At 43.0% G+C, this 71,929-nt stretch overlaps 1 protein-coding gene across 2 annotated transcripts; it reads left to right on the top strand.

The window, feature by feature from the left end:
- Positions 1–18,690: 18,690 nt before the first annotated feature.
- TFAP2B (transcription factor AP-2 beta) lies at positions 18,691–45,287 on the top strand. 2 transcript variants are annotated; one of them, XM_072857761.1, is made up of 8 exons: positions 18,691–18,771; positions 22,250–22,276; positions 23,527–23,985; positions 29,240–29,300; positions 37,194–37,413; positions 40,033–40,151; positions 42,823–42,964; positions 44,987–45,287. In XM_072857761.1, the coding sequence occupies exons 1-8, from the start codon at positions 18,691–18,693 to the stop codon at positions 45,285–45,287; spliced, it is 1,410 nt and encodes a 469-aa protein (XP_072713862.1). The 2 variants fall into 2 exon arrangements, with proteins under 2 accessions (XP_072713862.1, XP_072713863.1); XM_072857762.1 differs by lacking the exon at positions 22,250–22,276.
- The last annotated feature ends 26,642 nt before the right edge of the window (positions 45,288–71,929 follow it).

Genomic DNA, 71,929 nt, shown 5'->3' with positions numbered 1-71,929 from the left:
TTTGTCGAATTTGGATCTGGGAAAAAAGTGGGAAAACTTTCCCTTGAAATTGCCTATGATGTAAAAATAAAAATGAAAAGGCAAACAACCCTTCATTCACCAGAAAAAATGTTGCACATTGAACTAGGGAAAGATGTATCAGGAAAACAGCTTAAAAAGCAAAATAACGATTTTGATTCAGATTGAAAGGGATTAGGATGAAGTTTCTCTTCCTTTACTCCTATCAATTAAAACTGAAAGTAGAAATGGTGTGTGATAAAACCACTTTTGAAAACTGCATCAGAAGAATATAATGCTTGTGGTGGCACCACATGTTTTGAGTAAGCAAAAAATCTTCCATGCCTGCTTAATGAGCCAAGTATACTATCATAGCAGAAGAAGGTTCTGTGGATCCAATCTTGTCATTTTGGAGCAGAATGAAGAGAGAGATATAACTGACCTTTGCCTGCTTTTCATTGTCACCACAGCATTAATTTTTAACTCTTTAATCTGCCTTTCACTGAGCCCCTGAGCAAAACCACAGCTTTGCATAGGTCTCTAATTTTAGGCATAGCAGTCAGTTATCTATTTAGACTGGTTGTTTAGAGCATTTCCATTGACTGTAGAGGAAGCCTAGCTTGACTAAATACCTAAATTTTAAGTAGAAAGCAAAAAAAAACACTAAACTCACCTTCAGTTAAAATTAAATGACAGAAATTTAATCAACATTAGTTCAACTCAGAATTGCATATGTGGCCTTGAAGAAAGAGCTGTAGCAACCTTCTCTGTAGTCATCCTGTCCTCCAGTTTTACAAGTTCAATTCATCCAACAGACTGGACAATGTTTTCAATTGCAGTTAGTTAGCTGGTATTACAGCCTCTGCTCCAGATTTTTGACTGTTATTAACCTGCTTTGCTAGACTCAAGGTTGTTGTCTTGAGACAAAAAGAACCAGATCGCCTCAAAAATGGCTGTTGCATAGACACATGCAAGAATCTGCACATGAAGAATATTCCTTATGACAACCAACAAGCTCATAGCAAAACTACACCTGTGGGAAACCAAGCAATCACAGATGAAGGTCTGAATTATTTTTTTGGTTGGTTGGTTGGGTGGGGTTTTTTTTCATTAGTGCTGCTAAACAGTGCTTGGACTGATCTCTGGGCCTGAGGCCAACTGTCATGGTCTGGCCATACCTGTACAATTAAACTTTAGCTACAAACCAGCCAGGGAATGGTCCCTAGCCTGTGCTGAAAAGGTGTTTCCACCAAATAACCAAGGAAGTGATGGGTTCCTTGTCATGTGGTGTCTTCTGCAAGACACACAGGCAGCAGCACCAGATGATCTGGATGCTCTTTCAGCTGTTTCAAGCAACAAAACCAGTATTTGGGGCAGTGAATATATTTCGGTCTGTATTTATTGGCACGTATGTTTGCAGCTCTGTGCACATTTTCTTCTTAGTTGCCTGCCAAAACTTTAGCTAGATTCTATTCAGTACTCATTCAATTAGGATGGTAGGAGATGGATTTTGACTATCCAATCTCAGCTGCTACTAGTATCTTCTGGGTAGCCTCTCTCAGGAGTCTGTGATCTCAGCTTTCATAAGTAGCTTCTTGCCACTTATCTGCTCCTTTAGAGTAGTTGATTATGTCTCATTATATAAAATGTTCCTATCAGTCACTTCTGACACATAGGTAATGTCAAACTTTGTGCAAAGTGCAGTAAAGACAGCCTGCCTTGAGGAAGATCATTAAAAACTTTCCATAAAATATCTGCACATAATTTAGATCAGACGAATATGCCACTGCAACTATCAACCAAGACCATATGGTATGAGGTCCAAACATGAAGCCAAAGCCAGAAGAAGCCAATGACTCATTAGCTTTTGAAGTAAACTACACATATCTTTTTTATTTTATAATGTTAATATAAGCGTTACAGAATTATGATGTGGATCTCCTGTAGATCCTACATCATATCTGTCAGCTCCATATCTCAGGGATTCTTGCCAGGATCAGAGGAAACCTCAATGGTGTGGACATACCCAGGCTCCAAGGTGTTCATGTGAAAGGCTGCATCTACTGTAGCTGCTGAATGACCCCAAGATCAAGGTAAAAGAGTCCCACCTCGCAGACAAATTAAACACGTATACTATTCAAGTGATGAGGATGATTGTCAAGCAAGATGATCTGTTTAACACAGTAATCTAAATAAGAATAAGAATAAGAATAAGAATAAGAATAAGAATAAGAATAAGAATAAGAATAATATCTGAAAGACTACAGCCAATGTGTTTATATTCCAAAATGCTAAAGATTTCTTCTAATTTTACTTGCAATCTAATAATTCTTGGGATAAGAAACAAAATTCTGATTCACTGAATAATATTTAAAGATAATGATATAAGGTGTGTTTGTTATTTACAATGGGGAACAATGGGCTTTCTTTTATCTCCTCGAAATGCCAGTTCAAAGGGAATCTCTTTGTTTCTTGCTTTCACCTAGTTACAGAATACCCCAAAAGAGAGATAATTCCTTTTATTTTCCAATATCACACTACATCCTTGACTTCTAGTACTCAGTACCTTGGGGCTATCTTAATGACCCTATTCGGCCGTTACTTGAGTCAATAACAAAATCCCCATGGACTTCAATAGGACCAGGATTAACTCCAGACAAGTCTGTTTGTTAGCAATATTTTTGCCCCTTTCTTCTTGTACTCCTCACAAGTGTGAACTTTGCAGAGTGATACAGCATGACTTTCCCTTCAAAAGAGGTGGTTGCATCCAGACTGCGCAATAGGAAAGGTCTCTGATATGTGCTACCCCTTTTTCCCCTACGCTTGGGAGACTGCTAGTTGGTCCAAACCAAAAGTTTGCCAGGAGCTGTTCTAGCATTATAAGAGTATGGGAGATTGGTAGAGATTTCAGGGCAATGCTCAAGCTGTTTACTGTTTTACTATTCCTTCATGATTCCCCAAAATTTCAATTCTCAAAAATGTCAACAACAAAACTGGGTTCTCTTCAGCCCCCAGAAACCCAAGTGACCATTTCCAAACATCTCCTGTCCCACCAAAAATCCTGTCCTACAACCACACTGTATGTCCACTACACAGCTGAGCAGCATTCAGCCTGCTTCTAGGACGAATACCATGTTTCATATGAGTCCATATATAATTACTGATCTACAAATTCCAGTTTGTATCACTCATAAATTTTAGATGTGTATGTGTTTATGCTGGTTTTGGTTGGGGTAGAGTTAATTTTCTTTATAGTGGCTGGTATGGGGCTATGTTTTGGATTTGTGCTGGAAACAGTGTTGATAACACAGAGATGTTTTAGTTGTTGCTGCACTGGTCAAGGACTTTTCAGCTTCCCGTGCTCTGCCAGGTGCAGAAGAAGTTGGGAGGGGACACAGCCAGGATAGTTAATCCAAACTGACCAAAGGGCTATTCCATACCCTATGACGTCATGCTCAGTATATAAAGCTGGGAAAGAAGAATGACCGGGGGGGACATTCAGACTGATGGTGTTTGTCTTCCCAAGTAATGGTTATGTGTGCTGGAGCCCTGCTTTCCTGGAGACGGCTGAACCCCTGCCTGCCCATGGGAAGTAGTGAATGAATTCCTTGTTTTGCTTTGCTTGTGTGCACGGCTTTTGCTTTCCCTATGAAACTGTCTTTATCTCAACCCACGAGTTTTCTCACTTTTACTCTTCTGATTCTCTCCCCCATCCCACCAGGGGGGAGTGAGCAAGTGGCTGTGAGGGGCTTAGTTGCCGGCTGGGGTTAAACCACAACAGTGTTATCCGCACAGAGTTTTCATGAGGGTTTGTTTCTGTATTTCAGTTTTTGCTCTGCAGAGAATGTGTAAAATCAGTATAAGCAGATGTTCTGATTTCATACCCATGTTGAGGGGACATGGTGGCACAAGGAGTGGAAATGTTTCATCTTTTTTTCAGGTGATTTTTTTTTCTTACAACTAATGAGTTTGTTTTCAATGCTCCATTTGAAATCAAGGAAAACCACTGTTTTCATTTGACTTCTAGGTTCACAATACTTCAAGAATAAGAAAAAAATGTCCTGTTTGTTAGGTAAGATTTTAATTTAAAAGTGTGTCCAGGTTTTGCTCTATACACATGAGTACGTGGATGAAGATTATAAAAGTGTGTATCAGTCCACTGTAAGAACGGTATCAAACCAGACCAGCAGGTTGAGTAACCTGTCTCTCACAGTGACTATTACTAATATCTCAGAAGAAGATAGCAAGAGCTATGAATAAGAACGAAGGTATAACTTCATCTGTGGTTGCTCAATATCTTAGAATATGACAATTTGAGGAGTTTTCAAATAAATGATCAGCTGTCTGGAAAATAAATATTTATTTTTTTGTAACTTGATGAAGCATAGATGCTAATTTGTTGCTAAAATTTTAAAAATATGAACAGAAAAATCCACATAATTAGATGCTTAACAGTCTGGCACCAGTTCTGTTCCCACTAATGAATTATCTGACTGAGGACTCAATTAATAAAAAAATTAAAGGAGGATAATATAATTAATACTAATCAATATGGGTTTACAGAAAATAGATGCTGTCAAATGAACTTGTTTTTCTTCCTTTTAATAAGATTAAAAATTTGATTGACTTCCAGAGCACATTTAACTTGCAACCACAGGGATGTTGATTACAATTATAACAATTAGACAAAATACTAAATGCATTAAATGGATCTAAAGCTATCTATTTGAACCTGAAATGGATGAATAAGAGAAAATAATGACTAAACATGTAAATTCCTAATAGAGTTTCAGGTTTCAGTTCCTGCCCTGACATTAATTTATATTCTCATCAATGAGATTATATAACATCACTGATGATAACGTTTGTAAGTGACTAAAAGATTGAGGGAAAACTGAGGAAGGGGAAAAATGTACCCTGATCTGGACTGTTCAACAAGCAGGATGTCAGCAAACAACTTATTAACAGAAGGAAAATGGATTTGTATACCTAAGAAGAAAATACATATTTTCCCTATGAGATGGTGGAGTCTGTTCTGGAAAGCAGTGACTCTGAAAGGGAATCGTTGGTGATAGGTGACCATCCACTAAGTACGAGCTTGAACTTGAGGGCAGAAGGGCAAGAGTGTCTAGTGTCTAAATAAACAAAAACATATAATGTATTTATTCATAAAGGTCATGTTGCATCTGTCACACATGTGAAGCAATGGCAGGTGGAATATTACGCTCCTTTCTGATATGTCCCTTTCAAGAAAGCTGTTGGTGAACTGAATAAAGTGATGTGGCATCACTGATGTCATGCCAAAGCATTGTCTGAAGCTTTGCAGAAAATTACCTAGGGGTCCTGGTGGAGACCAAGTTGAACATGAGCCAATAATGTGCCCTTCCCACAAAGGCCGCAAAATGGTATCCTGGGCTGCATTAGAAGGAATGCTGGAAGCAGGTGGGAGGTGATCCTTCCCCTCTACTCAGCACTCGTGAGGCCACACCTGGAGTACTGTGTCCAGTTCTGGGCTCCTCAGTACAAGAAGGATGCGGACATACTGGAGAGAGTCCAGCAAAGGACCACTGAGATGATTAAGAGCCTGGAGCATCCCTCATATGGGGAAAGGCTGAGAGAGTTGGGACTGTTCAGCCTGGAGAAGAGAAGGCTCGGGGGGGATTTTATCAATGTATATAAATACCTGGAGGGAGGGTGCAAAGAGAATAGAGCCACGTTCTTTTCAGTGGTGCTCAGTGACAGGACCAGAGGCAATGGGCACAAACTGACACACAGGAGGATCCCTCTGAACATCACGAAACACTTTTTTACTGTGAGAGTGACTGAGCACTGACACAGGCTGCCCAGGAAGGTTGTGAGTATTCCTCCCTGGAGATATTCAGAAGTCATCTGAACATGGTCCTGGGCAACTGGCTCTAGGTGGCCCTGCTTGAGCAGGAGGAATGGACCAGATGACCTCCAGAGGTCCCTTCCAACTTCAACCATTCTGTGATTCTGTGATTCTATGAAGTACAAGAGAATCTACCATATAATGAAAGACACAACAAGCTTAATTTATTCATCTTAATAACAAGGTGATACAGAGAACTGAAAAGGGTTAACAGATATACCCAAGCAGAAGATTTCACTGGTTTAAGATTCAAGTTTAACAAAACCCAGAATGGAAAACAGATTTCTATCTTTATCAGAGATAGTGATTAAGAAGGGAACAATTCATTAAGGTAGGCAAGGTTTTTATATCCATGGCCTTAAAAAGTAAAACCAAGACAGTATTATTATTAATTCTTCTGCAAGGTACACTGCAGCTCATTCAACAGTTAATCCCTGGAGGTTTTCTGGCCCATGTTCTGCAGGAGTTAGATTAACTGAGCAATTGTAGCTTTTGTTTCTACAAAGCTTTGACTGTCCCCTGCTTCCTGGTGAATCTGTGGCTATTTTCATTACTTGCACAAGATAGATTGGCTGCTCTACTTTATACTAATTCCATATTCAGAGGATGCACAACTGATTTTTGTACAAACAGGCATCACCCTTCATTTGCACAAGAGATCCTACATGGCATAAGGGGTTTTGACACAACGGGGAACTTTGCTGAATGCTGTTCTTGCTTCTGCAACATTGATCCCTTTTATTTTTTTTGTCAGCCACGCATCTTCCTGGTGTTCACGCCTCTAGGATGTGATCAGGTTCCTTTTAATCAATTGTGTGATAAGGACAGATGATGAAAAGGGAGCAAGGCAGGCCAGAATGGAGCTTCAGTAAAGATGCAGGTCTGAACTAAGGTCATGCACATGGGAGCAATACAAGTAGGGCTGGGAGAGGGAACCATTCTCCTGAATTCCAGTCCCCTCTCCACTACACTGATTAAGGTGCCTTCTTTTATATCCCATGTGTTTTAAAGGATATTTCTGTTTCATGTTTTCACTGAAATCTAACAGATTCATCATAAACTTAGAAACAACCCAAGTTATCAGAGATTTTTTTAAAAAGATTGAAACAAAGTTGGTCGTTCAGGGAACTGTGACACTGCTCTTGTGATTTCAACATGTGATAAAACCCAGTCTAAGGCCCCTGAAACAAAAGTGGACTGAAAATTCATTATCTAGCTGGAGAAAAAAATGACCATGTTGAACTTCAGTAACGAAGACCAGTGTTGGCAAATTAGAGTAGTGATTCTGTGAGCCTTTTTTTAAGGAGCACTGTCATTACATTTTTAGGAAAGTAATCTGAAACTCCATAAACAAATCTGATTATCAAAGTGTAGGTGCTTGAAAGTTTTTGCAACATAGGTTTTCTTCTGGTAGCCAAATCAAATCAGTAGATGTTCATTTCAAAACTGGGGGTGGGAGAAAGGCTAAAATTTGAATTTTCAACTTTCTCATTTTGATACTGGAGAACAAAATGTTTAATTTCAGAGCTGTTAAAATGATTCATTTACACTTGCTCATTCTTATGCCTTTTAGGCAGGAAACATTGATTTTTATTGTGCTTGTGCATTTATAATAATGAAAGCAATGATATACAATTACCTTAGGATTACAACTCTAAATTGCATGTTTATATTAATATTAATATCATATTCTATCACTAGAATGAATATTGCATGGAAGGCAGTGAGGATGCAGTTAACCTAATTCAAACAATAAGTTTGTGCCTAATTTTTTAGACTATATCTGAACTATGTGCCATGAATCTAAATGGCACAGAATACCTTGTATCCGTATTATTAAAATCAATCTCTAAACCAGTGTGGTCATATCCTATCTCCCTCCTTGGAATAGTGTCTGGTCTTTGCTGACCCCCAAACTGTGCCTGGGAGCTGCCTGAAATTGCTGACATGGGCCAAAACCATGCCAGGATCCTGTGGACCATTGAGCAATAGAAAAATTGAGTATCCAGAAATGTTCCTTGTCACTGTTTTATATATTAACGTAGAGGGAAGGGAAGGGAAGGGAAGGGAAGGGAAGGGAAGGGAAGGGAAGGGAAGGGAAGGGAAGGGAAGGGAAGGGAAGGGAAGGAAGGGAAGGGAAGGGAAGGAAGGAAGGGAAGGGAAGGGAAGGGAAGGGAAGGGAAGGGAAGGGAAGGGAAGGGAAGGGAAGGGAAGGGAAGGGAAGGGAAGGGAAGGGAAGGGAAGGGAAGGGAAGGGAAGGGAAGGGAAGGGAAGGGAAGGGTCTTAAAATCCCTTAAAACCACAGTTAAGGAAACTTTTAACTTAGGACCCCGCTATTATTGGGCTAAGTCCCTGATGGCCACAGTGCAGTATAGGAGCAAACTGAAGGGAGCACCCAGGGAATGGTGTGACTCTGGATATATTACGAGCAATTTTGGGAGCCTGAAATAGTTTGCCCTATAGATACAGTTTGCTGACTTTGCTATGTCTCCTTTCAAGTAACCAGAATTTTTTAACTCCCTAAAGCATTGCCTATGGTCATATTATCTGAGCGCCTACTGCCAGAAAGCAAGTTAAGAGAGTGGAGGAATTAAAAAGAAAGTGAGGGAGGGTGATACTGGAGGAAAAAAATATTCTCAAATCAGATAACAGGCCAGGTCTTAATTTTTCTTCTCTTTCCCTAAAACTGATTAACTCTCTCCTGCCATGAAATTTAAATGCTGTCTCTTAAGCATAGGTAATTCGCTCTACAGGCTATGTCCTAAAATGTGAAGAGTGTATTTTCTTGTATAAATATGACTTAAACCTTGTTTTTCAGCCAAATCACATACAAACAATTTGCATACACATAAACATAGCTGAATTAAATTAAACAAATAAAAATGGAATCTCCTAACTTTCTGGTATATTAAACAATAAAACTGAGACCTCCCTTTAATGGCTGCCGTTTGCCTGTCCTTGATTATGTGACTCTAAGTACAAGGGCTTCTGTTTGGGAATGGGAACAATAAAGAAATAAAAAGTATATGCTTTATTCAGATGAACAAGCTAGTTCCAAATGTCAGTGTCAATATGCCAGCTGAGAAAACTGAAATATATCCTTATGTTTAGTTTAAAATTTTTAAGGAAACAAGTCTAACAACTTTTGTGTGTTTTGTTTGGCTTCTAGGAGGAAGTGGTTTTAGAAAGGATTAATTCACTTTCAAAAGGTGAATGTGGAGAGGAAGGATAACCCTACAGCTGTGACAGCAGCTCTTGGGACTCCCCAGGCTCCCCTTTGTGTTACAAAGGGTAAATCATCCAGTGGTAGATCGTGCATAAAGGCTTCAGTTTAACGTTGCATCACCTAACTCCTGCTTTTCCTGCCAATCATGGAAAGCCATGAAGTTAGCACTCAGGATTCCTGTTCAAAAAGCAAAAGGAGTTCTGGATCCTAAGACAAGGAGACACAAGCCAGCAACATGGAGCAATCCAAGCTCATATGAAGGGACAGTAGGACCTGAGCAAGGCTTTGCACTCTCTGCCTTAGGGAGCCAAGCACTTATTTGAAGTTCACTACGCTTGTCTTAAGTTGAGCACCTACATCAGATCGAAATAAAGATTAAGAGATAGTGTCGTGAGAAAAAAGGCCTGAAACACTCTTCATTCTTAACCTGGGAGATCTGATTGTCATTCCTGCTCCAGAGAGTTTGGAATGTAGAACCTTTCTGAAGAGGGGATGCCAAAGCTGCATCTAGGTGTCTGGTGAGGCATCCCACCACATTGCCTCAAGGTCCAGGTCCTTGTTGACATCATGTACCCAGGCTTCTTATGAAAAAACAGGTAGTACAGAGGGGTAAAACACCGAGACATGACTAAGGTACATAATTAAACTTGGGTGCCAGAGTTCTCCTCAGTATAGTAATACAGACAACACTTGGAGGGGCTTTTCCAAATAGCCCACAGGCTGTGTGAGACTTGGCCTGGGAGAACTAGATTGGGAAAAACTGGGCATGAGCCAGCAATGTGCGCTCTCAGCCCAGAAAGCCAACCATATCCTGAACTGCAGAAGTTCGGATTCCTGCTATCAAAGACTGGTGGCCAGGTGAGTACCACAGATAGATGAGTGACATTGGAGCTCATGTTTTATCATGATTAGACATATCAGTGTGTTCAATTTCAGGCCCCTCACTACAAGAAAGACATTGAGGTACTAGAGCTTGTCCAAAGAAAGGGAACAAAGCTGGTGAAGGGTCTAGAGAAAAAGTGTTGTGGTTTAACCCCAGCCAGCAACTAAACACCACACAGCCGCCTGCTCACTCCCCCTGCAGTGGGATGGGGGAGACAATGGGAAGGGTAAAAAACTTGTGGGTTGAGATAGAGACAGTTTCATAGGTAAAGCAAAAGCCACACACACAAGCAAAGCAAAACAAGGAATTCATTCACTGCTTCCCATCGGCAGGCAGGTGTCCAGCCGTCTCCAGGAAAGCAGGGCTCCAGCACATGTAACCATTACTTGGGAAGACAAATGCCATCACCCCTTCCTTCTTCTTCTCCCAGCTTTATATGCTGAGCATGACGTCATAGGATATGGAATATCCCTTTGGTCAGTTGGGGTCAGCTGTCCCAGCCGTGTCCCCTCCCAACTCCTTGTGCACCCCCAGCCTACTCACTGGTGGGGTGGGGTGAGAAGCAGAAAAGGCCTTGACTCTGTGTAAGCACTACTTAGCAGCAACAAAAACATCCCTGTGTTATAAACACTGTTTCCAGCACAAATCCAAAACATAGCCCCATCCTAGCTACCATGAAGAAAATTAACTTTAGTCCAGCCAAAACCAACACATTCTGCACGCCTTATTCCATACCATTTACATCATGCTCAAGTCCCACACTATCCAATACATTCTCACTACCCACCCCCCCCTTCCCATCCTTTGATATAATACGCAGATATCATTCCCTTAGTCTATGGACCATCCCTGCAAAATGTCTGTAAAATGTCTAGAAATGTCCACAAAATGTCCACTGAGTCAATTTAGTCCATGACTTTGGGCTCCATCTGTTATGGTGGTCACTCGGGACAGGAGAGGTGGTGTGTTGCGTGGAGTTACTGGGCACCAAAGCCAGCTCAGGCTGGGTCACTGCTGCACTTGCACTGCTTTTTCTAAGGCTTGTCCTCCATTGGTTCAGGTGGTTCCTGCTGTAGTAATTCCTATAACATGCAACTCAAATCATGGGTTACAACAATTTAAAGTTATTTCCGTTACAATTTCCATCCCTGGTCCCTTTGTGCCAGGATATAGGGTTTATCATTGCAATGAACTCCTCCCCTTGCTCCTGCTCCAGCTTGGACTTATCCACAGACTGCAGTCCCTTAGGGCTGTACCTGGCCCAAGTGGAGCCTTATCTATGAGCCACAGTCTCTCCAGGGGTATAGCTGTTGTGGCGTAGACTTATCCACAGCCACAGTCACTTTGAAGTGCACCTCTTCCAGCGTTCACCTTATCCATGGGCCACAATGCCTTCAGAGATATAACTGCTCCAGCATGACCTTATCCACAGCCACAGTCCCTTCAGAAGTAAACCTGCATTCCTAATGGTTGCAGTCCCTCCAGGGGTGTACCTGCTCTCTCGTGGGCTTATCCATAGCCACATGCTTTGACACGCTCCAGCATGACCTCATGCACAGCCACAGATGTTTCAGGGTGTACCTGCTGTAGCATGGACTTATGCACAGCCACTGATGCTTCAAGGTGTACCTTCTCCAGCGTGGACTTATCCTTAGGCCACAAATCCCTTCAGAGGTATACCTACTGCGGCACAGACATAACCACGGCCACAGACGCTTTGAGATATACCTCCTTTGGCGTGGACTTATCCATGGCCGCAGCCCCTTCAACTCAAGTTCATACTGGAGTTCCACCCTGTCCAGCCAGCACAAAAACAGCAGCGATGCCCTGGCCATCTGCCAGCCCAGGCGCATTGCCATTGCTGTTATCAAAATGTTCCCAGGCACAGCAGAGTAGAAAGATAAGCAGTACAGCAAGCAGTGAAAGCAAAAAGCAGCCACTAACGAGCACTAGACTCTAAGATACAGTAAGGCAAGCAAGCCCCATGGCAAGCACAGGAACCTGCCGATTAATAGCTAAACAGCAATAACAGCTATAAATTTGATGTAGCACATTCCAATCAAACCTGTTGTTATCTCAAATCCTTCGAGCCCCACATTGTGCACCAAAAAGCACTGTCATGGTTTAACCCCAGCTGGCAACTAAGCACCACACAGCTGGTTGTTCACTCCCCCCACGCCAGGGTGGGGGAGAGAATCAGAAGAGTAAAAATGAGAAAACTTGTGGGTTGAGATAAAGACAGTTTAATAGGGAAAGCAAAAGCCACACACGCAAGCAAAGAAAAACAAGGAATTTACTTACTACTTCCCATGGGCAGGCAGGTGTTCAGCCATCTCCAGGAAAGCAGGGCTCCGTCACGTGTAACGGTGACTTGGGAAGACAAACGCCACCACTCCGAATGTCCCCCCCTTCCTTCTTCTTCTCCCAGCTTTACATGCTGAGCATGACATCATATGGTATGGAATATCTCTTTGGTCAGTTGGGGTCAGCTGTCCCAGCCGTGTCCCCTCCCAACTTCTTGTGCACCCCCAGCCTACTCGCTGGTGGGGTGGGGTGAGAAGCAGAAAAGGCCTTGACTCTGTGTAAGCACTGCTCAGCAATCCCTGTGCTATCAACACTGTTTCCAGCACAAATCCAAAGCATAGCCCCATCCTAGCTACTATGAAGAAAATTAACTCTATCCCAGCCAAAACCAGCACAACAAGTCTTAGGAGGAGTGGCTGAGGGAACTGGGGTTATTTAGTCTGGAGTAAAAGAGTCTCAGGGGAGACCTGATTTCTCTCTACAACTACCTGAAAGGAGGTTGTAGCGAGGTGGGTGTTGGTCTCTTCTCCAAGGAAACAAGTGATAGGATGAGAGGAAATGGCCTCAAGTTGCGCGGGGGAGGTTTAAGTTGGATATTACAAAAATTTCTTCACTGAAAGGGTTGTCAAGCACTGGAACAGGATGCCCAGGGAAGCGGTTGAGTCACCATCCCTGCAGGTATTTGAAAGATGTGTAGATGTGGTGCTTAGAGACGTGGTTTAGTGGTGGGCTTGGCAGTGCCAGATTTACAGTGGGACTCAATGATCTTTTTCAACTTAAATGATTCTATGATTCTATGAAATCGAAAAATGTAATTGTTTCTCCAAATAGAGAAGAGAGTTCTGCTCTACATGACTGACTAACTTTTAGGCTGTATCAGCGTGGTTTTACTGTCTATGAGTGGGTATTTGTTATTACTAGCTCAAAAAAAAACTTCGATGTTTTGTATCATGCTGTTAAATTTGTACCTATCATCTGTTTCATATTTGAGAATATTCTCATCCTAAAAAAAATACCAAATTGCTGAGATGTTTTAAAATATCTTCTCTACCCACCTACTATCTTCTTTTAAGTTTCCTCCTCTCTGCAATTTTCCAGCCATTTGATGATTTTACAGTTGCTGCCAAATATAAATAGCACAGTGTTGTCTCTCTCAGCTGGAAATATTTACCCAGGGTATCTTCAGTGTCTCCTTGTGGTATGGACTGGGATTTCCATAAGGTTGCCTCTGGTTGTCCTAAACTCTTTGCTGTCATGAATCCCTTGCAATTCCTCACCATCCCAAAAGACCCAGATGCAGAGGGGAAAGACAAAGAGAAAACCCCAAAGCAAAGGCAGCAGAAATGCCCTCCTGAAAACTGACTAAATATCTTCAAACATACTACAAACCACTTACTAACAGGACTCCGGTCTTACTAGCAAAAAGGAGTCCAAAGCATTCCCTGAGTTTGCTCTTAAAACCGAGAGAGAAACAACAAGCCAATTGGTGGGGTCTCTGTTTTGTGACTCTTTGATTGATCGTTCATTACTGTCTCTGTCTGGTGCAGAGCTTTTTGACTCTCTTCCTCTTGCACAAAAGGTCAGGAATCATAGGGAAGACTCTGCTAGCCTTCAGAAAGACATTTCTCTCCCTTCTTTTCACAGGAGGGTAATACCAATGGTTGAAATGGTCACCCCAGCCCTTTCTAGCCTGCTTGCTCCCATGCATGGTTATTAGGATGTTTTGGAGCCCTTTTCAGGGAAGACATTTCAGATTGAGTTACTTGGCTCTGCCCTCTCCTCCCTGGCTGCAAGCAGCAGTGTAGGGTGATTGGCATCCCCAGGGTAGTGGGAGGTGAGTCCTGATGCCCAGGGGTGACTCCTTCACCCTGATCCTGGCTTTGGAAAGAGGCTGAAAGGGACTGTGGCAAAGGGTGTCCCCAGGGAGGTCACCACTGATGGGAAAGCCCACAGCCTCTTCCCCACAGGGTTATTAAATGTGGAAAACTCTTTGGGCCTGTCCATGGGGGATCTGCACATGTGGTTGAGCTTTCCTGGCTTGCTATAAACTACTCCTGGCATCTAAGAGAGCAGGCAGCAACAAGGGGGTTTGGTGATGTCCCTTGCCAAAGAATGAACACTGGTGGTTTTGGGAAAATGTAAAATGATGAGGACAGACTTTTTAGTAAGGCCTGTTGGGATAGGACAAAGGGTAATGGTTTTCAACTAAAAGAGCGTACATTTAGACTAGATATAAGGAAGAAATTTTTTACAATGAGGGAGGTGCAAAACTGGCCCAGGTGGCCCAGAGATGTGGTAGATGTCCCAGCCCTGGAAACATTCAAGGTCAGGTTGGGCGGGGCTCTGAGCAACCTGATCTAGTTGAAGATGTCCCTGCTTACTGCAGGGGGGTTGGACTAGATGACCTTTAAAAGTCCCTTCCAACCCAAACCATTCTATGAGTCTATGATTCTACGATTCCATGAAAAACCCTGGTTATGTCTGCAGAGGTAATAGGGAAACTAAGTTTACCAGCAAAAAATATAGGAAGTTGGAGTTATTTTAAGAGATGAGTCTTGGTATTATTCACAAAGAAAAGTTATAAAATGCACACCAACTCAATGATTTTTGTAAATCCATGAATAAGCAGGCAGTGAATGTTAAGCTACATTTTGAGATACCTGCAATGTTACATGATGTTTTTTTCCCTTGTGAATTAAATTGCAAATAAGCTTTTTAATAAAAAATACTGAATTCTGAAATACACGTGAGAACATATGGAAGAAAAGTTTCAGGAAAAAAAGAGCTAGTTTGCAAGAAAAAGTACCAAACACGTCCAAAAAGACTGGATTTTTCAGTTGGAACTGACAGAAACCTGCTTCGACATGAAAGCCTCCAGCGAGCAGCAGAGGGCGCTGAGCTAAATGGATTTATTTTAAACTCAGCCAACAATACGGATTTGCTGGGAGTTGGCTATAGAGCCATATATGTACTTTATTGTAGAGACCCACGTTAGATTTAAAAGGCAGAGCAGGATTGAAAGTCCATTTCTGAAACAGGATCTTGACTAGGTGCAGGCAAAGTTTTATATATATATATATATATATATATATATATGCCAGAAGCATCCTATAAAATGAGAGGAGCATAACTTGTTGAATTAACATCAATTTTTTTTTTCTCCTGACTTCTCACCAAAGTGGCCATCACGGTGTTGCAGGTCCTCTCCCTCCCAGGGCTATTAACAGACACCTCGTTGAGATGATTTGGATATTTGACCTAGGGTACATATCACATTTAAAAGCGGGGAACAAAAGATTTATTCTAATTCTAAGGCAGAGGTTGAAACACTGAGAAAAAAATAAATCGGTGTAAATAAGAAGCTGCAGCTTTATCCTAACGGAGGAAACACTGATATCAGCATCATTTCTTGCAGAGGAGATGTTTGGCTCTTTGTAACTCCCGGCTAGGGGTATAACCGGGGGGGGAAGGCAGCAGCTTTTGGAAGGGACCTGCTGCAGGAGGGGAACCCCCATCAGAGGGCGCCGCTGCCCCGCTCAACGCCGCCCCGGCGCGCCCGGCTGCCCGCGGCCGCGGGGCCATTGCCCGCCGTTGCTACAGCTGGAACGGCGGGGAGGGCTTCCTCCGGCATAAGCAGGGCTATATGTAAAGGTATCCTTTTGTTGTTGTTTTTTTCTTTTAAGCCAAAAAAAAAGTATAAAATATTCCTTTGCAATTGCAGCTGAGGCCGCAGTGCCCCTGCCCAGCTCACCGCTGAAAAAGCCGGGGCTTTCGTTGGAAGAGATTGTAAAAGCATGCCCCAAAACTGCCGAAAAATGCCTGGTTTTTCTCCTTCTTTTTTAGGTTTGAAAGTATAGCTTGTAATGGTTAGTTCTGACTACGTGTGTCGCATTTTGGACCCAGGGTTTCTTGCACATTTCGGGTATAAATTGGTTCAAGTCTTCCTGTTTGAAATTGCTAAATTAGACTTAAGGAAGCTGCGGGGGTGTGGGGGGGAAACAAGCACAAAAAAAATGCGAAGAACCTTTGTTCAGTTTAATTTTCTAAATGATCACTTAAGACACGTTTGTCATGCTTTGCAAGTGCAAACGAAATGTAACAATAGTGGGACTTGAAAATAAGAATTTACTGTCTATACCATGCTGTTAGCAAAGAGCCAGTGGTCGTCAAATCTATTTTAGCTTCTTTTCTTTCTCCCCTCCTCTCCCCTCCCCCAGCACGTAGAGCATATTTAATACAGGGTGCCACGAAATTGTACAGCATTAGCTGTCACGAAGCACATTCACACTGCCCTGTGCCAGCCTTCCAGGACATGACTCAAAGACTTGAACAAAAGTGATGGCAAACTGTCCCTTTATGAGCCTGGTATTTTTCTAAGAGGGTCATTCAGATCTATAGGTACATGAGGGCATGCGTGGGGTGGCTGCATGGGTATCTCCGCACATCCACATGCAAACAGTATGCACCCTTTTCTTCTTTTTCAGCATTTTTTACACTATTGCTTGGGTTGAAATGGTCTGTCCAACGCACTCCAAGATGTGCCCTTTTCTCCTCCTCCTCTGTGCAGCGGTGGCTGTGCTGAGAAAAAAAAAAACCTCATATCTGCTTTAACAACTTCCAGCAAGCCCGTTGTCCAGCTCCTGTTATAATATCTGGCTGTTATTTGTCTCTTGCCTTTTGAGGGTTGAGTTTTTAGAAGGAGATGTACACTTTGAAACGGGGGGGGGGGGCTGTAGAGGCTGAGGGGAAAAGGGATGAATTTATACTTTCTGCTTTAATTTGAGGCCAAAGCGAAGAAAAAAAGAAAAGCCCACCCTTCCCACCAGCCAACCAAACACCAGCAGAAGTGGCTCCTGATTAAGTTCCCCTCGTTTTCGAGATTACACATATATAAAAGAGTCTTTACCTGTAGGACCTTTGAAAGTACAAAGGACACTATGCACTTTCCCATAGGATCCTATGCAGGATAACAAAGATTTGTAGGAACCTTATAGACAGAGCTTGAAATTTCCAGAGACAGGACCTTGCATTTAGAAACACCTTCTTTCTCTCTGTCTCTCTGCCTCTGTGTCTCTCTTTTTTCCCTTTCCCCCTCCTCCTGGTGCACCAGACCACTGCAAACCTCAATTGTTTCCTTTCAAAGGCAGAGATGGGCTCTGCTCGCCTGCAGAATAGGTCGCCTCTTTGCGGTACATCGTGTTAAAAAAACGGACAATGCGAAGGAAGGTTTGCCTGGGGTAAAAACAAAAAAAAAAAAAAAAAAAAAAAAAAGGTTAAAAATGGTCCAACTCCTCCTCTCCCCTTCCAAACTGAGAGCTACCCGGGAAACGCACAAATCCAACTCTGTTTTTAATCGTTTTCAGAAAGTAGCTAATTGCTATTCAGATGTGTGCAGAGAAGGGTTTGCTAAACTCCTTTTTTTTTTCCTTTTTCTTTCTTTTTTTTTTTTTTCCCAGAGAAAGTGTTTCCAAGTTATAAAATATACAGTCCAAGTCTGAAGTGTAAGGCTTTCAAATGAAAATTATTGATCTAAATTTACTCCTTTTAGATTTGCTTGAATTGTGCTTGACGAGACTCTGGTTTGGTGTTTTACTGCATATGAGAGGATAATTTCTGGACATGTAAATAAAAGCATATTGCATGTGGGGAAAAGCATAATATCTCGTTGTAAATGATGAATCGCCTAGTGCAGAGGCAACCTATTCTTTATTTTAATATAAATAGGATCGAAAAAATATTCATTAATTTCTCCATTCTGTCTATATATCTATCTATCTATCCATCCATCTACTAAAACAGTGGGTATATGCACTATATAATGCATATATTTAATCACTGTATATCCACGTACATATGTGTAGGTGTATAAATATACACAAAAATATGCGTTTATATACACTCCTATATAAATTGATCAGGTTTGTATGTATACATGCATATGTAAGGTGTAGTATACATGTGCCTACATATGCAAGAATATATATAATTTACATATATAAACGTGCCAATTTATATATGTCTGTACATGGAAAAAGTTATATGTTCGGAGATATATGTGTGTATATGTGCATGTATATGTATGTCTGTGTACGTGCAGCTGCGTATATGTATATATCTTTATATGCCTGCACATAAGACTAAGTCTATATATGTGTGTATATGTATATATATAGTCACATATATGTCTGTAGATATATGTAACTATGTAACAGATAATGTTTTTTACTATCCGATTGAGGTAGACTTCTGCAGCCTATTGTTTCAGACAACAGATATAAGTTGCGATGGAAGAGGAACGTCGGATTTGGTGTCTGTCCCCCATTTCCAATTATAGATGGATCATTACAGACAGAGAAGTACTGAGAATCCAGACATCTGCTCTTCACATGAATGCACTCACCTCCTAGAGAACAGCCTGCCATCATGCTCTGGAAACTGGTTGAAAATGTCAAGTATGAAGATATCTATGAGGTGAGTATATAATATGCATATGAGTAAGAGAGTATATGTATATTTAAATATACATCTAGCATATAGATACAGGCATGACTATATAATACATATATAGCTCTACATATACATATAGGCAGATATAGAGATGCATACACCAACACACACAAGTATAGAGACGGGAAACCAAGAGTAAATGCTTAAATGCTTATTTATTTGCATATTTGTATTCAGCATGCCAAGTCCTAAACTTTTTTTTTTTTTCATGGAAAAGCTGTTTGATGCGATTTAAAAACATCAAAGAAATGATCTGGGGGTTGGAATGAGGCAACTTAAAGGCAAGAGTTTGATTGTTTAGACCTCGAATTAAATATAATTCGATTAAATATGGACAAATGTCGAGGGGGAAAAAAAGCTGAAAATAGAAGAGAAACACAATCTGGTATTCAGAGACTGGATACATTTCTTTCTTTTCTTTCTTTCTTTTATTTTTTATTTTGCAATTCCAAGCTCAGCTCAACCTGAATTTGGATTTTTTTTTTTCTTTTTCTTGTTTTCACAATCGGATACGTTTTTTAGGACTTTTTATACCTGTATACCAATAGATAAGATGTGAATGTATACATATACTCGCATTAATTAAGCGGCATATACATTCTTGCACGTATGTGAGTACACACACCCGAATGGATACATTCAAAGGCAGCTCCGCATAGTCCGCGGACACGAAAAGTTGTGTGCTTTATTCAGACCTCCTCGTTATTTTCAAGGTCAAAAAGCAGACCAAGGGAAAAAAAATATATCTATATATCACAGCATAAACACCGCGAAACCTTTCTTAATTTTGCACGGTTTCCTGAGCCGGATCTTTCCCAAACGGGCTCCGCGAATGCATTTCTTGTAAGTGAAGCAGCGTGCTGGCTTTGATCCGAAACGGGGAAAAGATGTGTAAGGAAAGGCGCTTGGTTTGTCGCTCTGCAAAATTATATTTGAATTCATTTTTTTAATTTTTATTTTCTTTTAATTTGGAGCAGGCATTTGCACGGCGATCGCGGCGGGGGCGGGGAGAGGGGGGGGAGATTTTTAGAAGGGCGCAATCTGCCAGCTCCAACGCGGGGGCTGAGCCGCGGGGAGGCGGCCGGGCAGGGGCTGGGTACCGGGCAGGGGCTGAGTACCGGGCAGGGGCCGGGCAGCGGCCAGCGGCCGGGCAGGGGCTGGGTACCGGGCAGGGGCCGGGCAGGGGCTGGGCAGGGGCTGGGCAGGGGCTGGGTAGCGGGCAGGGGCCAGGCAGGGGCCGGGCAGGGGCTGGGTAGCGGGCAGGGGTCGGGTACCGGGCCGGGGCCGGGGTGGCCGGGAGCGCGTCCCGGGGAAGCGCCGTCGGGGCCGCGCCGGTCCCAGCCCCGTCGCGCAGCCCGCAGCCCTCCCCTCCGGGAGCGCGTTCGCACTTACAGCGGGGAAACTCCCGAGAAAAGCGGAGAAAGAAGCAGAGGGAGGGTAGAGCTCCGGCTTTTCACGGCCGGAGAAAGGACGGGATGGAGGGAAGCGGGGAGGGGATCCGCCGGCCGCACGGGAGAAATGTCTCCGCTCCCAAAAGCTGCCGTCAGGCTAATTATCAACTGGCAAACCCCAGCATGTGCAGAATGAGCACAGCCCGGCGTGTGTGTGGGGGGGTGTGTGTCTGTGTGTCCCGCCGGTGATCCCCAGCCCGCTGAGCCCTCGCTCTTTTCCCTCCCCGTCCCCAGGCACAGCCCGGCCATTGTCTCTGCCCGCAGCAGCAGGCGACAAACCATCTCCCCTCCCTGGCCAGCGAGGTCGGGGAATGTCGGGGATTTGGTGGTTGTTTTTTTTTTTTTTTCCCCACCCTCCTTTTGAAGGGGATTTTTAAGCCGCTGTGCATTTTACGAACACTCGTGTTTCTAGATTGCTGTGGGAGAGAAGCGGAGTTGGGGGAGCGGTTGGGTGGGATTTGGCTGCGGGCAGGGTATACCCTGACTTGGGGGTGCGCTCCGAGTCATTTTGTAACGTATAGCCTTAAAAAAAAAAAATAAAAAAAATTTTTTTAAGAGCTGAAGCCCTCTAGATTTCTCTTAAAAAAAAAAAAAAGAAGTGTTTCTCTCTCTTCTTTCCGATTTATAATTAAAAACAAGATGGTAGGGGCGTCTCAGCCACTTAAACTGAATCTGTTCTTAAAACAAAAGTGTGTGTGTGTGTGTGTGCGTGCGGGGGGGCTGCTCTGGGAAGTGTGAGTCTATTTAGGAAGGAACGTAAGTTGAACTTTAACAGAAATGGCAGACAGTCCAGTTGAACGGGTTCCTGCAACATCAAAAAGGTTTTATATCGCCCCTGGCTTTGCCTCGAAACTATAAATTTACTATCCTTTAAAATTCACTGCATACATTTTACATTTGGGTGAATATCGGGATATATATATGTACTTTTTTTTTTTTTTCATATCGGGCGGGAGGAACAGTATTGGAAAAAAAGTGGAGCCCAACTTAACGCAGATTCAAGTTTTTATTTGGCTATTGCGAATAAATGCGATCTGTAACATGCACCAGAAAAGCTGAATCTCCGCTGTAAATAGACATATATTATAGCGACTGCACATTTCTTCTTCCGTTTCTTTAAAAAAAAAAAAAAAAAGGGTTAGAAAAGCCTCTTTTTCCTCGTTATTTGTTTCAAGCAAACAAACAAACAAACAAACAAAAGCTACAAGAACAAAAGCACCAAAGGCAATCAATTCCTCGTATTAGGAATGTATAATTAAATGTTAAAAAAAAAAAAAGGAAAATATGTTTTTTTCTTCTTCTTCGCCTCCAGCATTGCTTCATCTCACTTCCTTGCTCCAGCTCAGCAGTGTCTACTTTCCGCATCTTCCTCCGCCCGAGTTAATTGAAGTTATGCCTCTTCCTTGCTAAACTTTTTCCCCCCTCTCCCTCTCCCCAAACTCTGCCTCTGCCAGCCCCCCTCGTCTGATTACATCTAGTAATTCTCCACTGAATGAACGTCATTTACAATAGTAGGGGAGCTCTCGAGCTGGCTGCCAGCTTCACGCTCCATTTGGTCCTGCATTCTCCCTTTAAAGTAGTCGTGTAATATTAATAGTCATGAATATCAATTATTATGAGGCGGTGTAGAGAAGGAAAGGGAGGAAGGGGTAGCGGAGCAGTCTGAGCCTAGCCTTGGGTTGAGGAGGATTGTATTTGGGAGCTCAAAGGGGGGAAAAAAAAAAAAAAAAAGGAAAAAAAAAACAGAGAGGGAGGGGTAAATCATATATGTAGATAGAGGTTTCCAGGCTCGGTTTTGGGGGCATTGGTCTTTTTTTTTTTTTTTTTTTTTTTTTTTTTTTTTTTTTTTTGATGGATAGACTTCGAAATATCTCAAGCTGTTCTCCTGTGTCCAACACGTCCCTTTGCAGATCTCCTTGATATTTTTCCCTCCAATTATTAGTATTATCACCATTATTTTATTTTTAGCTATTACAAGACTTTATTTCCAGATGTTAGTCCACACCTATTCCGCCATGGTGAGTTTGGATCCATGTTGTACTAGAATTGCATGTTCTCTCTCTCTCTCTCGATCTGTTGTCTCTCTCTCTCCCTCTCTCTCTCTTTTTAAACGCCTTTGGCTTGGTAATTTAGCACAATAATTGGAGGAGGCTTGCAGCTGCTTCTCCTTTTTTGCATTGTGTGTTCTCGATTTGAGCTAGGGGAGTTTGGGGGGGAGAGCAGGGGAAAAAATAAACTTTTTTTCCTTCTTTTTTTTTTTTTTTTTTTTTTAAACCATGTGTGCCATTGCTTGTGGGGGTTTGAGCTCCACTTTGTGGAATAGATATTTTGCTTGTTTACTTTAGCCTCGCAGCTTCAGCGCGATGGAGTTGGACAAAACTCCTCTCCCACCTTTTCTCTGAAGCCTCCACACATTCCCCCCCCCCCCCACGTCCCCCCACACACCCCAAAGACTTTTCATTACAATTAACCCCCACCCCATTCTCCGGACTATAATATTGGAAAAGGAGACAAAAGACACTGGAAGTTGCTGCAGAAATCACAGCGACTGGATTTGTTCAATACCGATGTTTCATTTTTACTTTATTTGATTTTTTAATTTTTATTTTTTTTTACGGGTGGACTCTCTTTATACAAAGAGTCCCCGTGATTTTTGTTTTGGGTTTTTTTTTCGAGTCCTTTCTGGGACAACTTCTTACCTCGGAGACCTCCGAGAAGTGCAACTTTCCTTTTGGTCTTTTCCACGTGAAGATGGGTTGGTGATTTTGAGTTTCAGGTCTTCAGCAGAGGGAATAAACAGATGTTTGGAAACTTTAGGCAGGACAAGGGGTGGGTTGTTTGGAGACATGGGTGGTTCGGGGGTTCTTTTTTTAAATTATTATTATTTTTTAACCTTTGGGTTTATTTGGGGGGGCTGCTGGAGGGGGAATCGCATTACTGGACTGAAGTCACAGATCATACAGGCATATGAAGCACCAGTCCTACATTTTTAATTATGACATTTAGCATTTCTCCTACACACACACCACACCCCCCCCTTCGCCCTTCTTGGTAGTTATTGGGAATAGACACGATCTGGGTGAGAAAGGCTGGAACATTTCTAATCGGCGGCGGGGGAGGGGGGCACAGCTGAACCCTAGTTGACGACCGTTTACGTTTTTATTTTATTTTATTTTATTTATTTTGGGGTGGGTTTGTGCTCCTTTTACTTTTTTTTTTCCCTAAAAGGTCCTCTTTTTTTGTTGTTTGTATTCCATTCCGCTTGTAGGACCGGCATGATGGAGTGCCCAGCCACAGTTCCAGGCTGTCCCAGCTGGGATCCGTCTCCCAGGGACCCTACTCCAGCGCTCCTCCGCTCTCTCACACCCCATCCTCGGATTTCCAGCCGCCTTATTTCCCACCCCCCTACCAGCCTCTTCCTTACCACCAAAGCCAGGACCCTTACTCCCATGTCAATGACCCCTACTCCCTAAACCCCTTGCATCAACCCCAGCAGCACCCCTGGGGACAGAGGCAGAGGCAAGAGGTGGGATCAGAAACCGGGTCACTGCTGCCACAGCCTCGGGCCGCCCTGCCCCAGCTCTCGGGACTGGACCCCAGGCGGGACTACCACTCAGTAAGGAGGCCAGATGTCCTTCTGCACTCAGCTCACCATGGCCTTGACTCCGGCATGGGGGACAGCCTTTCTCTGCATGGCATCGGACACCCAGGGATGGAGGAGGTCCAGGTAAGGCACCGCGTTTCTTTCTCCTGGGCAATGCTTCCAGGCTGGACCCCCCCATCCCTCGGCTAAAAATGATCGGTGAGGGGTTTACAGCGATATTGGTGTGGGTTACCATCCTTCTGCTGCACTGGGATTACAATTGTGATACTCCCCCTCGCTCTCTTTTTTTTTTTTTAAAGAGAATTTATTTCATCGCTGTCACGCACAGGCTCTGCTTTGTAAACCCTCCCCTACATGGCAAGCCAGCAGCGTGCAGGGGGAAGGCAGACATACTGCTCTAAATATTCCACGTGTTTCAAAAGCTGCCAGAGTTTAAACCTGGCTTTTCAAATTCCAGTTATTTCCCATGCAATCTCAGCTTCTTCCTCCCCCCCCCCCAACCAACCAATTTCCTGCAGTTCAGGGATTTTGATGAAACTGTCAAATTACTACATTTTTCATCCGGGAGGGAGGGAAAATATAAACAAAACCCAAACCAAAAGCAATAACCGGTGATCAGGAACAAGCCACCCCCCCTCTTTTTTTTTTAAAGTATAGTTGGTAGGGTAGCACTGATTTTAAATAGTTTGATTCCCTCGTTTGGGTAACAAAGGAGTTTCACCGGGCTGAAAGCACGGTATTTCCCAGCCTTGTCCCATCCCACGCGAAACTCATCATCACGTGTTATTTCCTAAAAACAGAAAGGCCCTTAACAGCTTCGGTGCTGGGGTGGTTTGCACCTTGCTGGAGTAGGGCATGGCCAACTGGTGGGGACCCCCGAGCCCGAGGCTGGAGCCTCCAGGGTCCAGGTCCTGTATTAGGCTTTACTAGGCGGGATTTGGGGCTTCCCCTCCCTTCTTTTTTTTCCCTCAAATTTATGTATCATATATCTCATATATATATATTTAGAACTTGGGATAAATAAAGATATGGGCCACTGGATGGGATACGGACTTCGAAGTTACAGAAAGGGACAAAGAAAGGAGAAAAGAGGAGGCTGAGAAGGAAAAAAAATAGCCGTGAAAAAGGATCCTGCTGAACATCATCGGAATCAGTGGCAGAGAAGCAGAGGGGCTGTGTTGCATTGGCTGGAGGCTTGTCTTAGGGCTTCATGGGAAAATCACCGAGCTTTGCTGGGGCGAGTTGCTTTAGAAATAGGAAGATTTTTCTGGTTGGATTTGCTCCTGCCTCCGAGCTCAGTGGCCGTCGGGTCGCTGGTTTCTGCGGGTTTCCAAGCTGGTTTTGAGACCTGGGGGCAGCCCCTGACCCCCACGGGCGCGATGCGTACGTCTCGTCTCGCATTCCTGGCTCAGACAAACTGGCTTGCAGGTCAAGGCGAGTTTTACCTCTGTGAATGCAGAAAGGGGCTCGCTCTCCTTCCTTCTCTCTATAGCCGATAGACGTTAAGTACTGTTTGTGCTTTGGTATTTACACTTTCCCCAAAGAAAAGCCGATAATCGTTGCGCTCTTGTGAGAGAGAAAGAGAGAGAAGAGAGAAGGAAAGGGAAAGAGATGAAAAAGAGATAAGAACAAGGAAAACGTAAAAGGGAGAAAGAGCGAAAGGAGAGAGAAAGAAAAAGAAGAAAAGATAGAGGAAGAGAGAAAGAAGAAAGGGAAAGGAGGAAAAAAGAGAAGGGAGAGAGAAAGAAGGAAAGAAGGAAAGAGAGAGAATGAGAGAACGGGAGAACAAGAGAGAGAGAAAGAGGAAGACAGAAAGAGAGAGAGAAAGAGAAGAAAGATATTAAAGAAAGAGAGAAGAAAGAAAGAAAGAAGGAAAGAAAGAAGGAAAAGTCCTGCTCAGCTTAAATAAAGCAGCTTTCCCTCCCTTTTCCATTAAAACATCCCTTCTGCGGGCAGGGCACAGCACTCGCGGAAAGAGCCTCCCCCGACGGCTCCGAGCGCAGCGGTTGCGCCCCGCGGCCACCCGCGACCCGCTCGCCCGGGCGGGCCGGGACCGGGGCCGGGACCGGGACCGGGACCGGGACCGGGGCCGGGGCCGGGGCCGGGGCCTGGGATGGGGCTGGGGCCGGGCCGGGGCAGATGAGGCTGTGGGCCAGCAGGGCTGGGGTGCCTGTTTTGGGGTGCTGAGGCCGCGGGAAATGAAACAGGCCCTTTATTTGTAAAAGTTTGGTCCCAGGCTGGGGGAGGAGGGGGGGAGGGAGAGGAGGGTATCCCAAGGAGAGACACGTGAAGGAAGAAGTGTCCAACTGCAAGTTAGCACAGGCAAGAGGGAAAGCAGCACAGTATTCGCTTCTACCGTTCAGCATTTTCTATTCTTGTCCCCCCGCTAGTGACAGACGAAGTTGGGCAGTTTTCCACCCTGATTTTTAATAAGGATTTATCCTAGATTCAAGGAATCCGTTCTAGCCACAGGGATTCCTATTCGGGCGACATACACTTACCATCCACGAACACTAGAGAGAATTTCCAGGAAGGGTCTCAAATAGTTGGGATTTTTTTTTCTTTTTTAGTAGTCGAAAAAGTTGAACCGATATCTAGGTATATAGTTGGATAAAGATGTGTCTCTGCTTTAGCTTATGCATGTCTGATCAAATGCGTGCCATGAGAATGGGTTGGGCTGACAAGGGAGAAAGAGACAGAGGAAGAGAGTGCGTGACAGAAAGAAACAGTGGTTATTTTATAAACCCCAAATCCAGGCCATGTGTGAGCCGTTGTCCAGGGGTAGAATTAAGTGATTGTAACACGATAGCGCTCTGTTATTGTAAACAGGACGTATTGTATTGCTATTGCTGCCCTTTTCGAGAGGAATTTTCAATCTGCGATTTACAGCCCTCAGACAGGGAAGCCAAGACCTACTTATTGAAAACAAATTTGCATCATCTAATAGGGACTCTGAAAAACACCACTGCAATCCCAGTTTTTTGGTTGGTGTTTTGTTGTTGTTTTTTTTTTTTTTCCGCAGCTAGGAAAAAGTAGGGTTTTACTAGTAAAAGATACAATAAAGAAAACACACAGGGAAAAATCCAGGTTCTTTAGACTCTTTAAAGGAAAACAAAAAGATCAGTTTTTAGGGTTTTCTCTCAGTTGTGTCCATAGCTGTTGAACAAGGTGAATATATATGGTATACAGGAAGCTCCATGCTATCAGATTATTGGAGGAGGGGAGGGAGGGGAATCTTCCTCTCTAGATTTTCTAAGTATATCTGGAAACTCATCACCTTTCCCCTCCCTGCACACACACCTCCACTCCTCCTCCTCCTCCTCCTCCTCCTCCCTCACACTGCCGTCCCCGCTCCTACGTGCTAGCTAGAGACACGGAAAGTTAAGTTGCACCAAAACACCCAAGTCTCTTATAAAGTAACCCCTGGTATCACTTTTAACTAAAGAAGTCTAGTAATTAAAAGTCTGAGTTGTTTTTCCACGTTTCCGCATGCAGTCCTAATTAAATCTTTACGATCCTCTCTGTGACTATTAACTGCCAGCATGCTGAGCGAATATCCTGTACAAAAACCCAGCAGGAGGGCGTAATTAGATAGAAAATCAGACAGGAGTCTTCTCATTAACTACAACAACTAACCCACGTTGCTGATGGAGCGAGCGGAGTGCACGCACGCACATAAAGCGTGTGCTCAGCCAGCGACTCCAGAGATAAGGTGAGATAAGGAGGGAAAATAAAAAAGAAAGGGAAAGATGGCGTTTCATATTTACCTCCAGTTCTGTGCCGTCGAGGTGCACCACCAGGCACCCCAGCAGGCCGCAGGATTTGCTCATCATCCCTCTTTGGGAGCTGCTCAGGGAAAGGAGGGAAGACTTTGTAATTTTATTTTGTGCCCTTTAGGTATGTAGCCTATTGATTATGAGAGAGAGACACAGCCATGCACAAACACATAACATAAGGAACTACTCTGTGTGTGTGTGTGTGCGCCCTCGTTTGAGTGGGGATTCAAGGAAAATAAAAGGAAAGATCTCATAGAAAATATTGTTCCGTCACATTTTTGGGAGATGTAATTTTCTCCTAAATCATATTCCGTCTTGAGCGTCTCTGCTCAGTAGAGAGACAGACGGAGATAAGGGCTGGATCCGGAGAAGCTCAGCCTCTCGGTGTAGTCAAGATAAAGTTAAAATAATAGGGAAGAAAGTCATTGCTGTGCTGTAAAGATGTTTTCCTTATCAGGGAAAAAAACGTGACAACTCCCCAAATATACAATAACCCGGAAAAACCCAAACCCTAAATAATAAGAAGAAAAATAAAATAATAAACCCAAGAAATTCACAGGTCCTCCCTTTCTCTGAAACCCAGAATTTACCCTAAAAAGGAACCCGTCGTAATTCTGCAATAAATTGCTCTTATGACACCTCTTCTCTTCGGGAGACGATTTTGCTGTGCCGACCGCAGGTTCAGGGGTAATTTTGGGGTTTGTTTGTTTTTTGTACATCCCACTTTCGTGTTGAGAAATGAACCCCAGCATTTACTCTGTCCTCTGTGCCCGGCTTTGTTCTCTTCCCCGCTGAAGAAGTTCATGCCATAATAACAGGTGTGCTCCTAAGCGGGCTGAAAAGAAAGGGAAAAAAAGGGGGAAAAAAAGGCTTTGAAAAGGAGATCGGGAGACTTTTTCTAAGCCATCAATTTAACAGTTCATACTTTTGATAATGTCTATTCCCCCTCCTCGTCCCCACTAATTCAGGACATGGAAGTAACCTCGGGAGCTGTAAATCTCTTTCTGCTTGTACCCTATATGATGTGGGCGTTGCGCTGCACTCCGAATTGCTCAGGCTTTAATTAAAAGTCCATAATGTAAACTATTATATATAAAAAGTAAATGGCCCTTGAATTATTAAGATGTAGCAGGGTTAAACAAACAAACAAAACAAAAAAAAAAAGAAAAAAAAGAGGAGGGAGGGGGAGGAAAGGGGAGGGAGAATTTAAGTTGTCCTTAATCGTGTTCATTTATGTCATGCAATAGATCTTGCAGATGTTGCCAAATTGCCAGATTTTCAAAGGAAGAAATATAAAGCTTTATCGAATGCAAAGAAGTCTATGTGATATCTATGTTTTATAAGATAACAAAACCGGTATTGCACCCCATATGCTTCACACCTCTTTTTTTATTAGAAGACTATATAATTTGTAAGAATTTCATTTCCTTGTCGATTTGGGGGAATAATAATAACAATAATAATAATAAAAAAAATCCCTCCTCCCCTAGTGAATTAATATAAATGGAAATAACAGAAACTCCAGTTCGGAATGACATGATTTATGTACGCGATTCTTTAATATCCAGTCAATTTGAATAGTGATGTTTTTATATCCACAGTCAGTTGAAGATGCCAATAACAGCGGTATGAACTTATTGGACCAGTCTGTCATTAAAAAAGGTATGGATTATTCCAACAAGCTAGACAAACTTTTACTGTGTAGCAATATCTTCATGATATATTTTTACTTTGGGGCAATTAATTTATCCGGGAAGCAGGCATGCATGGCAGCAAGATGAAGAGTTGATTGGAGCGGCAGATAGAGTGAAGGGAAAAGGAGAGAGATGTGAAAGGAAAAGTTGATATCCCCCCTCCCCCGTGCTTCAAAGGCTTTAATTACACCAATGCTCTCAAATGGAGCACCCCATGCTCAAACGCAGTTTCCACGGGCCCCCTCCTCTTTTTCCCCCCATAGCCCTCGATGGGGACCCCTTGGCTTTTAATGGGGGAAGGGGGTTGATTCTCTTTGGGGCTTAAATGCGTTTCCCAGGCGAATCGAACGTGAAGGAGAGAAAAACAAATGCCTATGGAAAGGCAGCCCCGACCTCCTTCCCCCCTTCCTCCAAGAATCCCCCCTTCCCCATGCCCATTTTTTAAATCTTTCTACATATGCGCACATGATTTAGTGTAACTGCGGAATCACCCCATACTGTTAAAGGGAATGTGATATTAACAAATGTTTGCAGTCTCTTGTACAGCTGTAAGCAAAATAATTAACTAATTAAACTAATTAAATGTAATTACAATAACTCATTTCGGGCGTATTGCAGCTGCTTAATTTTTTTACATTTCTCTGACAGTCACTCGAAGATGCTTGGCAATTAGTGTTGTGTTATGCTGCTAGACATTAAACAGATCACACTCTGCAAATGTAGGGAAAGCTATCTTTAATTATCTAAGGAGTTTCTATTTCTAGATTCAATTTTAAGTACCAGAGATGAGGCTTAGAAACGCTGTCCCTTATGCTTACTATCAACAGCACTTATCTCCAGGACCTTATTATTTGTCAAATGCGCACAAATGCTTTAATAGAGATGATCTTCTAGAATGTAAAGCAAAATAACAGGAAGGGTGTTTATTTAAAATGTGTTCAAGACAGCATGAGGTCCTTCCGTGTATTTATTGTTTTTTAATTTAAATCCTCATGTACAGTCTCTCTCTCTCTCTCTCACACATGCGATCAAGTCCTAGTTATTTGAGGGAGGACAGATGAAAACTTGAAGACCATTTGGCAGCTTCATTTACGACCACCGGTTGAAAAGTCGAAGGTGTTTTTGAGAAACAGAAAATTATTTACCTTTAAAAAAAAAAAAAAAGAAAAGTTGTTTCTCCTGTTTTAGTTCAGTTTGAATGTTTAGTAGGTTTCGTGCTCGGGGTCTGTGACCTGATGGCTTCTGGTTGTATTTTTCTCTTTTTTTCCTCACTCTCCTCCCCTCCCCACCCCCGCTTGACACCTCATACACGATGGTTCCTCTTGGGTGTATTTGATTAATTGGTGCTTGATTCGTGGTCGAGAGACTTCTTTCTACCGTAGGTCCTTGCTCGCATTTTCCTTTCGCAATCTGTTTTTTCGCAGAACACTCTTCTGTTGCTCACCCAGTCCAAAATACTCTTTTACCCCCCCCCCCCCGTCTGTATCTCTCCCTCCTTCAGATGACGAGGACCGCAGAGGCATTTCATGTGCATGCTGAGTGGCACAGTTAGCGAGTAGCACTACAACGTGAATGTTAATAATTACATGTATTAGGTATAGATTTAGGTGTGCTTACCGTATATGGGCATTGCAACGGCCCCAGGTCGAGCAGCTGCCGCACGCACGGTCCCACGTAGGTGGGATTACATCTGCCTGTTTGCAGCCATCAGAAGAGATATACTCTGAGTTTATCCATGATGAACAGGATACATATGCACTTTGGAAATGAGGTCACTAAAAAGATCCTGAGATTCATCTGCAGCCGTTTTAAAGTCACTGTAGCAGCATTTTCTTCCTTAGAAGTAACGCTGAGCTCCAAGAAACTTTCCAGCAGAAAGGAATATTGTGAGCTCAGTTTCTTTTTGCCCAGAGTTTCCTGGGTGCGGAGGAAGAGAAATAGGTAATAAATAGTAGGTCACATTGGTGGCAGACAATATTTAATCAGGACGAGAGAAGGAGCAACACAGAGAGGGTTCAGGATCAATTTTGCTTTGTTCCCTGCAGTTTGTAGCTGTAAGGATGTACTCTGAAGTAAGAATAAGTTATTTAAACTCTGTAAGTCGTTATTGCAGGCGGATGGCATAGATAGACAGACAGATAGGTATCGACTGATTTTTGTGCAGTGGAGCACTCCCCGTGATACATATTTGCTAGGCGAGGATTGGAGGGAGTCTACTTCACCAAAACCTACTTTAGTGCCTAAAATGCTTTAATTACAATGTACTGGAAAAAGTGGATTGAAGTCTAAACTTAATTATATCATCCAGACTGTAAGTGTCTGTTTCTTTATGGTCTTTCAGGCCTGCAGAGGGAATTATCTATCTATGCAAAAGGATTGCCAAAAATATTAAGGAAATTATATAGGGATTCATACACGGCTATTGATTTATCTCACTTATCGATCCCGCGCAATAGATTACATATACACAGTCTCTTGTTATGTTTGCTATCTGAGCTTACTTGACATTTCTGAAGTAATTTAGTTAAGAGGAAATGAGTTGTTCCCAGTAGAGAGAGCAAACGAGTGGAGTGAAGGTAGCCAGCGTGATAAATGGCTCTTTCATTTGGAGATCTCCAGAGCTCGTTTAAGGCTAATTTTCTGTATTAGCCCCCTTTGAGCTATTAATGCAATAGGCAGGGACCGTGGCCCCTCGTCTCTTAGCTGCCCCATTAGAGCGAGCATTAAGCTACCAAGCCTGAACTCTGCTGTGGTGGTGGTGGTGGCGGTGAAATAATGAAAGGTGCTTTTAAAACTCTCCTAATCTAAAGTGGCAGAGGGTGGTTAATACGATTTGAAGGGGGCTGGTCAATGAACAATCAATAAACTAATAATGAGAAGGATGCGGTACATTAACAGTCTAAAAATCCAACGAGACATTAAAAAATCATCGTTAACTCCTGGTTCCATTAAGATTTGGGTGGTGGAAGTGGGAGGGAGGGAGCCAGATAAATCATCAAGATGATAATAATCACCAAGAGCGTTAATACCAGATTTAACTCGGCTTTAAGAGCTTACAGGCTGCACGTTTTGAGGCCTTTCCCTCGATTTCTGCTGAAATGAAGGGAATAAAGTGTCAGGAAAAATATTCCTGACACAAAATCCCGTGTGTCAGGAATAAAGGATCGGGTCCCCTTGTCAACTGCTCATCTGAAATTTGCTTGGCACCATCTATGGTGAAAGAAGTTGTCCTCTCGCAAAACCTTGCATGGCCCGAGTCCCAAGTTAATTTTTTGTGACTCTGGGGCACAGTCAGTGACCTTAAAATTATCCTGATGTATTTATTTACTTTCAGCTGTTTCTGACGATCGTCTGCACACTCACATCTGATTTAGCACGAAAGGCCATTTTAACCCTGACACCTTAATTCATTGTCTCTTTGAAAACACGCTCTATTGTTCATACTATTTTAAAGAAACGTATGAAAGGAGGCGTCTTAACACTTTGTTTTAACTCTTAATAATACAGCATAAGATTCCTCCCCACCTCTTCTTGAAGACGGTAAATGATTAACTGAAAATCACTCTGGCCTCAGCTTTTCAGGTGATAGATCTGGGAATCGGAGATGTTGCTCCGCTGCCACTCAGTTTCGTGCTTTTTCCTGGATTACCCATTGAACCTTATGATCCCCTTTAATTGAATGCAAAACAATTTCGAGGGAATACATTTCTCTTTGAAATGTATTCCCGGTTTTCAGGGGAAAGGGACTGCGGTGGAGGAGAGGGAGGGGGGAAGAGGAGGAGACGAGAGGGTTAGGAGGGAAGGGAACATGAACGCACACTTTCTGTATTTGTTCATTAAAATTAAAATAAGAACCGGGTCTTTTAGTGGCAATGGCTAAGACGTTGTCCCCAGGCTTTCTAGGTTTGGCTACTAAGTCAGGCCAAATCATCATTCACAACAAAGTCCTGTTATAATGGACAAAGAACCTCTTACTCATTTCAGGCAGATGAAAAGATGTGAAGGCAGTTTGATAGCTGATTAACAATAAGTTTGTCCATGACGTTTGTTAGTAATAAATATAAGAAATATTTCCTTTGATTAATTAACTGATCGACTATCATATTATTCACCAGGGTTATTGCAACGATATCCATAGCTTAGAGCCTCGTTACCCAGCCATTTTCAAGACATAATTCTACCAATTTGTTTATTTTTAGTGTTGCTGAAATGCCCTTTTATTTCCATTTCCTCTCGTCCCTGGGCATTTGTGCGCCTTTTCACGCCTTTGTGGAGAGCACCCCAACAGAGAACCACCACCACCACGGAAAAAAAAAAAAACAACCAAAACCTAAGACTTAATGTATGCACAGAAAATTGTAAACATGTAAAGAACTGAAAGCTTCACGCTGAGTTTCGCCATGCTCCATTTCCCCACCATTTCCTGCTGTCGTTTTAAAGCGATCTCACTCATCTAGAGATCCCGTTTGCAGGAACAGTATGCTTATAATTACTAACAAATCAAGCGGCTACTGTTGCTCTCCCGGTTTATTGATAAGCTGAAGAGAAATGGAAGGGGGAGAAATGACAAAGAAGCTGGAAGTAACCCCAGGAGGAGAAAGAAAGAAAGAAAGAAAGAAAGAGAGAAAGAAAGAAAGAAAGAGAGAAAGACAGAACGAAAGGGGTAGAAAAGGGGAAAGAAGTAGAGAAAACAGAGAGAAAGAGAGGGAGAGAGAAATAAAGAAAGAGGGAAGGCAGAGATTTTGGAAGGGGGAATTATGCATTTGTGAATGCTCACATACACACAGCAAATAGAGTTTGGGAGTGAAAGAAAATGGAATAGTTTCTGCTGGGGATAACAAGAACTAAATGAGATAAAGTTAAAGCAGAAGTGGAGGGGACGTTGTGTATATCCGTGTGTGTTAGTCTGTATTATTTCAGCGGTTATGGCAATCCCTAACCAACTGGGAAAGTTGACATCGACTAAAAATATACTGTGCCTTCCAGTTTGTTTACATACACGCAGGGATTTGACACATGCAGCTGCACACACGGACGTGTATATCTCTTTACCCACTAAAACCTCCACGTTATATTATCTCTGGTAATGCTTGGGCTATATCTGGAAAGCTATAGCCATGATAGACATATAGATATGATATAGATAGAGATAATTCATTCCATGGCAAACACTTTTTTGAGGCAGCATTAGGTAATTTACAGAAGATATAGAGTCTAGATAGAATACATCTCTCTGGAGCTATGAAATTGCAATAGATATGCTTACACCGCCTGGTACGCCTCTAAAATGGGTTTAGAGTTATTAGACTCCAACTGATGGGTATGTTCATACCGTCCTTTTCGGGGAGGCACTGGTAGGAACAAAAGCTGAGGAGCTCAGCATAGCTGGGAAGGGAGCCAGCCTGCTTCCCAAAAGCATTTTGCAAGGAAAAAAAAAAAAGACTGAGCACGTGAAAATCCATATTTCAAAGGTTAACTAATGTAATGAGTGCTCCAAAAGGCCAAAGCGAGTTGGGTGAGGTACACTTAAACATTGCACAGGTCCCTCTCTCTTTAGTGAGTTTGGACTAAGATCAGATGTTTGTGGAATTGCTGCCTCTTGTTTAATTTCTCAGTTCACTGGACAGTGACCTGATAAACTGGTCACTAAATATAGCCACTGTAAAGGTGTACTCGAACCACTGAGCCCATGTATCTGTCCGAAGAAGAAAATGCCAGTCATGAAAATCTGTCTGGTAGCACTGCTTTAATATTTTTTTTAAAAAAACTTTTTCTTGACGCTTCACTCGAATGACATTGCAGAACATCGTGCATTAAATAAGTGATGTATCTATGTATAATGAGAGAGAAGAGAGAGAGACACTTTTTTTTTTGTCTGCCAGTACTACCTCTGATAGCCCAAACAAGTCCCTTCCTATAGAATCAATGGCAAAAACCCCCTATTAATAGCAACGAAAGCAGGAGCGGGCCTCTAACTCTTTTATAACTGTTTCTGTGCCGTTCTCAAACTATTTGAAACCGCCTTTATGAGCTGCATAAAGTGCTTAACTAAAAATAATAGAGAAATAGGAATCCATTTCACTTTCCGATTCCCTGGAGTAAAGCCACTCAAAATAATTTGTTTATACTGGAGACTATATACAAGGCATATGAAGCGATATGTATATCTAAAATCGACATGCCTTTTGGTTTTTAGCTGTTATAGAGCTTTTATTGTGGGGGTCTGGTCTGGCAGTAGGAAATGATCTGTAATAAAAACAGTGAAACACGGTTGTGTCTATTCCATACACTGAGGTTATAAAATTGGCAATTGCCCAGTAGTTAGCACTTGGTAATATATTAGGATACCCGATCTTATTGTTTAGCAGCTCCAGACGACTTAAATATCCCCTCAACCCTAATGGTTTGATTCTCCAGATATGTTGCAAATAAACAGGGTTTTTATGACTTAACTGACATGTATTATAACTACCTAAATAGCTGGCATATGTGCATAATAGAACCCTATTATTTGCCGAATTGGTTTTGCAATTGATTGAGTGGAAATGGGAGGCTGTGAAGTAGTATCTGCTCGACGAGGGTGTGTAATCAATTAGTCTTCTCCTCTGAAACATGCCCGGACTCTACCACCAGCAACCCCCCAATTTCGGGGTATATTTTCTATAAGGAAACTCGTGTTGCCGCGATTCCAAGAGGAAGCAGCAGTAGCAGCTGTCAGCTCTTATTAACTCCTGCATAAAACATACCTTAAGTACGGTTTGTTATCAATTACTTGCAGAAATGAAACAACTGGGAAAATGCAGCGAGGCTCCCTATAAATTAAAGTGATTGGTTGATTGATTAGAGCACCTGCTGTAAATCATACCGGTTACACACGATTATGAGGGAGCTCTTTAAGTTCATTTGTAAACAAAATTCATGTCACGGGGGAATTGCTCTCATTTTTAGTTTAGCCAATTTTTGTTGTTGTTGTTGTTTATTTCTGAGTGTGTCTGGTTGCTATTATAGGAATTTGTTCGTTATAATCCCCTTGGTTACTCTTAAAATAACCTCACTAGTTTCTCAGAGAAAAGAAACATTTCGTTTTCTCGTGGATAGAATAACATGTTTTGATTTTGTTTAGTTTAGCTTTATTGTTCTGGTTTGATTTTTTTTCCCCCATAACTTCCTTTAAATATGTGTTACGGTAACTAGATCAGCTTCATTTAGGGGCAGGAGAGTTCCTACTACTTCATGGACAACACAATATGATCAAGGTGGTGAATGCCATGGTTAGACCAGATTTTTTTTTTTTTTCTGGTATTCATTTTTCTGAAGGAAAAGACTCATTTTATTTCATAAACCAGACTTAATAAAAACACAAAGCAATAACAGAGCTGTCTTCTGGTTGCTGTATCCTCCAGCCTTGATACTTATTTAAGACAGCAATTCCCTTCGTGTAGTGAATTTATTCCTGGCTCAGCTTAGCAGTAATGGAAACATTAGCAAAAGAAGTAAATTTTCCTTTTTTTTTCCCCTCCAGAAAGGCGCTGTCCGTTGTACAAAAGGCATCGGGGGGCTCTGGGTGAGACACAGGCTCAAACCCGAAAGTTGCCAGGTGCTTGCCAATATGTATTTTATTTCCCAATGATCAAACCCTGCATAGAGGCTGTACTGCACCACCCTTCTCTCCATCCATCATTCATGGAGCAGTTTCCTAGAGGTTGGGGGAGCAGCACCCTTTAGGTTGCTGGAGGTAGCCAGAGATTCAAAATTCCCTTTCATTTTGCTGTTCTGTGCATGTCAGAGAGACTGTGGTTACCCTGTACTCCTTCGTGGCATGATGGTTTTTCTCTCCCCTCTTCCCTTTTTCTTTCTCCAGTTCCGGTTCCTCCAAAATCTGTTACTTCTTTGATGATGAATAAAGATGGCTTCCTGGGTGGAATTTCAGTCAATACCGGAGAGGTGTTTTGCTCTGTACCTGGCCGCTTGTCTTTGCTTAGTTCAACTTCAAAGTATAAAGTAACTGTGGGAGAAGTTCAAAGACGCCTTTCTCCTCCAGAGTGTCTGAATGCATCCCTTCTAGGAGGAGTACTTAGAAGGTAAGAGGCTGGAGTGAGTGCATGAACATGTCCATGTGTGGGCATCCATCCATGCACCAGAAATATTTGGTCAACAGTAAAGATGATTGCAAATATGCATTGATCTTATTGTCATAGCATGTGTGTGTAACGTTCAGGGTAAGGTGAAAAATACACTCTATTCAGACATTGAGATGAATGCATGAAGACTAGAGAAAGATTTGGCCTTGTACATTTTCTATCAAAGCATCCCAAAATGAAGGAACTGAGACAAGTTTTTTCACTCTTGTACATGCACACATTTTCTATCTTTTCTCCTTCTCACACTTCTCTCTTAGCAAATGGACAAAACAAAATGCCATGATGGGCATGTTGCAGTTAGATGTTGCAGGATGAACTGGATGTATTTCAGGACCTGATGTATTTCTAGGGATTTCCTAGATAAATCCATGTGGCTTCCTCCTTATGGCAATAACGATAAGGCAATTAACATGGTGTCACACAAGACGTTATTGAAATTGGCAGGGGATTAATAGGCAACCTGTAAGGTAGGTAAGTACCCGACTAAAGAAAAGCCATCAACAGATAGCTTTGAAAGTCAGAAACTTAGTGCTTCATCTAGAGAAGGTTGCTAGAGGGATTACTCACAGTTGGGCTTGAAGCCTTTGCTGTTTAACTTTTGTGCAAATCACCCACTAATGTCCTGGTGGATTTTGCTAAAGACCTCAAAATAGTTGGCATTATTGAGACTGAGGAAAAAGAGGAGCGACAGATAACCTGGAGGCTTGGTTGCCACTCCATCATATCAAGCGAGAGATCTTGCATTTAGGTACCAACAAGAATTTAAGCTCTGAGGTCATCAGCTGGAAAGACTAACAGGAGAAAGGCCTTTATCTTCTTGACAGTGACTGAAGGACTGTAAATTGTCAGTATGTCTTGTCTGTAAGAAAGGTGAGCTAAGGCTCTATCTCCGGTCAGAACAGGGAAGAAGTCCTGGCATGGTATGAGGTGTCAGTTCACGCAAGCCAATGGAAAGCTGAGAGGGGATAAGACTTCATTTTCTACATATGAGGTATACGCCAGACTGGAAGATAAAGCATAACTTCAAGACAGAAACAAATTCAATGAATTTGGCCCTGAATACATTTCAGATCATGTTTAAAAGTTGCTAATCTTAAAGGAGGAACTATCTTGCCAACTTCTGTAGCAGCAATTGGGAAACGTTGACTCTAAGGTGTTTTAAAATGAAGTTGTTGTTTGGGGTTTGGTTTTTTTCCATGCAAAAAATTCTGTCATGATGTCAGGGGCTCCAGCTCTGTGTCTGGAGTGGAGGGGGAAAGTCCTGCTACATGCAGTCAGTCACCCAAAAATACATGTGAGAATTAAGGTCTCCTAAAATAGATGCTGTTCCACGTGAATGTCTGTAATCAATGTTCAGCTGTGATCCTTGCCAGTGAGAGCAGCAGAGATTTTTACTTACAGATGCTAACCTGTCTGCTCATTCTGTACAACTACAAATGGAGCAGGGAGAACATCTGAGAGATGCACTGTAGAAAATGTAATTATCAAGGTAAAGAAACATCATTATTGAACTTCAGTGGATTTCTGGAGGTGGCCCAAGCCATAACTATTGGCTGTTGCTGACTTCAGTTCCTATCTTGAATCTAAATTTTAGACAAGCTTTTGGTTCAGAGCAGATGAAATATAGAAAGCTGCTCTCTTGCAATTCTGCCATCTAGCCCTATTTACTGTGATATAAAATAGTGGGAAGCCAGTCTGGCTTCTCTGTCGTTTCTGGTTTCCTTTCGCTAAGCGTGACTGCTAATTCTTAAACAAATTTTAAGTGAGAACTAAGAGGTATTTGGGATAGACTCTGATCTTAGGTGCCAAATCTCTCCCTGATTTAGCAGGTGGCAAGATTTCATCCCTGGGGGTTTACATATGTATAGGCGTCCGAACAATAGCTCTGTATTTCCCACCTATAGCTCACTCATCCTTTTATTGTCCTTATCAGTAACCTCCGACAGATATTCAAATCTTCCTTCAGGCAATCAGTTCCCTCTATATAACGCACCCTGCCTTCGGGTGAGCTCTTCCTCTCAGCATCGCCTTTCCTCACAAGAACACACTCACACACACGCACGAAATGGTTTAATAAATAATTTCTTCCTTTTCTATTTATCCAGAGGCACACACATTTTCCCTTCGAGCCTTTCAGATTCCACCCCCCCCCCCCCCCCCCCCCCGTTCTTCTTCCCATTCTGGCTCTTTCCTGGAATAACTGAGGATCTAATTCTCTTCCTCTACCTTTCTGCCCATCTCCTCACTCCATCTTAATACGAGTTAGTGTCATGCAGTAGTAACTCATTTGCTCTCTAGATCAGAACCCTGTCCATTAATTATTGCTAGCTGGCATTATTTGATTTCCCTGGGGAAAATAGGGAGAAAAGGGGGTTCGTCCCCACTCCCGCCCCTAGGAGAAATTAAGCAAATTTCAGCAAACCCGAGCAGAAATCAACACCCCCAAAGTCCTTAACATCGAGTGAAAACCCTCCCAGGCTCCCCTGACTGCACAGACTAAACGTTTCTTCCAGGAACACTGCGGGGTTAATCACGATGTTAATTTCTTTGCAATTCTAGAGCCAAATCGAAAAACGGGGGGAGATCTTTGCGAGAAAGGCTAGAAAAAATCGGTTTGAATTTACCAGCCGGCAGGCGTAAGGCCGCAAATGTCACTTTACTCACCTCCCTGGTGGAAGGTAAGCCGAGGGTCGCAGCTCCCTTCACACCCCTGCCTGCTCTGAACTCCTGTCTGACATTTTACGAACCAAAAAAAAAAAAACAACACCAAAAAAACCCCCCAACCCAATCACCTTTCGGGATCAGGTGGGAAAAACTTGCAGAGGTGAAATTCAGGGCGGGTTAGGATGACCACCGGCACGGTTAAGGATCCCGTTCCCACAAATGAAGGCTGGAGGGTCATTGATCCCTCTTGATGGCAAGAATGAGGTTGTGTGTGTGTGTGTATGTGTGTGTGTATATGTGTGTGTATGTGTGTGAGTCTACAGGGCAGTCCCATTCCTCATTGCTATTAATTTCCAGCCTGTGCTCTCTGACTCCACGTCTGCTCCATCCTCCCGCTAATTCGCTCCTCCCGAGCTTATTTATGGCCACTACAGGACGCTCAGTGAGGACAAATAATCCAGATTTTTTTTTTTTTTTTAAGAAATCAGAGCAATTGAAGAGTCGGAGAGCGCGGTTTACCTTAAGGTGGCTAGAACCGAACAAAGAGACAAGCTATTCCTGAGGAAGGAGAGAGGGAAGGGGAGACTGAAGTTTCACCTCATTTCAAGTCAACTAATGTCATTTTGGTGTTCGGCGTGTTTCTTTGATTTATTGTTATTGTATTGAAAAGTAAAATTTAGAGCCACTAATATGTTTAGGATACGTGCGAGTTTTTGCTAAGAGAAGTTGGACCTTCTCCAAAAAACATAACCGGAATAGTATGGATGCAATTATGAATTATATGTATCTGCATTACACATACACACCGAGAGGTTTATAAATAATCCACTTATCTCTTCTGCATATAAGCATGCATAAACATTTGTGCTAGATATTAACTTTTCAACTCTTTTGATTGAGTTATGTGAGCGATAAGACCTTACCGCATGCAGAGCTGAAGACAGGCTCGCAAAAAGACGGGGGTTGATAGCAACGAGCTCCTCCTGGTACCCGCATATAGGTTATGCCGGTAGGTTACGGATATAGGGGCGTGCTATAGGAGACGTGAAGCATTTCGGGTGTGACAACTGCTCTTTAACACCGGGGTTAGGACAGCTTCACCCCCGCTGCGTGTGTGAAAACCCGTGCACCCTACTCACAACAAAATCAGCCCCTCCCCGAAGCTGGCTTGAGGTTCAAAAGCTTGTGTAGTGATGCTAAAATCTATGTCAAGTGTGTAGTACATTACCCTCCTCTCTCCTGATTTCCTTACAAATCAACAGTTTACCTTGACAGAGAGCTCCCTCCTTTTGGAAGACGCTGCACCTGCTAGAGATTTATCTTTTTTTTTTTTTTTTTTTTTCCCTGCCACCAGCCAGGCTTTAGCCTTGCTGCTTATTGCATCGCCCCGAGCAGAAACGCTGCGGCAGCCCCGGCCAGGGTTACCCAGCGGTGCCCGGGGGGACGCTGCCCGGCGCGGGGTGACGGTGGCGGGGACTCCCCGGGCTCCGCCGGGTGCCCTCGCCTTCATTAAGGGGTTTGGTGCTTAGCGAGAAGCCTTGGAAAGCCGAAGATGACGTTGGAAACCAACTCCTGATCGTTAAAAATAATGTGGTCCTGGAGTTATTAGACATATCTGGTTTGCGCGTTGGAAATCTTCCCCCTGGTCCCTCAGGCGGTGCTTTAAAGGGTTTAATGCTTTATTCTAGAGGGGCTGAGCTATAATCTGGTGGAATCCCCCTAGAGTCGGAGGGTTTTTTTTTTCCCCTCCTCCTTTTCTCCTTTCTTCAGCTACTGTCTTCTTCTTGTGGCATAAAGTACATCAGTAGGAGTTGGATGACACGAACCTCTGGAGGCAAGAAACCTGAAACCAGGCAGGCAGGAAAAGTGACAATTAGAATTAGAGTTAGAATAATTATTATTTTTCACAGAAAAGGTTGCCATTAGTTGCTATCCTTCCACCGGGCAGGGAGGAGTTCGTGTTGCAAGATGGTCAGTTAAGAAAGCAGATTAATCATTTCCATCGGACGAAATGCAGTTATCTCCATCATTTTACAGATGTGGCGATAATCGTGATAACGATGCAAGTGCTAGGGGGGTGTGTGTGTGTAAAAACAAGTGTGTATATAATGGCCCACAAGGAATTGACATTAATATTAACACTATGTCCACATCTGTAAAATTTTGGACAGTGTTCTGGTGTATTGAAGCAGGAATGGTTTCTTTGCTTTAAGGGAAGTTTGGATCTATCTGTCTTTCGGGATTTAAGTTTCCCCTTGGGTTTTTTTGGCCCAGTTCATTTGAAAGTGTCTGTGCGTGCGTGTGTGTGTGTGTGTGTATGTTACGTGTGTGTGTATGTATATGTGTGTGTACTTTTCCCACAGTTCTGCACAATCAGCTGTATGGGCACGTACCGTCACAAACGCGTTGTAGCAAAGACAAATCTCATCAGCTGCAAATCTGTCCCATCAACTTGCTTCTGCCCCCAAAATAGGGCTTGTGGAGGGAAAACATATACCTGGAGCCTGTCCCTAAGGTGTAGGGGATGTTAGAAGGTTTCTAAACACGGCCCGAAAGAGCTGGTCTCTCCCAGAGGGAGCGGTGGGCAGCAGCCCGGTGCCGCCCGGTGCCCGGGCGGGTCGGAGCCAGCCCAGCCTGGGGCCGGCGGTGCCCGGAGGTGTTAATGCCCCCTCTCATTCCCTCCAGGTGAGGCCGTTCATTTAGCTCGGGATTTTGGGTACATCTGCGAAACGGAGTTCCCAGCCAAAGCTGTTTCTGAGTACCTGAACAGACAGCACACGGACCCCAGCGACCTCCACTCCAGGAAAAACATGCTGCTTGCTACAAAGTGAGTGCGAAGTTGACTCCCACCCCCTCCCCTTTTGCCCTCCCCCGAGAAAATCCTCCCTCTCCTTAAACTCTTCCTCTGAGCTCGTTTTGAAAGCAGGCGGAGTTTCCAGTCCCCAAATTCTACCGGCCCTGCGGGGAGGAAGGATGCTCGTATCGTCCTATGGGCAGCGTAGACCCTATAGCTTCTGCGTCCCTCTGCAGTGGGGTTTCTGCCACCTATAGAGGATGTAAGCGACTGTCCCCTAGCTACTGTACATCGTTTCCAAGCCAATCCCTATGGAAAGGGGACCAAACATCTATATTTTGCTTCCGCAGCATTGTCTGTCTGTCCCTCCTGCTGCTCACGCACACCTGTTTGCTACCAAATTGTAATGTCTTTTCCATAAGATTTAATAAAAAAGAAAAGAAAAAAATAACCAAGAAAAAAACCCCCACCACCATGTACTGCTAATCATCCTCGGTTTTGTCCCCCAACCCATCTCTCTCCCTTGGGACTTTCTCAGTGGATGTGCTGTATCGGATGATTTACACTTGGCTGTGCCTCTCAGGCTACTAACTGGGTGCTTCATAGTTTGCTCGGGTCCTCGGCGGTGGGTGCTGTGTGTCTCCACACATCTCTGTCTATCCAGCAAAAAAAAACAAAGAAAGAAAAAGAAAGAAAAATACCAGCCCAAACAGCTCTCATTTATTTCATGCTCTGGGACGTGACTTGCCTCCAATGACAGTGTAATTTAAAGAAATATATGGAGGGTTGAAAAATCATTTGCTCAAATTTGTCCAGATGTTTTTTAGACGTGATTGGAATTTGATTGCCCTTTTCCGCAGGGTCAGAAGATATTAATGTCCCAGAACTTTAATTGCTCACAGACCCTGCTTTGCTCTTTGAAGATGTAAAATGTTGGACTCATTACTGTTTGTTCTCCAAATTCAAAGTTTCCTCTCTTGCACTTTCTTAATGGATAATACACATAGACGTAGACCTTTATCTTTCCCCACCCTCTGAAACCTTTAACCCACCAGGAATTTCAGAGAATTTCAGAGAATGAGAGCCGAACACCTTTTTTAAGTGTTTCTTTTTTTCTTTCTTTCTTTTTTTCTATCTCTCTCTTTTTTTTTTTTTTTCCCCCTGGCCTTTTTTCCTCCAGTCCCTGGGTAGGCATCTGTCTCAAAGAAACTATTCCTTTGGGAACCCCACCAGGCCCCAGGGTTTCTGCTTTGCCTGGGCACCTGTTGGCTTGAAGGCCTTTTGGACCAGAGCAATGCAAAAGAAAGTGTGTGGGTGAATTCATTATAAAAATAAAATTGATTTTTCAAAGGCGTGGGCAAATAAACAAAAGCCAGATGTCAACTCTGATGTATTAATTAGGATGCCACCCCCCAAAATAAAATAGGAAACGCTAGCTTTGCTCCTCATACAATGAATAAGCCAGCATGGAGTCCCAAAGTCCTGATCTTTCTCGACAAGGTGGCCCAGGCTGAGCAGTCTCAGAGGAGGCTCCATTTTGGCCCTTCCTTGCACCATATCCCTGTGCCACCCAGTAGCTCTCAGTGCATGGTTGTGCTTTCCTCCAGGAACAGCATTGGTGGGAAGTGCTTTGAGCCAGGGTCAGGGTTCCAGGAAGCCGGGTGGTTGGCAGACCCATGGCACATCTCCCTTTCAGCCTGGTTATTTCTAGAGCCACCAAGCAGGGCTGGGTTTTCACAGTGCTTCAGAAGCATTCTTGAGGCTGCCGGAGAGATTTCTATCTCTAGACCTGGTGTTATCCTGCAATTGCAGAAACTTCTCTCCTGAAGAACATCATCCTGAGCAGGGAGCTGCTGGCTTGCCATGGCCAGTCCCCAAGCACTGTTGGGGGAAAGGAAGGTGTCAAAAAGGTCCTAATCCTGGGTCTTGGGATCAGCTTTGGCCTGAACCTGCCCCTTCCTTCAACCTTGGTTGTCCCGGAGAAGTGCAGGATGAGCCTAACCACTGCTTTTCTCTTTCTCTCTTCCTCTCTTTGCCTTTCTCTCTTCCATGCAGGCAACTTTGTAAAGAATTTACAGATCTCTTGGCCCAGGACAGGACGCCCATTGGAAACAGCCGGCCCACCCCTATTTTGGAACCGGGCATTCAGAGCTGCTTGACTCACTTCAGCCTCATCACTCACGGCTTTGGGGCCCCCGCTATCTGCGCTGCCCTCACGGCCCTTCAAAACTACCTGACTGAAGCTCTCAAAGGCATGGACAAGATGTTCTTGAACAACAACACTGCTAACAGGCACACATCTGGCGAAGGACCAGGTAGTAAAACTGGAGACAAGGAAGAGAAACACAGAAAATGAGAGAGAGAGAGAGAGAGGAAAAAAAAAAAAAGAAAGAAAGGAAAAGAAAAAAGTTAAATAAATAAAAGGAGAAAAGAGAGAGATAATCTTTTAAAACAAAACCGTCTTAATTTTAGCTTTAAAAATACTGGATTGGGCTTTGGAAGAATTCTATTAGGTAGGAAAAAAAAATAATAATAATAAAAATAATAATAATAAAAGAAAGACAATAATTTAAGATCAGAGGAGCACAATGGCGCAAGACCAGTGGTTCAGAGTCTCTTGCCAGGAACATGTGAAGACAACCACCAGGATTTTTTTCCCACTTCTGTTCTTTCACATTTTTTAAATAATGATTTGGGGGGAGGGGAATATAATAATAATTAATAATAATAATAAAAGAAAGAAATGAATAACTTATTGGAAGAAATCGGAGAAACATTTTTGGTGTCAGTGCTTTGATTTCTTGAGCTGCACGGTCTGTCTTGCTATTATTTTTATTTTATTCTTTTTTTTTTTTGAACGACGTCCTGTCTCCACCCTAGCTAAAATGATCTTCCAGAGCGTTCTTTTCTGAGCAACCCCATTGCCTCATTTCCCCCAACTCTTCCCATCTCATCTCATCTCACCACCCTGGTTCTGTCTAGACTAGGAAAGGAGGGGAGGCAACCGCACAGACCTCTCGCAAAGTCAGCAACACCAGCCAGTTCGAGCTGCGTTCATGGCAGCGTCTTAATATTAGATGCCATTAGATGGGAAGTTTCAAGTCATCGTAGCTCAGTCGAATTAGCTAACTCTATTTTTTAAGAACTTTTTTGTTTTTCCTGGTCTAGACAGACTCTCTGTTTAGATTACCAGCGTTTACAGGTGTGTATGTGTGTGTGTGCGTATGTGTGTGCATATGCATATGCGCACACATAACTTGATAGAGGTGCTTGTGTATCCTATGTATGTTTGTATATATATATACGTATATATCTGGATATATACGTATATATATATTTAATATGTGTGTATAGCCACACATATTCATGCATGCAAACATACCTTTGTAATTTAGTACTTGCCTTTCACGGTAAAATGCCTTGTCTATAAAGGGTTGCAAAATTTGAAAGTAAGGTCTGGTAAAATGTCAGCGCTATCTGATTTCTTAATTTTCTGAGATCTCCTCTTTTTCTCTAGGGAGTTTTATATTCCTAACTATGCCAATATTTCAGTCCTTAATCTTCTTGAGTAGAGTGTGTGAGAGATATCTTCCCCCATTTTTAAAGAACTGTTAACAACAACAAAAAATGAGTGATATGAGTATGTAATTCTTTCTCAGGAGTATGCACTATTTTATTTTCTTCTGTTTCCTAAAGCTTTGCCCGCTTGGCTTATGAGCTTCTTCAAAGAGGACTAGAGATCCCTACACAATATATCAGGTACAGAGAAAAAAAATCCACAATTCTGATATTCTGATACTTTTCTTTTTTTTTGCTTTTTCAAATCAAAGCCAGTTGTTTCCGAATTCTGTAGGTGCACTTCTTTAAAGAAGCTCAAAGGGAATAATTTGAATGAGATAAAAACATAAGTCGAAATCGAGGTGTAATATTGCAAAGAAAATAAGAGCTGTGTTGAATGTTACCGCACTTGCTTGGCACTAGGGTCTTGTACCCAGGGAGGAAAGGGTTGCCATGTGAGCTGGTTCCTCGTGATGGGAGTGGGGAGGGCTTGCCAGGGACTATCCTGATTTCTGAGCTCAATCTTAGGAAATCTGTTTCTCTTAGAAAGCTTTTAAAAAATTGTCTTGTGACTCTTGCTTTAGAACAAGTCGGTGTGGTAGGGGGAAAAAAACTTCTCAACTCTAATGTTTTTCTCGGTGGTTTGGTGTGTGACAGGATGTCTTATGCATATGATTTTGGGGCGGGTGGAGAAGTCTGATTTCTTTCCTTTTTTTTTTTAACATACATTTCTTTGTCTTCTATGGTAAAAATAATGCTGAAGTGTAAGGATATGAATTTCTGTTTGGATTCTGCCGTATTGGGTAATTGCATGTGTTTCTCAGCGGGGTAGGGTTCGTGCACTAACACATCTTTTTGCTTATGTCAGAACAGTTACTGGGTGTGGGTAAATCTCTTGGAGTCGCTGGCAAAACTCCAGTGGGGTCAGTCCCCCCCGGGATGCCTGGTAAAGCTGCAGCAGTCAATCCCACCCAAGCAGGCACACCTGAACTCAGAAAAAGGAGAGAGAGAAAAGAGAAGCCTTGCTTTAGTTTCTAGATACCATCCAAAGTGGATGGTGGGGGAGAAATAATTCAGCGATACCCTCAACATCTCCCAACAAAATTTTCTTAAAACAAAAAAAGCAAATGAGCCTCTTGATTGTCACCCTTAGTGTCCTTAGCTATCTGAGAAATGGCTGCAGCTGAGGGCCTGCTATGCTTTTCAAATCTTTGTGCAGCAAGTGAAGGTCTCGGCTCTTGTTCCCTACCTGTGAGTTGGACACGTGTGGCAATAGAAACCCAGGAATCATCCTGCCCCAAGGAGCACTGACCCCTCTGGAGCTGCTCCTCATTCATGTACCTTTGGTTCTTCTGGGGCAGAGTGCTGTGGGGAATATCACCTGAGAAAAAGGGGAAACTGAGGCAGAAAGCCTTCTCCATGGTCTACTGGATGAGTTGGAGGTAGTCTTTGATCCTGGCAACTCCCTGGCAGTGGCTTTGGTAACTGGCACGCCCCTGCAGATGTCACCAGAGGAGGTGTGGATCCCTGGGTGATGTAGATCTCATGGATCCCCCACTGGTAGGTTGGGGACCACCAGGCTGAAAAGCAGCCCCCAGGCAGCCCCTGGTTCTCCAAAGCCTTCCCCTTGCCAACCATCCTCAATTTCAGCAGGCCCCTGGGGAAGGACAATCCAAGCTCCAGTGCAGGGCATGCCCCAGCAGTGATGGGTGGGAAAGGGAAGGGGTATGTGTGTGTATCTGGGGGGGGGAATGAGCGGCACCACCTGAAAGCACATTTCCTGATGAGACTATTCTGTTTATTGAAGCTGAGCACAGCGCTAAACGTTGCTTTGCCTGTCCTCCACAAAAAGCTTTTGTGAGGAGCCCATGGGTCTAGCCCTCCAGCATCACGCAGCCCAGTGGGACTCCTGGGTGTGGAGAGACCCCAAGTTAGCACTCAGCCTTCCACCTCCCCAGCTGCACATGTAGGGGCATGGGGACCCGCTCCCTGCGACCCCAGATCTTCCAGATGAAGGCTTTGGGGGGATGTTGGGGATGGTCCTTCCTTGCCTTTGGGGGGATGTTGGCATGCTCCTTTTAACTGCAGAAGACAGTATCCCACCACCACTGTGAGTTAATGAGGAGAGGGAACCACTTGCAACTTCTTGAGGAAAGACCTCACACACACGTGCACATGCTCACGCACGTGTGAGGGCCTGATCCTGCTGCTGCTGCCAAAATCTCCTCTGGGCACAGGTTTGGTCACCTGGACCAGGACCTAAACCTTGAGAAGGTTGAGGGAAGAGTTTCAGTTGACTCCTGGCAACTTTGGATCTGCTCCTTGTGCCTTCTACTTGGAAGAGACAGACTGCAAATGCCAGGCTGTGCTTCGCTCAGGCGAAATAAAGCCAAATGTAAAATTCCCATTGATTTCAGTGGGATGCCCCCATTTGCTCCCCAAAGTACAGAGACAAAATCCCCAAGGTTTCTGATTTAAATGCAAACAGGGAGAAAACATGGCATAGGAGTATATCCATCTCTGTTCTTCCCCCTAGCCTAGTGCTCATCCCAGAGGGAAATATCGATTGCTTGGTGGTTCCTATGAGTGCTGAGGACTGAGGTCCCCCAAAAACTTAAACTCAGCCTCCTACTGGAAGGCATTTTCCTGCTCCCCTGCACTTTCCCAGCCCGACTACTTGTGTTGGCGAGGCACCTCAGACGTTTATCTGATAATTGAGTTATTAAAAGATTTGGTTTCCTCGGGATCATAAATCAATAAACAGGAGGATTAACACGGCAGCTTTGCTTTTTAACTCAAGGGAAAAGTTTGAGGAGAGACCGTGAAAAGTTTGTTTTCAAACCAAACAGGTGGGTTGCTGTAAATTTTATTTCATTCTTTTTCTCACTTTTTTTTTTTAATAACAATTCTCTATTTTCCATTGGAAAGATCTTTGTTTTCGTATGCTCCCTGGCTTTTTTTTTTCCTGGTTGTTATTCACACAAGGTGTGAAGGAAACAAGAAGCCAATTTTATGGGAATCCTTTTACAACCCGATGATTTCTTTAAAATCGGGTCATGTCTTGTCCCACCTAATAGAAATTCTCTGTGAGAAGCTGTTTCAAGTCCCTTTGCATCCCAGACCAACCTCCTCCAAAATCCCCAAATTTGCATTTGGGGCTGGGAGGGAGGAGGGGAGGATGGTTTTAAGACCTTTAGCTGTGCCCAAAGGGCTTATTCCCTTCCCCTGTTCATCTCTTTCTGACCGGTTTATCACACAGACCTGTTCGGCTCTGTTTTAATACGTTTCTCGGAGAATTTGGTGCTCTTTTCAGCTGCCGTAAGCATTGCCAGATCGATCCGGCCAAACTCCCCCTCCCCTCCGGCTTCCCTGTGTGAGAGAGACCGTAGGCTTTTTACAAATAGTATATTTTCTTATACAAAGGGAAAAAGTAAAAGAAAATATCCCCAAACACACTGGCAAATGCCTGAACATTTCGAGAGAGATGAAACATTGTGTGCCAGCGAGAAATAAAGAAAAAAAACCCCCAAAATGCAAAGCTCTGAAAAAGCGAATGAGAAACTGGAAAGATGAAAGAAAAAAAAAAAAAATTCTCCTTTTATGACCCAAACGATCCCTTTCACCTCCTCTTCTTGAAAAATCTGACCATGCAGTGAGAATTATCAGTTTATCGACTCTTCCTGAGAAGAAATGCGGAGAGGCATTCAGTATTGAGTTTGTATATATTTATTTATGCTTAATTTAACGGGAATGTGTAAATAAGGCGAGCAAGTAGTTTTTGGGTTATTTATCTGTGAATCTATACCTCTGTGAACGGGTGGGGGAATTTAAAAACAAAAAGTAAAAAAAAAAAAAAAACAAAAAAGAAAAAAAGAAAACCAACAAAAAAAAATCCCGCTTGACTAGTTAGTATCCTATCTGAATCTTTTCTGTTCTTTATAGACAAGCTGTTATGGTAATGGGTAGAAATTGGTTTCTTGTCCAGTGATGACCTGATTTACATAAATAATAAGAATAAGAATAAAAAAAAAGAGATTGTTGTGTTTTGTTGTATTTTCCTCTTCAGTTTTTTTGAATGTTGGTGCTGCTTCGGTTCTGCAGACGGATTTACTTATAACGCCAAGAAGTCTTTATTTTCCCAGTCTAGGCTTTGGGGAAATTCAGGACATGTCTCTACATTAAAAAAAAAAAAAAAAAAGACAATAAATATTGCTTCTCAGAAATGTTGGTATTTTATTTCTGTCTGACTCAAAAGTGTCCATATTTTTACCACTCTTACCTCTTCATTCTAAGCAGACCTATAATAAACCTCATGTCATGTTAACATGAGCTTTCGTTTCATTTTGCTTTTACCAGCTGAATTAGGAGTAAATCTTCTTTTTCTTTTCAAAGTATTAGCCATTAAAAGAAAATGTTATGTAAGCCTTCAATATCAGGAAACATTTTTTTTTCCTCACTGCTGTGTTACTGTACGTTTCACTTATGTATACGTGGATGTGAGTGTGTATACGTATATATATATATATACTCTTATATACAGATCGGGAGTGATGTTCGTATTCACAACGCGGGATTATTTTCTACCTTTAGGTCTACAGTTGCAGCACCAGTAATTAGCAAAAGGAAATATTCAAACCAAAACAACTTCTTCCTCCACCTCTCCCCCCTCCCCTCCGTTCCCAAATCGGCTTTATTTAGGTTCGTAATGGCCACTCGGCTGAGGGGAGATCCGGATCCCCAGGGCTAACCCGGAGCCACTCCGGAGTGACTCGGGGTTTTCCCTGCGGTTGGGTGAAGGAGGAGGGGGGGTAGATTAGGACCTCGGGATTTTTTTGTTGTTGTTTTTCAGAGTTATTCTAGAAAGCACCTTTTTTTTTTTTGCCTGTAAATCAGAGGCTGGAAAGGACTGTCAATTTAACCCTCCGCACAGTCACCCTGAAAACAAACACACACGTGTGCTCAAACAGGGAGCCCTGAGGGTGGAAACCGGTTTAAAGCATCGCTTTTACTGCGGTGAACTATTTTAGTTAAATACCCGCTCTGAAGACCTGTCTGGGTTGGGTTTTATCTGTTGGTTTTTAGAGAGCGCGGCAGTTTAAGAGGTGCAGGAGCCCTAACAGGCGGTGGATCGCTTTTTGCAACTTCATATTTCTCTCGGAGGGGGGTGGGGGAATAGCAAAAAAGAAATCCATCCCCACCTCCATCTCCCAAACTACCTCCCTTCTCCCTCTCCTTCCAGCTTGGACTACAGGAGCCGACTCAGCTGATCGCCCAAGGTGTCCAAAATAAACCATCATCATCATCACCATAATAAAAAAAAAAAAAAAAAAAAAGCAAACGACGACCCCAAAGTCTGTTTTATGGGGAAGCTTTCGAGGCTCGGCTGCCTCGGCTTCAGCCAGGCTTGGACTCAGCCGTGACCTACTTTCTCTCCGTGGTATGATGGCAAAAGCGCCCGGAGCAAGCTTGGGGGGGCCCGGGATGGAGGGAGCGAGCGGGTGGGTGGGGGGACGGGGGTAGCAGCGCCCGGGGTCCGAGCAGGGGGAAAACGAGGTGGGGGGAGCAACGGAGCTGTGAGCAAAAGAGCAAAGGGAATTACCCTCCAACCCCTTTCCTCCTTTTTAGCGGGGCTTTGCAGGGCGAGGAGTGGGGACCCCCCAAACCTCCCCTCCCCAGCCCCTTTGGCCCAGCTGCGGGCAGGTGTGGGGTGAAGGATGCCCGCGGGCACGAGTGTCGGGAAGACCGGCGACACTGGAGCTGATTTCCAAAAGCCAGGATGCATGCCATGCTTTTTTAGTTTGTTTTATTTTCTTTTGTTTTAATCGCACCGACGATATTATTTTTAGTAGAGCATATGTTTTGCATGAAACCTTTCAAAACAGCTCTCGCAGTTCCCAGCGGAGTCTGGGAGGGTTGTTTGGGGGACGTGGGGGGAATCAGGAAGTTTCTCTCTTGTCCAAGAACTGTGCAACAGTTATGTAAAAAGGGGATTTAAAAAAAAAAATGCACCACAGAAAGCTCTTTTATAATTCAGCAGAAGCACCCGCTTGTGGAAACCGAGAGCTCCCTTTAAAAATGGGACCCGACGAGGCGAGGAAGGGCTCACCCCGAGTTTCCCAGGTTCCCGGCGACAGTCTCAAGGTTGCAAATTCAAATCGCATCTATGTATGTATTTATAATGAAGTACAGTTAGCTGCTCCGGGAGGCTGCCGGCGTGCCCTGCCTCCCCCGGGGCCGGGTTCTCCTCCCGCTCCCCCCGGCTTGCAACCAGCGGCCATGGGGTGGGCTCGCACCCGAGCGGGTCTGGAACCGTAGAGTCAGGAAAGAAGAAATATTCTTGCTGATCTCCTCTGCTCCACTGCATTTTCCCAAAGGTTTTCAACAAGCCAAGATCTAATTCTTTCTTTTCTTTTCTCTTTTCTTTTCTTTTCTTTTCTTTTCTTTTCTTTTCTTTTCTTTTCTTTTCTTTTCTTTTCTTTTCTTTTCTTTTCTTTTCTTTTCTTTTCTTTTCTTTTCTTTTCTTTTCTTTTCTTTTCTTTTCTTTTCTTTTCTTTTCTTTTCTTTTCTTTTCTTTTCTTTTCTTTTCTTTTCTTTTCTTTTCTTTTCTTTTCTTTTCTTTTCTTTTCTTTTCTTTTCTTTTCTTTTCTTTTCTTTTCTTTTCTTTTCTTTTCTTTTCTTTTCTTTTCTTTTCTTTTCTTTTCTTTTCTTTTCTTTTCTTTTCTTTTCTTTTCTTTTCTTTTCCTTTCCTCCTCTTTCCTTCTCTCTTTCTCTCTTTCTTTCCTTCCTTCTTTCTTTCTCCCATCTTTCCTTCCTTCCTTCCTTCCTTCCTTTTGTCCTTCCTTCCTTCCTTCTCTCTTCCTTCCTTCTTTCTTTCTTTCTCTTTCTTTCGCTCTTCCTTCTTTCTATCTTTCTTGCTCCCTTCCTTCTTTCCTTCCTACCTTCTTTTCTTCCTTCCTTCCTTCCTTCCTTCCTCCCTCCCTCCCTCCCTCCCTCTTTCTCTCTCTCTCCCTCCACCCCCCGGGTCTTTCTGGTCTTCTAGCTTCTCCCCCGGCTAAGGTTAAAAATAAATGAATAGCAGCAGCAACCTAGCTCATCAAAACTTCCCCTCCCCACTGGTCTGATGTTATAATCTGCTTTCCCAGTCATGACCAGCGGGGACCTTCTCTCAGTCTCTCCTGCCTTGCCCCAGCCTCTTTTTTAAACTCTAGGTAGTTCTATTTTCCATTACAAAACTTCACCTTGATTTATATAGTCATAAACATCATTTTTGTCTTTCATCCCTTTGGGGTAAAGTCCTTTCTTTTCTTTTTTCCCTTTTTTTTTTTTTTCCTTCTTTTCCCTCCCCACCTGCATGGTATGGCCCACATTTATACGAGACATCATAAATAACATCTGGTGTCCCTATGATGGAACTAGTCAAATGTCTTAAATAATCCCCAGTACCAGTATATTCTCTGAATTCCTTTGTTTTCTCTGTCTCTCTCGTAAACAGGCATCCACACATATTTTTTCCCTGTAGCTGGACGTGTGCCTATGTATGTGCACAGCTGTACCAGGACATTGTGTTACATGATGTGTCACAACCGCGCGTAGCTCCGCTTCGTCGTGCGGAGCTGGTCCCATTCGCGCACCACTACTGACTTTTATGAGTTAAGGGGGGGGGGGAAATGCTCCTCGTTTTTGCCTACGGAATTAAACCCCTGCAATAGACCCCAGCCGGTGCAAAGGGCCGGCCCTCCCCGGCGCTCCCCCCCGGCGCCGGGCTTTGCTTTCCGCACATCCCACGGACCCCGGGGTCCCACAGCTGGGCCCTGGGCCTGATCCGGCGCCCCGGGGCAGCGGATGAAGGGCTGCCCTGATTTCCCTTCCAGCAAGTCATCCCTCTGGCTGTGAACGCTTTCTGGTTTGGGGAGAGAAGGAAATCTCGAGGGATTTACGAGTTCAGAGTGTCTCTATACTCTCTCCTTAAAATGAAGACGAAAAAACCCAGAATCTCACGCAATTACGAAATGACCGCAATTACTTTGGAGCTTCCTCCGAACAACACTAGAATGAAAGGAGTGTGTGTGTGTTTGCGTGTGTATTTCTCACCCGAATTTTCAGAGACAATAACCCTTTTAACCTCCTCCACCCCCGGGCCGGATCTGTCCCGGACGGGGCAAATGAAATAATCCCCACAACTAAAAAAAACCCCAAAACAACAAATCAAAAGGAAAAAAAAAAAAGGGTTTAACACTTGGCAAGGTGTTTTTCAAGCAAAGGCAAAGACTATCCTGAGCGCTCCCCGGTGCAGTGTGACCTCCCCGGCTCCCCAGCGTGGGGAGGTGCTGTGCCGGTGAGTGTTAGTGCCATTAAATCAAGAGCGGCGTGCGCGGAGTCGCCGTCCCCTTCCGACAAGAGGCGAGGAGGATGCTTTCCTCAGGGCGAGAGGAACATTTCCTCTAAAGCAGAAACGTTTGGTTCTTTCCAGGTGATGAATCAGCGCGTGTTGCGATTTACAAAGAGCATTGGGTACAATTGCAATTATAGCCATAGTTTTACTCGCTTAAAACGCCAAGGTGAATGAAACGTGTGTGGACATTTCCCTGTAAAAAAACCATTAAAGTACCAGGGGGGATCTTTTGCCTCATGAAAGCAGCGCTAACAATAGTTTATCTTACTCTTGGTGCACGGAGCATCATCACCTGACAGTCCTTGTTCCTGCAAAACTCCCAGTGACTTAACCGAAAGCTGTCGTTGCCTGCAAAGCCAGCTCTGTAGCTCTGCCCAAAAGCTGCGAGCACCGATCGGGACCAGAGCAAGCCCCGGTCTCCCCTACACTCTGATGCTGTTTTATTTCAGTACAGAGCGGATCTTATTTTGGCTGGGAAAAAAGGGAGCCTGTTTCCAGCTCTGTATAGAAAATCACAGTACGGTAACTGGTAACAACGGGAAGGGGCGGGTGGTGGAAGAACTGCAAATGGGGGTAGGAAGCATTTTTGGATAAATGCTTTTCACGGGAATAGGATGGATTTTAAAAAATCTATTTAAAATCGGAATAACACGAGTAGGAAGGGACGAGGTGAAATATTTTAAAACGAAAAGTTCTGGATTTTTATGTTAACGTTTGGCGGTGAACGTGGGAGATGGTTTTGTTTGACCAGGAAAATAAACACCGGCTTTAACCTGCCCCAGAGAGCCGCCTGTTCATCCGCTGCTCTTCCTTACACTCACAAAACACTCTGTAGACAGATGAGTGACAAAGACTGGAAAAGTGAAGGAGACCCTCGTTAAAACCCCTCCAGCCTTGCTTTCCCGGGACCTTGCCATTGCAGCCGGAGCCTGGAGGCTTTCCCTGCCGGGGGAGGACGGGGGCGATGGCCGAGGCGTAGCAGGGACCTCCTTCTTCCTTACGCTTCAAAGGTTTCTTTAAACTTTAACTTAGCAATGACATGAAACGAGTGAAAGTAACTCAGTCCCGACCTGTAAACTCGCATTTTGGAAACAGCGGGTTCCCCCCGCCTCCTCCGCCCCCTCCTTTGCTCTGGCTTGGCTCGGGAAGTTGGGGCTTGTTTAGAAAGTTTGGAAAGAATAATCATAAAAAAGAAAGGGGGACGGGAGAGTTGGTTGCAGAGGGTTTCCCTTCTGGAGAAAAGGTGCTAATTATAGCGGTTTTCTCGCCGCTGTGGAGCAATACCTCCGCCCCAAAGCACACACTGGGCTGGGGCGTTGTGCAGTTCTGGAGGATGGGTGTGCACAGCCAAGAAGGGCTTTCCCCCTCCTTTAGCTGTAGAAATCACGCGTGTGTGTTTGTGTACATCTACGTACTTGTGTTACTGACCTGCGGGAAATATTTTACAGCTACTTATCTCTCCCGGTGCAGAAAATGAAGGCTACACGGTTGTTTTCGCCTTGCTGCAATGCTTTCTCCATCTCTCCCTGTTTATATGCGGTTGCCCCATCCCCGTGCAGGCAGCCTTTCCCATCCTCTTTTATTTGCCAAAAACACCTGACACACGGCTCCGGGAGGCTCTTTCTGCAACAACCCCTGGGCTACAATCCCTGCCAGGAGGGATGGCCCCTGCTCAGAAACACGCTCGGACAAAGCTAATGCAAGGCAAGAAATGAGAGCTGATGCGGCGAGGGGGAAAGTTGGGTTGTCCCCAGTGATAGCCAGGGTCAAGGTAAGCTCCTGCTAAAGCTGGGAGAGGTGAGAGGAAGACCTAGGAAAGAGCTCATCCTTCCCCCAACATCATACTGAGCTCCTTCAGCTCTGCAACCCTCTCCCCCTTCTCGTGGGGTCCGCACGGCCCCAAACCGGCCCCTTCTCCCCTCCGTGCGGGGTGATAAGGAGCTTGCCCTGCCCGCTTTGCTTCCCCGACCTCCCCCCTTCCCCTCGCCCCCTTCCCAACATCCTGTCAAGCAATAGGCTGTAAAATAGTTATCCAGCCCAGCACACAGGCAAGTGCCGTTTGAGAGTAATTTCTGCCCCGGGCGTTTGGCCGGGGGCAAAGCAAGCGTGCTCTCTAACTGATCAACCTGGATATTTCATTATTCATTAATTTACTGTTTAACCAAATCCCACTCATTATCAGAGGCAACGCTTGGCAGAGCCCAGCGAACAGTAGCAGTTGGTGTCAGGCGTGGAGAATTGGCCCATTTGATCCTGGGCTGTTTTATTATTCAACACCACTGACTGAGAAAAAGGCCCATGAATAATAAAGAGCCAAAGCGCGTTTGAACTGAGAAGCATGACACAGCCTTACAAAACAGCAGTTAGGAAATTAAAGGCGAGGTGGCCCAGGCTTTGCATTTTTTATTCTCACTGTGGGCACAGGCATTGGGATCCCACATTTTTGTTGCTCCTGTGTTTATTGTTGTCATTATTACTATTTTCCCACAAGCCATTTGAGAGGTGTAACTCCCAAATCTTAACTGGGATCTTTTTATTGGAAAGTTTCTCTCTGCTCTATCCTGATTATCATTTTGATTTTAATAATGACACAGATTGTGCTGCTTGCTTTTCTCCTTTCCTTTACTCCATAGGAAATGAGCCCACTACAAATATCCTATTTGGATCATTTTGGGTGTAAATCCACAAAAACACTCACAAGAGAAGGTTAACTGAACACTGGGATGCCAAAGGTGCCACAGGAACTCTGCTGAGATCCTGAAGGACCCTCAGGGCTGGGTCTAGTCCATCAGGATCAAGTCTACAGAAAACTACTACTCCAAAGGCATTTTTCATATTTTGACTCCACTTTCAGCTCTAGGCATTGACTGATCACCAGCTGAAAAGAAGAATACACCTCCTAGACAGTGGCACCATTCAAAATTTTTTCATGTTAGTAGCAAATGATCTAATAATAATCTTTATTGTCATCATCCTGTTTTTCACTCTTCTGAACCCAGAGGTTTGTTTTTTGGCCCTAATCCTTCCCTTCTGTATGGCAGAAAGTCACAGGTGTTATCTCAGCTACATCAGGATCAAATTGCATTTTCCAAAATGCTTCAATTTTTGTAGGACACATAAGACTGTCCTATGGAGTGGTGACATTTAGCACGTCTTTAAAAAAAGGTTTTCTTCTCTCAGGTGGCTAAATTATGGGGTCCTGAAAAAGAGTGAGGAGCAAGCAGTCAACAGCAGCTTCGAAAAATATTGACCAAAAGGTCTCTGACTTATAAAAGTCATCCAAGAACAGTGGAGCAAAATAACATATTTGCAGCCACAATAATCACACGAGTGAACCTGGAGTATTCACAGCAGCCTAGCCCTAATCTCACCCTCTTCTAGTAGGAGAGTTTTGCAAGACTTTTGGTCAAAATATTCTTTCTGTGTTGCCCTTTTGATCTTTGTTGATTATGACAATTGCTGTTGTGAAAAACACTCCGATTTCCTTACGTTGCATTATAATTTATGTTAGAAAGAACGTCTTCAATGTCATCAGGTTGCGGTGAAGATCTGGCTTTTAATCTTTCTGTGGGCAAATGGCAGGATGCATTTTGCCTTTCTTACTTTTCTAACCCCCTTCTGTCAACCTTGTCAAGAATTATGGTAGGAGCAGTCATGGTATTTTAGTCCTCCCTGCATGCAACACCAGGCACAACACACGGTGGTAGGCACAGAATGGGGGTGCCATCCCCATAACACTGAGACTGGTCCCTCCTCTTTGTCATTTGTATCTGTTCAGACTCAGACACTGCTTAAGACACTTGGATGATGAAAAGAGATTGTTCCTCCTGTTTGTGTCCCTTCCTATCTTCTCTCTCATCTTCTCTCCTGCCTCCCCGAGATACACAGAAGTGGGATTTCTGACGGGTGGTAGCCATGCAGAGAATGATAATTATAAGACCAAGAGCAGGTTATCTGCACATATTAGTTCTGGTCAGGATCAACAAAGACCTCTTAAATGATTTAGAGTTACTTGATTTGGATCAATTGTTTTTTTAATAAAAATGTGGCCAATTCAACCCCATACCACATGTCTTTTTTTATTTGTGGCCTGGCTCCCTGCAAAGGCATCTTTGGAACAGGCCATGTGTATCCTATTATGGCGGCAGGCACTTATCCATAGACTCTGTCTCATCTTGCAGGGTGTTTTTTAGGTTTGGGTGGCTTTGTTTTGTTTTGTTTTTCCTCTTTCCCCCCACCCCCTGCTGTTACTTCTAGAAGAACTGGTGTGAATTTCATTAGGATTTTATGTCTTGATTAAAAAAACCCAAGTCCAAGTCTCTGTCAGGAATATGTGATCAGAGATTTGGCTTCTTAGTCAGAGCTTTGCCTTATCTTTCTAAATCAAAACCTGCTTTAGAAATCACTTCAGATTATCAGAGCTTCCTCTTAAGATGGGTTCAGACTGACTGTGGGTTTTAAATACTGGAAAAGATAATAAGGTGTCTGTGCATGTAGGTGCACATGGGCTGGTACAGATGACGCTTGCTCTGTTTATGCTGCTGAAGTGTCTACACACAATCTTTTTTCTATCCTCTTTTCTTTCTGATCTTTCATTAATATTCATGACTATGGTTAGCGTTCCTGGAATTTAATGTATCTGGTGAAAACAGTCCCACAGCAGCCCAGTTGTCTTGTTAGCATTTGTGTGGGCTTCACACACCTCTGAGGTGGGTCTTATCATCAGGAAGACCATAGGTCCATGATCACTGAAACAACCTGTTTCCTGACTTTAGGAGAAGAAGGATTTCACCTGCACATCACCATTACCAAACTGCAAAAGATGGCCTTGCAGTCAGGCCGAAGAGACTATACATACAGGTTGTGTCAGATGACTGCAGACTGCTTGGACAGCAAGTCACTGCAGTGGCGAGTGGTTGGCCATGTGTTATGGAACATCAGTGATTTGCTTTCATAACAATTCTATAGATGCAACAGGGGATTGAGTAGGTGACCTTAATATTCCTCCATAAGAAACTCTGTCACTTTCTCCAGCTGAAAGATAGATAGAGCCCTAATCTCTTTAGGGTAGGAACTGTCTTTTGTTTCAAGTGCCCAGCATTTTGTGAAATGGTACCTTGATTTTCATTCCCACTAGGTACTAAAATAAAAACAACCATAGCATACATTCTTCAGGAGGTATAAAATAAGGATTCAAGGTGATTTTCTGGGAAGACAACATTCCTCAGGAACAGCAGGTCTTTCTGTTCCTTGGTAAGAAGTGGGTGCTCTTTGTGTTGCTGAAAGAAAAACTAAAAAACACTCTGCTGTCAGGATGAAAGAAGAAATCTGGTGTTTCCATGCGTGCATGAATGTGACGAGCAGACGTGCGTCCCAGTGAAGGCTGTTGAGCATAAGTGGATGCGAATGCCAGTGAAGGATTATACCGTAGGTGCAGAATTGCAGGTTTAATCACATGTGAGTATAATTGAGTGTGGGGGGAGGTGGGCAGCACTGGTGGTGTAACTGGATGGGGAGTGTGAGGGTGTGATTGTAATTAAGTGTGGGTGTAGCACTCTGAACATAACTGAATGTGAGTGCCAGGAGTTGGGTATATAACCTAATGTGAAAGTGTCTGAGTGAGTACATGTTAGTGGAGGGAAGAGGGCATGATTGAAGCTGAAGGTGAGTGTGGCTGAGTGTGTATGCAATGGAGCTGGTGTGTGATCGGAGGACTCTCAGAAACCTGTGTGGCAACAGTAGGACCACAAAGACACCGTCTGCAAGCTCATGTTTCTGGAGCAAGGGGTGCGAGAGGTGAGCGTGGGGGGTGTAATCGAAATGCAGCCTGGGTTTTCTAAACTGCAGTGTTAGCTGGGACAGCCCTTCCGCTGGTGTGCTCAAAGTCACAAGCAATCTCATTGACTTTAGTGTAGCTGAACATGCATGAATAAGTGCTCAGTACCAGGAACAAGGACTACAAAATTAGTGGATGTAATTAATGAACCCAATAGTGAACAGTGCTGGGCTAGTCTACAAAACAATGACTACTTGCTCAAATAAAATACTATACATATTTTTTGCTGTGTTCATGCACCCAGTGTATTAATTTCTTTACGTATAGTTTAGCCTGCAAGTTCACTGTAGGAAACTTTATACAAACAAGGAATTTCCAATGACTGTTAGAGGATATTTGTGGCAGAGGTATTTTCAAATACTTTTTTCACATGTAACACGTGTTTCTAAGAACTAAATTAATCCAATCAAGGCAAAGAGCTAGCACATCATAAACTATGCATCTAATCAAAACTAATTAGCCCAGCTTGCTTTTCATATATCTAACATATACAATGAACAGTTCATAGCTTGAGACCAAGATGTCTCAAAGAAATTATTTGGAATGTGAATTCAAATAATGACTAAATTGTAACCTTGAAGACCATGTGTTAATCTAAAAAGAAGTTGAATTAATTCAATCCTTCTTTTCCCCTCCAAACTAGTTGTGCGGCTCTAGTTGTTTGTGTGCCAGAATGATTTAAAATGATGCTACCAGCAACACTCTCATTGCCATTTACCAATATACGCAAGTTTCCTATTATTTTCACCTTCCTTTTAACAGCTTCTCATTGAGACAGGCACACACTTCTCTTCACATGCCTTAGGGCTTCTTGACACTTCAGAATTTACCAGAATAGCTATTCCAGAATTCTGGAATAAAATTTGCTACATGGGGGCTTTAATTAAACAACTACTTGGGAACCATTATCCAGAAATAGTAAATTTCCAGGAGTAGAAAACCTTTAGAGAAACAATGTGGCTCAGTGAGTAGAGACATGGCATGGGAACGAGGGAAAAATGCAGTCTTTTCTCAGCTCTGCTGGAACAGCTGCTTTATCCTTCATTTTTTATATACATAAATGGGGATAGAGAGCTATATTCTGGTTGTTTACTAAGGGATTGAAGTTAATCTCACTAGGTTTTACTTGTCTATAGGGTAGGCACCTGTTCAAGTTGCAGAGATTCCCTCTGTATGGATAGAGAGAGCTTCTTCCAGCAGCTGGCTTGTGCCATCCTGACATGAGTATCTAGATAGGCTGGATGAACATCATCTCCATGTCTGTCATTCTCAATGGGCTTGACGGGGACCCAGAGGACTCAAAGGAGATGACATGAGTTGCCTTTTATGCTTAGTGATACACTTAATGAACTAAGAGGCCATGTCTGATACAGTTGCTAAATTAGGCACAGATAAGTGGTAAAAAGATGACCGTTGCTACTTATTTTATTCTGAGAAGCACTTTGAGGTCTTCAAATTTAAAGAATTGCACTTCCCCAGCAGTCTCATTGCTACTGTAGACTTTCCTCCTTGCTTGTCCTGTGCTTCTTTGCAGAAATGGACTTAACTTATAGCATGTTTGACCTAGAAGGATTCAGCTTTTGTGGCCCAAGAGGTAAGACATGAGTTTAAGTTTCAGAGTATCTTTAGAGTCACAGATGTGCTCACCACATCCACTTCTCTCTGACACCTTCTCAGGTGCTTGGTGTTGCTCTGCTTTCATTCATAGGCTTTAATAGGAGGAACACATAATTTCTACTAATAGCAGAGGATCTTTGAATGTAGTCTCCACATTTAACACTTGCCATAATTTGTAATACAGAGGCAGGTCTAGGATGCAAAATAGCTATCTGAAGAGAAATCATACTCCCTCCTGTTGCCTCATTCCTGGTTTTACAGTGGCTTAATCACAGCATGAGGGAGTGAGACTCTTTTTTTCTAAAGGAGCCTGGTGGTTTAAGGGACTTTGTTGGGAGACAGGAGCCTGAAATGTTTCAAGAGGAGCAGGACACTGACCTTAAATCTTCTTCTTCCTGGGCAGAAGCAGCTCTTACTTCAGATACACTTTGAATAAAAGCGGTCATGAACTGGAAGTGACACCACTTGTTACTCACCCACCCTGCTTAGATCAGAGCACACTTGCTGGCCTGGGCCCCTCGAGGTGCCCAGACGCACCCCACTTGTGAACCTCAGGCAGGTGGCATGTTAGCTCAGCTCAGGACAGTGGTGATGCAATGCAAGAATAGTTCTCTGATTTGTTAACTTCCTCATCAGTTGTAGAGGGGAGCTCTTGGATCGTGCTTCCGGACTTCTCTTTGAGGTACAAGAGTCTGAGGACATGGATTCTAGTCTGATCTGTGGATGTTAAGTCATTGAGTGTCAAGCCCGTGGTGTCTGATTCAACACCCATCCGTCACTGCTAAAACTTTCAGTGACATCAGTGGCTCAAGACTGGGGCCTTCAAGTGTAAATTTTAAGGAATGAATCACTGCACACTTCTATAAAGGTTCCTGCTGGAAATGACTTGATTAAAAATAACACACTTAGGAGAGGTGTTTCAGCTCCAGCCAGACCTCATTAACAGAATCACTCTTGATGTTCTCCTTGGCAAGCCTGGCGTTAGGTCTGCTTCAAACTTGTTTATGAGGTTGTTTGAGGTTTGTGCAGCACACAAGATCTACAGTTGGAAAAGTGTCACTGCATGAAGCTGTAATCCTTGCTGTGGTCAACGTGTTGAGAGTTTTATATTTCCTGACCGCAGGATCTTTCCATAAAGTGGAGGGAGGAGGGATATTAATGTGATTAACCAGCTGGTTTATTAAAACTTCTGGAAGCCACGGTGAAGCTTTAATGAGATTATTGTGTCCATAAACTGCAAAGTTTCTTCTGCTCTTTCTTATTATGGGGAAAATAGAGGAACTGGCCAGGCCTTTCTCAGGCCATGTGAACGGTTATTAGAGACCATAACTCTGGGTGTGAATAGTGGCAGTGAGACAGGGAGAGGCCTTCCTGATGCACTCATCAGCTGAAAATTTGTGAGGTGTTTTTTCCCCCATGGTCTCTGGAGGTGTAAACTGCAGCAGAAGCTTTTGGCAGCTGCACTAGAAACAGGGACAGGATTCTCTCCTTCCCTCAAATCTCCCTGGTTAACCTGCAGGCTGAAACATGAACAAGTTTTCCACAGGCTGGCCATGACCCATGTTTGAAACCATGCATTGCATTTATAGAGCCTGCTTTGGCACAGTCCTTGAGCACCTATGCAACAGTATGTTTGTGACTTCAGCCTGACTACTCAGGCTATGTCCCCAACTAGAGCCATGCCAGGCTCCCTTTTTATTTTATAAGATTAATGGAGCAGCATTTTTCACATGATAACAGCAACATTTAGCATTTGTATAGAACAACGCCTATTTGGCTTGCTTTCTGACATTAAAGGACTCATTGCTCTGCCAGGAAGCAGAACGATATGATGCAGTGCACAAGGAAAATGTTAAGTGTGGACTGGATCTGAGGAAAAGCAGTAGTAAGGTGACTTGTAATAATTTCTTGGCCTTTCCATCTTGATTCCTCCATTCTTTCTACTAACTTGAAATGAAATGTGAAAAAATTACAGGCCTTCCTAGTAATTTCCTAATCTTCCTGTTTGTTAATTATATTATTCTATATCTTAGTTTCCTCATTTTCTTTGCTCTTCCTTCTTTTTTTCCCCTTGACTTTATTTTTTCTTTGCTTTCATAATCTATTGAAAGAAATGCAGGATGGCATTTAGCCAACTGTCATTTTGCTTGGAGATGTGGAAAAGACATTGGAAAAGCTTCACAAGAAAGAACAAAAGTATGCCAGGTTGTGTCCATTCTGGTGATCCTTTCCGGACATAAAAAAAAAAAAAAGACCCAAACAGTAGGAAACTCAAATGATATTTCTAACATAAGGAGTTATAAGTCCATCCTCTGCAGCAGACAGCTTGGATCTATCAAGCCGCACTTACTTGGCACCAGGCCCAAATGGCACAATCTAGTCATATCAGTATCCATATGGGGCAGATTACTCTTCATTTGGGTGACTTTGATGCAAAAGCAGACAATATCACACCTTCTGGTGTCAGGCCGGCAGTAGACAATGCCTCCAGTACCTACCTCTTTGTAATCGTACCAGTAATTGTATTTTTTTGAACACATCAGGATGGAAAGTGGTGAGCCTCTTCAGTAGATACCTTCTGTACATCCTAAGGTGCTACAGGTCCTAGGAGCCATGCAAATGTTTTTAAAGCCCTGATTAAACATTTCTAAAAGAAACTAGTGTGTGGTCTCTTTTATAGTGAGTGCAATAAAAATTACTGGACCCAATTTATCCTTAACAAATGCAGAGCCAGAGGTGAATCCTATTTTTTAGTTGTTACTGTAGCAAATATTTACATTATTTTTTTTTCCTTTTTAAGCATCAGCTCAACAATTTCTGTTTATTTGTAACATAAATGAAGGAGAAAGGATGTTGTTAAATGAATAAGGCATTTAAATACAGACATTATAAAAACACAGAGTTGGCTATTAAAGTACTCGGAAAAGTAGTTATGAAGTCTGATTCAGCTTTCATTTCAATCAGTAGTAAAAAATTCTAATTGATTTCAGTAGGAACAGGGCCTGGCCTTAATTTCTTCAGTGCTGTCCATTGTAAAGTAATTGATTCACATTGCTGCCCTCTTAAAGCAACACAGTATGTTCCTTAATTTTTTGTAGAGGGGGACCCACCCTTGTCATTTGAGATGGGTCAGAATCCATGTGTCATAGGATGTCTTTCAAGGATGTGATTTTATTATCTTCATGTGTAAATAACTTTCCTTGTAGAATATATATAGAAAAAAGAGGAGTTTTTGGAAGTAACCAAGTGAAATTCTGATTATAACCACATAGGGCCAGTGAATTAGTAGGGAGAAATCCCATCACTGTAGGTAGGGCTGGAAGCACCCACAGGTGGACTTTCTTTACAAAGGGAGGGCTGACCAGCAGGAGTCTTTTATCCTCCCTGCTTTGACGTATTTGCAGTCATCAAATTTGTACTGGATATGATCTTCAACATCCTCAACCCATTGCAGGAATGAACCTGCTTATTTATACACTTTGTAGTATCCAGGACACTGTAGAGTTTTCCCATCTCTTATCCAACCACATCCAGAGATCCAGCTCATTTCAAGCACTCTGGGACTAGGACGTAAGTGATTTGACTGTCAAGCAGTGGTGACATGGTACTTCTTCTACATTAGGGATCTCGTACAGTAACAGTTGATAATTTGTATTGTTTATTCATGTTGGCCTTGGGTGACACTGAAGCTTACATTTGCTCATCCTTCTGACACCGAATCTCCATGGAAAGCTAGAGCCTTTGTGCTTGCATGCACATGGTCTAAGAACACATAAGTGGTCTGTAAGGAGTCTGCACTGAAGCCATTAGTGAGACACAGAGGATAGGAAGCATCCCATGCTTATGGCAGCTCTACTTGTAACCTGCTGTAGACATAGCCATGCTTTGAGAGGTGTCTTCCTCATCCCTGAGCCTGAGAAGTGATGAGTGGGCCTTTTATACTGGGTGAGATAATTCTTTACACTTTTGTTTGGCCAAAAGACCAGTAATCACTTTTTCAAAGGGAACCCTGACCTCATATCCAGGGACAGGGTCTGATGTTGAAGTGAGGAAAAACACACTCAATTTCTCACTTGCAAAAAATGCCACAGAGGTTCTTTATTTAGAGAGATATTGCAGGTCATGTCTGGTTCATACATGGCAAATATACCATATATCAGAACATGGAAGAGTTCTTCAGATTTGCCTCCTGCCCCATCCTCTCCTTACCATGGCCTCACGTGTTCATCTGTAAAAGACTTGAGCAGCCTGTGTTCTTATCAATTCTACAAACCTAAGTAACATGTGTGTAGAGGAGCAAATATGTGGGTTAGAAACCTTCAAGAATAAGACATGAGGTAGCAATGACCTTAAATCACAAAGTTCGATCCGCTGGTGAGGGAATGGGGAGTCTGAGAAGTTTTAAGAGGAAGTTTCTCAGTGGGAGCTGCAGATGGCCCAAAGGTAATCCTCTTCATCTCACTGTATTCTGGATCCACATGACATTGCAGGTGCCTGCTATTGCGGATGCTGTGTTTCAGGTGATGTTAAAGGAGAATATTTTTTTCTCTGCAGCTGTCAGGCTTCTAGGGAAGTTCTGCGTGTGGACACTAATCCCCTGCCAAAGATAATTATATTATCTCTAAATTCTCAGTGCATTTTTGGTGGGTGAATAAAGTCTGTGCCTCAGATTGCCTATAATATTGCATTGTTCTATTAAATCACTGTGGCAGCAATGGTTGTCCCACAACAGAAAACATCTTCAAGAGGAAGAGGTTTTTCGATCGATGTGTACAGGGTATATGTACCCTCCAGGCAAAGAAATTATCGGTCACTCTGTGGGACTGCCCGTTTTAGTTCATATCTACATACAATACATGTTAAAGCCCATCAGCCCCATCCCTTCCTCCATGTCTAACAGCACAAAATTATTCTACAGGTTTCTCTTTTTGCTAATTGGCAGCAGCTCTGTAATTATGAGATAACCGCTCCAAATGAAATATTTGGGATTGGGTTTGAAATATTGTCTCTTCCTGCCTGCCTGGGGGATTTATGCAAATGCAGAAAAAATTGTACCCTAAGTCAAAAGATTCTGTGGTCTTATCCACCTATTCCAGGACTTTATGAGCAGGGAGGAAGGTTAGGGCAGTTTTTCATTTCCTATGTGAATGTCAGAGCTTGGAACAATAATGGGGTCTGGAATTGCTCTTCATAAAAAGTATGTTGAAATTATCAGTAGAATGGAAGGGAAATGCACCAGGTGAGATAGGAGATATAAAAATAATTTTCCTGTTACAAAGTAGTTTTCTTCCTTTAAATGGCATGAAAGGCTAATCTGTTTAGTATCCAAGCAAGCTATTTATCTCGTAATTTATTTTCCTGCAAATAAGCCCATCTGATATTATTAGGATATATACAGACTATATATGTATTATTTGCTTTTTTTCTTTTTCTTTTTTTCTTCTGTTTCAAATGCTGAAAAAAACCGATTATTTCGGCTGTGCAGCTCACAGTAACTGACTGTAGGTCAGAACCACAAGCTACAGATTAGGACTTTTATAAGACTCAACAGACAAGAGGTTAATTTTAAGTGTGAACTTTAAAAGCCACAGCTGACTAAACTTGGAAGAAAAGATGAGACAGGTTCAAAGGTTAACATGACTTAAGTATCCCAGGACAAGCTAACTACAGCACCTGGGAGATTGTGGTTTTAAAATAACCGTTAAGCATATAAAATTGAAAATAATTTGGTAAAGCTTTTAAGTTCCAGAAGTTTCCCATAGTCAATAGTTAACACAAAAAGTATACCATGTCTAGAATTCAGATGCAGAAACTTGGAGACTTTGTCAGATTTCCCAGTTTTCTGTTCACAAGAAACCAAACAAAAACAAATGCCATAAAATACATGCATGCTGCATTACATATGCAGATAGAATTAGTTCATATGTATACTATGTATATGCATATATATACACATATGCGTATGTTTAAACAGTGGAAGAGAATAATGACAATGAATTGTTGTTGAAGAAAAAGAGATACACTAGCAAATCAAAACTTGCTTCTGGGAAGCATAAATATGAAAAAACAGTATTTGTTACTGCAACAACACTCATGAGATTTCTAAAGAGATACTGAATATCTGGGGGGTAGATTAGTCTCATGTAATGTTAAATGTCTAGATGGTAGGTACCTAATCTAAGCTAGTTGTCTAAGCTGTTGATCATCTCTCAATAGTCAATGGAAGCAGACAGGATCCTCCAGAGAGCAGTTCATCTCACTTATACTAGGATGGATTAGGCCATTTCTAGAGGTTTGCGTCTTTCTTCACTGACTATAAGAGGAACTGATTAAATACTGTAGACAGATGTCTAACTTTCTGATGGCTAAAGTTGAGTGAGCTGAATTCACTCTTCTTGTGCTTCCAGGTTAACACCTCCAATCTGAATAAATTGGTTTAGTGTTTGAGATGCATTAGGTTAGATTGCTAACGTAAATATTAGAAAGCCAAAAGCTTTGAGCTACTCAAGCTTTTGTACCCCTCCAGTCTTTAAGCATTAATTCTATTGCTACAGTATTCTCCATCTGTCCTTTCTCTGCCACCATTAGTCAAATTCATGGGGCATGAGACCACATTCCCACCACCTGGATAATACCTAAATCCTACGCCTATATTTAGGCACTGCCTACAATCCAGTGCCAGCTGAAACCAAGCATGCAGATACATGAAGTATCATTCAGAGATAAAGCGGGGTGGGATTTAGTTAGAGGTTAAGGCATGTAAATGTTGTTTTCAACACACAGGTACCTATGAGCTCTCCAAGTATTAAATGTCCTACTATGGGAAGTAGTCAACACTGTCAGTGGAGCATAGAAAGGGTACCAGCTCACACTTACATTTAATTTTAATCTGATACCCCAGAAGCCTGAGTTGAGAGGCCAAATGTAGGTTATGTAGTCCCACCCCTAACCCTGGAAAATCCTGTGCACCCAAAGTTGTAGCCAAGTTTGTGCTGCTACTCCCACCTGCCCACTGCCCACCTCTCATTTATCTCTAAATCATACCCTCAGTTATCTGTGTCTCTGCTGAGCTAACTACATGCCTGACTCGTGGTGTCAGGTCCCCAAAAGCCAGACTTGCTCACTTCGTCCCTATCCCTGCCAGAGTGAGTTCAGCTAAAATGTCATGGCCCTGACGACAACATTGATCCCCCTGCCCAGGAGGGATCCTCCACATAAAGAGCTCTTCTATAGCTCTTGGGGTGAAAGAGGAAAAAGAAGGAAATACGGAATTATCCTCAGTTCCTATCACCAGGTATAAGCTGTTCTGCAGGGAGGAATGCAAAATTTGTGGGACCAAGAAGAAAAAAAGCTCCGCAGCTGGCTTGTGCCCTGGGATGGAAGACTTCTGCTCCTGTCACCATGTATGCACTATGCACTGAAAAGTCATAGGATAAAACATGTACTTAGTCCCTGGAGAGCTCTTTATCAGTCCTGATGGTGCCTGCTGACTTGTCAGGTAGCCTAAATGTCATCATTTGGATCATCCCGCCGAGCGAGTACCTGCTGCTTTTTGTGATGCCTGTTTTGGGTGTTTGTAGTAAATGATCTGAATAAGGTTCTAAGATCTGGATCTAAGTGCAGAGGAGCACAGGCTCCATCAAACCTTTATGGACCTGGAGCTAAGTGCTTCATCATTTTTAAAAGCAGAATAATGAGGGCACATCAGAAAAATGCATCTAAACTGTATTTATTCGTATTCAGAAGTAGCTAAACTGAAATCAGCAAAGTGGCACTGATATAACATCAATGCAAGAAAGGTCAGAAACAGTCACAAAAATCTATTTTTTAAGCTCCACTAAGCCTTTATGATAATTGCCATGCAAATCATCCAGGATACCTTGCTTCTAACGGGCTTTCTCTGAAGCTGTAACATTCTGCAGTCTATTTCTCCCAGGCCTTGGATTTTCTGGCGGTGCACACATGCTCACTGTTAATAAAAGCAAATGGCTACAGGGGATTCTGAGTCTTAAATTTAATAACGGGTAAGAGTTAAAGTAAACAGTGACTTTGCACCAGCGCGAAGGGCTTTGCAATGGACATGCCAACGGTGAACTGCAGCTGAGCAGTCCTCTTCCCTGGACACAGACCTGTGCATTACCTGATCTGTGTGTAATGGTAAAGAAGGGGAAACAGCTTTTCTTTCTCACCCCCTTCTTTTCCTCCCCTCAGCCTCTCCCTTATTGCACCTGTGAAGGCTCAGACTGCCTTTTTTCCTCCTTTTTCTTTCTTCCTTTTTCAAGTCTCCAGCTACTGATGCAAAGGGAATTTCCGAAGCATCCAGGATCCCAAGTGCACCGTGCTAGGAATGAATAGCACAAAGACAAGTCATTCCATGGCAAATACCACTCAGTAGGAAGCACAAAAACTGAAGCAGTAAGTATGCCAGTAATTCTAATCAATATGCCCCCTTTACATGTCAGGCTACAAATGCAGAACAAAGTTGGTTAAAATGCACGTCCTGAGACATTTTAACATCTGGAACTTTTTATGTATTCATGAAGATTATGAGTCAGATTCAAAAAGCTGTTTAAACAAGTGTGTTGATACACATAAGGTTTACTGTATATATAGAAAAAAAGCATCATTGTTAACATGTTTTTTTGTATCCCTGCCAACCTCCTGCCAACTGGGGATAGAGTGTAGGTTGTTGGCATGCATTCCTAAAGCTCTCATTGGAATGGAAACTTCCCAATGCTGGTTCAAAGGTTAGCTGGGTGTTTGATTTAAGCCAAACAGCCTTAGAAAACAGGGATTTATTTTTTCATCGGAATAAGCGTTTATGTTGGTAATTCTCACATTTGGTTTTCGTTGTTACTGGAGATGTTTATTTGGGCTTGAAACAAGTGGTCTGGTCGACTTGGTATTAAAGAGGCTGATTTAATTTAGGCAAGACTTGCATTATAGCAGTAGCTGGCTGTTTATGAAGGGATTAAGCTCACTTCATGTTGGTTGTCTATAGATTACACACCTAGCCCTGGTTAATCAACTAGCAACCTGTTTTAGGACTGAATGAATCACTGTCTGGAGGTTCCTACCTCCTTTATACTGAACTCACACATGGAAGCTGGATGACTGGTTTGGTCCAGGTGGCTAGCTCACATTTATGTGTAGTTAGTGCTGGTGTTAATAGTTGTCAGTGATACCAGCTTCTTGTGTGCTTCAGAAATATAAGCACTTCAAAACTATTGAGAAATCTCCACTTTAAGAAATGAAATTCAAGTTTGTCTCCAAATTTCTTTTGGCTTTAATAAATGGGAGTGAAGTATCTATTTATTTCAAAACCATGTTCTTGGTGGAGTGTGAAGCTGCTCTTCATTTCATGAATCCTCCCATCAGCCACCATGGTGACATGCAGCCTCAGATATCCACAGGTAACCGGTCAAACAGGTTGGGGTGAAGAATTGTAGCCTGAGCCCTGTGGTGCACTATGTAAGTATCTTCTTGGGGGTAAAGCAGGAGGCAAAAAGATTTAATTTTTCCACCCACTTGTTCTCTAACCATAAGGGACTCTGTGCCTCAGGGAACCCATCAGGTAGTTTTCTATCCAAGAGAA

The sequence above is a fragment of the Ciconia boyciana genome, chromosome 3 (genome assembly GCF_034638445.1).
Source record: "Ciconia boyciana chromosome 3, ASM3463844v1, whole genome shotgun sequence".
Taxonomy (NCBI): Eukaryota; Metazoa; Chordata; class Aves; order Ciconiiformes; family Ciconiidae; genus Ciconia; species Ciconia boyciana.
The sequence above is the reverse complement of the archived record's forward strand: the minus strand, read 5'-3'. Positions and strand labels throughout refer to the sequence as shown.

What these genes read in the sequence shown, in the direction of transcription:
- TFAP2B (XM_072857761.1), top strand. Translation starts at nt 18,691, where the DNA reads ATGCACTCACCTCCTAGAGAACAGCCTGCCATCATGCTCTGGAAACTG. An exon ending in CTAGGAGGAGTACTTAGAAG is followed by an intron (nt 37,414 to 40,032) that starts GTAAGAGGCTGG and finishes TTGCAATTCTAG; the next exon opens with AGCCAAATCGAAAAACGGGG. An exon ending in ACTCACCTCCCTGGTGGAAG is followed by an intron (nt 40,152 to 42,822) that starts GTAAGCCGAGGG and finishes CATTCCCTCCAG; the next exon opens with GTGAGGCCGTTCATTTAGCT.